The 62,606-nt window shown below is 42.0% G+C and overlaps 3 protein-coding genes across 6 annotated transcripts; 1 reads left to right on the forward strand and 2 right to left on the reverse strand.

Annotated features, from left to right (window-relative positions):
- Positions 1-7,457: 7,457 nt before the first annotated feature.
- skap2 (src kinase associated phosphoprotein 2) lies at positions 7,458-26,804 on the forward strand. The gene is made up of 13 exons (XM_029259772.1): positions 7,458-7,700; positions 8,124-8,229; positions 8,482-8,507; positions 11,193-11,297; positions 14,025-14,105; positions 14,226-14,309; positions 14,934-15,058; positions 15,173-15,234; positions 15,321-15,457; positions 20,180-20,245; positions 22,013-22,125; positions 26,055-26,157; positions 26,344-26,804. Exons 1-12 carry the CDS (start codon positions 7,661-7,663, stop codon positions 26,145-26,147), a joined length of 1,038 nt encoding a protein of 345 aa, XP_029115605.1. The 5' UTR covers positions 7,458-7,660; the 3' UTR covers positions 26,148-26,157; positions 26,344-26,804.
- A 20,081-nt stretch (positions 26,805-46,885) lies between these two features.
- On the reverse strand, positions 46,886-54,409 carry snx10b (sorting nexin 10b). Of its 4 annotated transcripts, none has more exons than XM_018740581.1 (7): positions 54,322-54,409; positions 51,155-51,199; positions 50,075-50,161; positions 49,568-49,668; positions 49,115-49,213; positions 47,963-48,178; positions 46,886-47,477 (listed from the first exon to the last, which is right to left on the reverse strand). In XM_018740581.1, the coding sequence occupies exons 2-7, from the start codon at positions 51,182-51,184 to the stop codon at positions 47,420-47,422; spliced, it is 591 nt and encodes a 196-aa protein (XP_018596097.1). In that variant the 5' UTR covers positions 51,185-51,199; positions 54,322-54,409; the 3' UTR covers positions 46,886-47,419. The 4 variants fall into 4 exon arrangements, with proteins under 4 accessions (XP_018596097.1, XP_018596099.1, XP_018596100.1 ...); XM_018740583.2 differs by lacking the exon at positions 54,322-54,409 and adding an exon at positions 52,970-53,933; XM_018740584.2 differs by lacking the exon at positions 54,322-54,409 and adding an exon at positions 51,821-52,047.
- A 1,691-nt stretch (positions 54,410-56,100) lies between these two features.
- Positions 56,101-60,741, reverse strand: cbx3b (chromobox homolog 3b). Its single transcript, XM_018740639.2, has 5 exons — positions 60,411-60,741; positions 59,296-59,441; positions 58,938-59,097; positions 57,977-58,131; positions 56,101-57,677 (listed from the first exon to the last, which is right to left on the reverse strand). The coding sequence occupies exons 2-5, from the start codon at positions 59,433-59,435 to the stop codon at positions 57,554-57,556; spliced, it is 579 nt and encodes a 192-aa protein (XP_018596155.1). The 5' UTR covers positions 59,436-59,441; positions 60,411-60,741; the 3' UTR covers positions 56,101-57,553.
- Positions 60,742-62,606: the final 1,865 nt, after the last annotated feature.

A 62,606-nucleotide genomic window follows, 5' to 3' on the forward strand; every position in this document is an offset into this window, starting at 1 on the left:
AGGCCTTGGTGCCTCTCACCTCTGGAATACAGCTACTACTGAAAGCTAAGCTTGCGATGTGTCACTGAGTTACATAAGAGACAAATTGATAATGGTCTTGTTTTAATTGCTCTTTCACAATGTCCAGTCCTCAGCTGCCTTATACTATTAAAACACCTTTGCTTCCTGTATAACAGAAAGTATTTATTTGCTGTCTACATATGTAAAACAATATTACGACAATGTAAATCAGCCGCTTGTCTTACTGGAGAACTTGAATGGGGCTGCACATTGGGTCTGCTTTTTCTCAGTATTGATGGCGTTAACTGGAGCTGCAGGCATCCATCATGCCCATGACTTGTGACCTTGTTGTGACCCTAGCTGGGAACCTACTGAGGAGAAACACTAAGCCCAACCCCCACCTGCCATGAAAGGATGTGGTGTTGTTGAAGCTGGAACGGTTTGAGAGAAAAAGCCAGTGATAAAAACATACAAAGACAAAAACAAACTGAATATTTTTCTATTTTTCATTTTTACATTGCCTTCATTTTAATGAAAACAAGTTAGTTGATCAATATAGGTGAACTTCTGTGGAATAAGCTCTAAGAACCTAATAAAAATATATGATGTGTATATATGTAACCATTACTGAAACCAAACATGGTCAATACTTATCCTAATTTTGAATGTTGAGGGCACTAACATTTCACTAGACTTTTCAGAAATGCAGACTTTTCTGTCATAATTGCGACAGTTAACACTATGCTTGCAAATGACAATATAGGGTCATCTATAATATCTTAATATAGGCATCTGAGTATCCTGAAGGTTTGTATGTTTTTCTAACAAACTGATAGGCCCTCTCACAGATAACTCAAGACCCTAGAGGCTGTCTGAAATAACCCTGCAACCAACAAGTTCTAGTCTGTCCAAGAAAGTGTAGTGAACTGTATAGCCAAAAGCAGGACATGACAAATGTGCACATCATTCCAATGAATAAACTGGGGCCAAATGGTAGATCGGTAGGTTGTATCAAAGTCAAGAAGCACGTCCTCAGGTGACAGCCTTTCTTCACTCAGGTGTAACAAAACCCGAGTTTGTGATTTTAGCAGTCCCACCAGTCAAACTGGGAGCCTGGTTCTGACTTGTCGGTTATTGTCATGGCCAGACCAAGACTGGCAGTAAACAACCGGTTACTGAACAGCCCATTTTTATCAGCAAGAGTCACACATAAATAAAAATATAAATGTTCAAACCAAAGGCTAAAAATTGATAGATGTCAAACAGCTTTGGCATCGACGGTTTAAGGGCCAAATAATCAATTAAATATGAATCAATTGCACCCATCCCAGCCTTGAAAACAAACATTTTAAGCACAAGGCATTGTGTTTTAGAATTACTGAAAGTCTCTTTGCAGAATATTATACTGGGTGATAACTGTCTTCATAAATTGCATAAGTTCTTTCTTTAAAAAAATGTGTAGAAACTGGGTGACTTTCTCATATTTAGCTAAGAAAAACTTTTTCTCTTAAAGGAACCATATCTACATTGTATAAACTATTTTCTTTATTTACTGACTACATTTTAGTTAATTGATTCAATAACATTTACGAGAACTGATATGCTCACACAAATTTACTTTCTGTTTCAGCTTATTTCATAGATGCCGGCATACGCAAAATATTTTTCTTCTCGTTTAGTACCAAAAGAACTTACTTGTAGGGAGCAAAGTGGATCTCATAGGAGTTATACTCTAAATGTTTCAAAAGTCCTTTGCTGTCAAAAAACATACACAACACCTTGTAAATTCTAGTAGGGATGTTCTTCTAGTCCTTGTAAAGGAACACAAAAACATGAAACTTTCTGAACACTCTGGGTTTAATGATGTGCTCTTGCTTCAAGAACAGGGTCAAAAGTAAGGCCAGTCCTCTGGTTGTGCTGCAGCGGAGGTCAGCTATGACCTGGACATCAGGTGCCCAAATGCTGACGAACCTAAAAGTGAAAAGTTCCTAGAAAAGAAAGTATGCCCATAATTAAAATACATACTGCCAAAGACCCTCTACACTTTCTACACTACCTTTAAAATAACTCTGTCTTTCACGCAACCAAACATAAAAACTCTGTCCAACCTCCGGTTAATTTGAACTGAACGTTTTCATTATCAGCAATATTCTTTACAACTGTAAGCATATTTTCAACTTTGTATGGAAAGTCATGCTACTTATGGTCTTGTATGCATTTATAGAACACAACTTTTTGGCTTTGCTCAATTTTTGTCTTAGGTTTTCTGCTACTGTCAGGCTTCTGAGGTTTAGCAGTAAAGCAAAGGTGGGATCCAGCTGCACTTAAAAACTTGGAGACTTGCTTAGCAGCAGAAGGACCCTTATATTCCTACTCTGCACAGAACACTGAACTTCTGAAATCCAGTGAAGACTTCCAGACTGATTACAGTAAAAGAAAAACTGATGAATTGAAAATGTACCATTTCGTATTTCATCATGCTGGTGAAGTATTCCTGATCACAGAACCTTACAAAAATTTTACAAAACTTTTGTGTCACCTAATGAAGACACCCTATTTGTACTCCATTAAAACATTAATCACTTCAGTGGCACATAGAAGAGAATCTCATCTTCTTGGTTCATCTTTGACTACTGGTTTATCCTGAGAATGGAAGAATTTTCCTTCCATGTGTTTGAGATCTTGTCTCGGTGATGTGTGCACTGTTAGCTGTCACCTCATGGCTAAAGTCTCTTTGAGGAAGGCTTGTTTTCATCACTCCTGTGAAGGGTCATCTAGACGAAAGCTCCACATTCCAGAAACGATAAAAGGAGCCCCTTCAGGGACATGCTGCCAGTTAAATCAGTTAAACCGCAAAGTATCTTCAGTTTCATCTGGTATGTATACCATAGGCTTTCACAACCATAAGAAGTCTACATGATATACTGTAATGGGCTACTTCATACAATTGTTCCCTGTCTTAATTGAGATAAACACACTATTATTGTAATAACATTTCTGCTTTTACTTCTAATTTGCTGAACCTCTAAGACAGATTGATTTTTTAGTATAGAAGGTTTCTCAAATTTAATATATGAGCATATGAAAAATATATCTCATGAAATGTTGTTGAGTTTTGACTGGGACAAATAAGGATGACTGTACACTAAGAAAACAAAAAGGAAGAGGTGCAAGCATATGGGAATATAAAATTGCAGCTTTCTGTGGTACACTGTAGTAAAAAAGAATCAGCATTAGAACAAGAACAGTCTGTATATTTCAAAATTTTGAATTTTTTAAATTTGGATTTAAGGAAACAGCTAAAATATGACGTTATTTCAGCTTCTCCACAGAAACAAAATACTTTAATTAAATGGAAAAGACACTGAAATCCTAATACAGTACAGGATTCTGTCCAGACAACATAACCTTCATTGCTCTCTGCCGGCACAGTTTATTCCTCTGCCATCATTCGTTTCTTTGGTGCATCCTGACAGACATTAATTTTATTTTTATTTATAATTATATTTTTATTTTTAATTAACTTTTTCCTTATTGCATATATACTTCTTTGGCAATGTATTGAAGTTTTAAATATGATAAGAGTTCACAGGTGTGTTGAAGCATTCAAGGTCAAACCAGTTGGACATGATCCAAAAAATAAGACTTCTGGGCGTTTGGTGAGCTGTAGCCCCCCTAGTGGTGAGGCTCATATCACAGCCTGTTGTAGTACTGTACCGTGGTTTACTGTGAGGAATTTCACATTGACTAGTCAGTAGTGCGTTTAGCAGAAACTGACAAGTTATAAATAGTAAGGTAGAATTAACTGAAAAACTAAACACAGTGAATGGCCACCACACACAACTCACAAAATATCGATCTTAACCCCCCAGATGAAAGTATACACACACACACACACACACACACACACACACACACACACACACTGTCTGAAACAGCTTGTCCCAAGTGTGGTTGTGGCAAGCCGGAGCCTAACCCGGCAACACAGGGCGTAGGGCTGGAGGGGGAGGGAACACACCCAGGACGGAATGCCAGTCCATCGCAAGGCACCCCAAGCAGAGCTCAAACCCCAGACCCACCAGAGAGCAGGACTCTGCCAAACCCGCTGCACCACTGTGCCCCCCCAGATGAAAGTATCTCTGATGAAAGTAAGGGAGCCCATTGTTGTTGTTGTTGAGGTTATTTCTGTTCATTTATGTACATTAGTTTAGAGCAGAGAAACTGTTTGCTCATGGCCAAACTTTTTCAACAGGAGACACCACCGTTTGACCTAGCCATGTCAAGATCATGGGTAGTGAAGCAAGAGATACACCTCAACTCTGGGACCCTGGGGCAAGTTTTAAAGGGGGAATTTACTTTCCCAGGCTGAAGACTGTGGGAAAGATGATAAAGGTCTGCTTTCTATCCATATCAGCTTCGATCAGACCAAAGGCTCTCTTGAATCCATCTCCACTCATCCTACTGGATATAGAGAGAAAACAGACTGCATTTTTAGGCTTCTAGGCTGACAAACTGGAATAAAGACAAAAGGTTGGTGAGTGGTCAAATGATATTTGAAGGATAAGGAGACGATAAAATGAAGCATTTGTCTTATTATAATAACACTATAAATTCTTTTTTAAAATTTATTTTTGGATCACACTTTTATTTAGAAATAATTCAGGTAGGCTCCGGTTCCCCGTGACCCCATATGGGACAAGCGGTTCTGAAATTCATTAGAGAAAAAAAAGATTCAGGTTACACCAGAAAACCTCACAAAAGAACATGATAAAGTCATGTGCTTATATATAATTTATCACCATGGATACAATAAGCTGAGCAATTTTGTAGGTCACAGAACTACATAGAAAAGGTCAGTCTGAACTGCAGTGTCAACAAAAGACAGAAATGACAAAATTACTGCAATTAACCAAACACAGATTGTTTGATCTTACTTTATATTTATGTTATGTCATTCAGTAGCCATACCGACATGGTCGTAAATCCTTAATTCACTTACTTTAGTAATCAGTTGCAAACGATCGTAAAACAACATACACGGTCCCTGCTAGGACACCCGCTTTATTTTGTTTTGCAGACACATTGCTCATTATTTCTTACCATATATAGCTATTAAACATTTTAACCTTGCAGATGTTAACAGACCCACACAAGGAGACAAAATGTTTTGCAGTAAGACATTTTACATTGAAATCTAACCTTGTGTAATAAAACAACGTGTTTTAAATATATTTTAGTTAAAAAAATATGATATTTAAACACATACATATACACATCATCTGAAACCGCTTGTCCCATACAGGGTCATGGGGAGCCAGGGCCTAACCCAGCAACACAGGGCGGAAGGCTAGAGGGGGAGGGGACACACCCAGGATGGGACGCCAGTCCGTTGCAAGGTATCCCAAGCGGGACCTGAACCCCAGACCCACCGGAGAGCAGGAGCCGGTCCAACCCACTGGACCACCGCACCCCCATGTATTTAAAACATATCTAATGTAAATACAGTATAAAATATAAATGTTTTTCAAAAACCTTGTACATTTACATACTGTATCTATTGTAGTACAGTACAATATATGCACATCCTTCTGTTGATGTAATGCACTTTTTGTATTGGTCTCTGGGATGTATGTGTCTTTGGAGAAAAGTGTCCGCTAAATGACAGCTGTTATTGGATAGCTGGTAGTGTAGTGGTTACAGCTACTACCTTAGGACCTAGAAGTTGCAAGTTTGATTCTCCCCTCTGGATGTAGTACTTGTGAGCAAGGTACTTACTCTAAATTGCTCCAGCAGAATTACCCAGCTGTATAGATGGGGAAATAATTGTAAGCACTTTAACACTGCAAGTCACTTTGGAAAAATAGCATCATGTAAATGTACATTTGTTCTGCAGCAATAAGACAAATTTTTTTCTTCTACAACCACAACTGATTCACTGTACTGCAGTAGCGTATGCACAGTGTCCTACTCACACATACACACTGTCTGAAGCTGCCCATCCCAAGCGGGGTCGTGGCAAACCGAAGCCTAACCCAGCAACACAGGGCACACAAGGCTGGGTGGGGGAATACACCCAGAGTGGGGCCCCAGTCCATTGCAAGGCACTCCAGGCAGGACTCGAACCCCAGACCAGCCAGAGAACGAGACCCAGGCAATCCCGCTGCACCACTGCCCCCCCCATGGCATCCTAAAAATGACCTAAATACGATTACTGTTTCTGTGTTCATGACATGCTGCCAAGGGCATGATGTAACCTGTTTAGCTGAGAGAGTTGATTCTTAATCATGTCCATTATGTTCAAAGGCAGCAACATTGGATCATGTCCTCTGCAGCTGCATAAGAGAACTAAGTAAGGGCTGCTGTCACTAGCATCATGACCAGGTGCTCAAGGCTGTGTCGCAGTCAATCAGGGTTGGAATTGTACACAGCAGAACCTGTCAGCTAGCAAGACAGACCATAGTGTTTGTCGAGGAACGTAAAAGAATTTGCAGCCTGTGCCAGTTAAGGGCTCCTGGTGACAGCACAAGACTGACAATTTATGGTCAATGTTGGAAGAGGACAGATTTCTGGTAGCCATCATAGAGACCTCTCCAGAGCCAGAAATCATACTGCTGCCTGAAGCTTCTGGACAAGTCATCTTGGGAGGAACGGGTGATGGGACAAAGGAGAGAAAGATGGCGAGGAATGAGGAACTGATGGAGCAGTGTCACTCAGCAGGCTGGAGGGCAAGGCGTGTGGCCACTGACACAGGCTGCAGGGAAGGTCTTTCTATATGATCTACAGTATGTTAGGTGTCACGGGCAGCCGGAGGAGGGACCCTGAGAAGGTTGTTCCTGAGACTGCAGAAGGGGCATTATCTGCGTATCGGGAAACGCAAGTTGAGGGTTCGAGATAGTGCTGCTCGGACGCAGCCTGGGGTCTGATCAACCGTGGCTGGGTCACCTAGGCGAGGGTGTCTGCTGCTGAAAGACGCAAAAAACCCAGTGACCCCAGTGTAAGAGGTATAATAATTATATGAAGACAGTAAAATAAGGATTGACAAAGGATGTGACTTTATATGGATAGATAAGAACAATACAGTATGAAAAGTAGGGGATGAAGTATTTGTTTCATCCCACCCATGTTGTCTGTTCTCACTGAGTATCACTTGTGCTTTTCTACTGTCTTATTCTGTGTTCCTGCAAGTGTGAGTTCGTGCAGCACATCACAATTCTTCAGTCTCGATGGAGTGTCTTTAAAAGCTGAGCAGGAAATAGGTAACCTAGGAAAAATATGAAAAGATGAGTAGGTCTGCATGATTTTCAGACTTAATAGCACTTCCGTCCGTGTTAACGACGTTTTGCGTGAGCTGTTATGGAGGAGAGACAAAATACCCCACGCCCTCCCTGCAGAAGACGCGCCGCACTACCTTCACGTTCTTGACCAATCAGTGGCGGCGATGGGACCGGCGGCGCGTTCCGTAGAGCATCGTCCAGCGCGCGCTCGGAAAGAGGAAACTAGTTTCATAGAGGGTGAAACCTGTGTGCGTGCGCGCGCGCTCGCGCTCGCAGCTGACCGAAGGCCACTGCATCGATTCAGTGAAATGTCTCGCTCGACTTCCGTGTCTGTCAATTTAACCGAGCTTCCGTGTTGAAAAGAACCTCGCGAATATTAATATACGATGCAAACGATTCCCGAGGATTTAACGGCGCTCATTTCAGGTATTTTCCACAAACCTTTCAAAGCTACAAGACGGGAAGTTCAGTAGGTGGTCGCATGTCATGTTACATGCAGTTAGTTAGTTAAAAACCAGTCACGTCAGTCGTGTTTCAAAATAAATTCTAACGAATTCACCACGACTCTGTCAAATCATGGCAGATTAATCTCGTTTATTTTAAAGTTTTATAGCGAGTGTGCTGGCTTACGACAAGCCGTCATGTTTAACTCTTTCAAAGTTTAGGATATTAAGTACTTGGTGTTCTCTGACGTGCATGATCATGTAAACCAGCGGTTTGATATGCAAAATACAACGCGTGGTCTTCCGTAATGCGAGCGTTCAGCCGTAAAAGTAACGAAATTACTGCATTTGCGCTCCATGTCAGTCCCTGCCATGTAATAATGCAGTAAATGACTTGTGTTTTCAGACTTGGAGGCCTTTCTCTTGAGTGGTCTGAAAGGAGAAAACTTGAGCAAGAAAGCAAAGGAGAAGAGAGATGTCTTCATCAAACGGATTAAGGAGATCAGAGCAAGGTGTGATGGAAGCCCACGTCACTGTCTTTTTTACCATGTTCTCACATAGTTTTTTTAAACCACTCAGTGGTTGTAACTACACTACCGTATTTACTAACGAGCCCTTTTTTTGCAAAAGCCCTTGAATACATGAATCTATGTGATAATGGTTGAACTTTGGCCCTGCGCAAGAAACGCATACTTGCCAAATACATGAATTCTTTGTGAAATGCATCAAATAAATTAAATTTTTTATTTTTTTTTCTTCCCCAGTTATCCTCAGGACTTTAAGGACAAACGTGAGTAATGTTTGTGTACTCTCAACCCTGAACAAACAGGACAGTGACAGTGTGTTCCATTAGCTATTGTTTTTATTTATGCTACAATGTCATACGTGCCTCATAAGAAAGATGTACTTTTTGAAAGATTTACCTCATGGTATTTTTGGTCACTGTTACTTCAGAACAAACCTGTCCATCACATAGCGGGGTTAATTTGTTCTGTGAATTCACCCCATACTGTGAATTCCTGTCTATCTGGCTCAAATTATCATTATTCCTAATATGAAGGAAAAATTATTCTCTGATGACAACTATGTCACCTAAATTAAAATTCCAAAATAAAAGGTTTTTTAGGCATGGCAGTGATAAAACCAATTATTTTTGTAATATTTGTAACAAAAATATTGTTTGGAGTCTGCTGAATCTCTCACACCTGCACTTAAATGGAATTGTTGAGCCTCCCCTGTGTGGGACCCAAAGTACAAAGAGAGAGGTGGACGTGGGTTTGTGGAAAACAGTACGTGAAGGGCATGTTAGTGGCTATTTATATGCACTGTGCATGTTTGATAGCAGGGCTTGGCAAGGGGTATGATCTTATACTTCTCTCCTCAGATTTAGTCTTTACAAGCTCTAGTTCTGGCTTTTCTGTTAATGTTATTTCATTCATTCATTCATTCATTCATTATCAAGATTTACTTGTCCAGGGCAAGGTTGTGGTAGTCTGGAGGTTGTAGGGTGCGAGGCAGAGTACACCCGAGACAGACAGATTGAGATAGATTGGCTTGAGATGCCAAGTGTCACCTCTGCTTTAAAATGTCTGACACAGGCAGCAATACTGTTTTTCAGAATAAAATAGTTGTGGAAGTAAAATGATTGTGTAATGAGCAAACATGCCTTTATGCAAAATAATAAAACATTGCATTAAAAAGTGTATAGTATATATTTTCAGGAGATTTTTTTTTTTTTTTTTTTGTCAGACACCGTTGTGTATGGGAGGAGTGTAAATTTTCCCCTTGCACAAAAACGTAGAATTTTGTTAGGAAGCTGATGTTTTTGTCCAAAGTGACTTGCAATTATTTACCCATTCGTACAGCGGGGTAATTTTACTGGAGTAATTACGGGTACCTTGCTCAAGGGTACTACAGCTGGAGGTGCCATTTGAACCTGTGACCTTTGAGTGCAAAGATAGCAGCTCTAACCACTGTGCTATTAGTTGCACTCAATTTATATAGTTAAACAATTTATTTCCTCATAAAGGTAAGGTAATGGTAACTTAGAGGGAACATGTTGTTTGTTTTTGCCTGTTATGTCTTGGTTGTCTATCTCAGGCAAGACATTGCATAAGTAGAAAGTTGTTAGTTTTGTGTCAGGAGAGATGAAAGTTAAATATTACAGATGCTGCACACTAATATAGTGTTTAAGGAAAACAATCAGTGGCCTGCGTATACGTATATTTGCATACACCTCCAATGCAGACAGCAGAGCACTTTATATGAATATAATATAGTTTGCTGTAGGGTATTTTCTTTGTTGCCACACAGCATACCATACAGTGTGTGAACAGGGAAATTGGTTAAGTGTTATGACACTGTCTTTGAGGTGGAGTGTATACTTTCACCCCATCACTAGCAGTATAAAAGGGGGCAGGGGGGGGAACTGTCCAGTCAAAGAATAGGAAAGCTATGAAATCCTATGGGCTCTGTGTAGCTGATAAAGGGTCAGCAGGTGACGTAGTGGTAAGAGCCAATTCAATGCAATCTGAAGGTATTTGGTTCCAGTCACACTCCCACTGTAGTACCCTCAAGCAAGTTACTTACCTTGAATTGATATAGTAAGAATATTGCACTGTATAAATTGGAAAACAAGTCTTAGTAGCTTAATAGACAAACCTACCATTGTAAGTTGCTTTTGACAAAGATGTCATATGAGTAAAGTAGTTATAGAATGGAGGGGGAAGAGAAAGCCCTAGAGTATGTAATTGACAGGAAGCCATGATGTGCGGAAGTTACTGTTTTATCTTTGTCACTGTCATGCATAGTAGGTTTCTTAGCAGTGAAATGTTCAGTAACTGACTTTTATGCAAAAAAGTGGATGGATTTAGAGAAGTAAAATATCAAAAATGTAATATTGCAGTGGGGTGTGGTGGCGCAGTGGGTTGGACCACAGTCCTGCTCTCCGGTAGGTCTGGGGTTCGAGTCCCGCTTGGGGTGCCTTGCGACGGACTGGCGTCCCGTCCTGGGTGTGTCCCCTCCCCCTCTGGCCTTACGCCCTGTGTTACCGGGTTGGCTCCGGTTCCCCGCGACCCCGTATGGGACAAGTGGTTCTGAAAATGTGTGTGTGTGATATTGCATGGCAGTCCTGCGGAACAAATTACTAACCCTGGAAAATCAAAGCTTAACATCCACACACCCTTTTTAATATTGTCATAATCCTTATTATATGATTGTAATCCTTATTAAGAGTAAAGTGATCTTTATCATGTTTGTTAGTTAATTTAATTTCAGTCACATTCCCTCTTTCTTAACGATTGAAAATACAAGATGTTAGAAACAAATTGTGAAACCTGTGCTCCACTTTCACTTGGACTAGAAGTGAGCAGTAGAAGGGTATAGATGGCACTTGAGGGGAGTTGTATTGATGCGGTCATATTACAGTTGATACAAGTGGGTTTCTTCAAATCTTAAGTGCACATTTTCATTACAGGAGAAACGGAAGAGTCGGATGAGTTCGATGAAGCTGACAGCACCAATGACGGAGGATCTCTGAACTCAGAGCGCACTGATAAGGATGAGGAGGCTGCCTATGATGGTAGGTGACCTTTTCTGAGTCACGTCATTTGACCACACGTATACTTGCACTGTCTGATTTCTGGTTTAGCCATTTTTACACTAGAAATACAAGAGCTGGGATTTGAAGATGCAGGTCTTGTAATCTTTTCACAGATTGTTCCATACGGTTTCCTAATAAAACACGTGCTGCAATGTGGCTGAGAAATCTCTGTAATTGAGTCTTATCAAGTGGTTGATTGGCACACCATCTGCATGATGATACATGGCCTCTTCTATAATGGTATAGCTCTTTTCCATTTTACCCATGAGGTAAGCCATATTGCTGATTGCACAAACCAAACTGGGGGAAAAAAAAGCACAAATGCAAAAACTAAACATTTATGTGTGGCACAACAAACTGTTTTTGCACTGTGTGAACTCAGCATGTGGTTAAACAGTTAGGCGTTTGATGACAAAGTGGAGACTAAAGTTCTGCTGCAAGGTACATATTTACTCCATGCAATCCTGAAACATTCAGCTTATCAAAAACAGACATTATTCAATGCAAAATGAATTTTCACATACCAGGATAGTGGGTTGGCTCAGTGGGTACAGCAAGAGAGGCAGAGGTCTTTTTAGGCTTCTGAGATAGAAGCTTTATTCCTGTGAACACAATGCTTGGTGGCTGGAAAAAATACACTAGAAAAATGGACTTTCTGTGAACACTGAAATTCGCTGTAGTTAACCTCATTAAACTTGTGTTTCAAAATTAAATTTAAAGATTCTTTTGTGTTTGTAGATCTGTTAATGATTAATGTGAAGATTGTGTATTTGTAAGCACCATTTCAGGCAAGTGCCATTGCTTCTTCATGTTCTGTGTACATGTCAAGAGTTTAAAAATGAAGTATCAAACCTTGTGTGAAATGCAGAGGTTCTTCCTTTTGCTGAATGCCAGCTGCCTTGAGGGTTGTTCCTCAGTAATGTATTAACCTAGTACAGTAAGCCTGTAACTTTAATTTTTTTTCTCTTTTATATGGAGGCCAGTGTGGCCTGTAAAACCCATAAGGAGGGAGAGAAGACCACACACAGAGGCATAGTGATGTCACAGGGTCATGTGAATACAAACAGATAAGGGGAAGAGGGTAATTGTGGGCCTCCTCACTGAGAGGTCTCGGGGTTTTAGATGAGGCCTGTAGCGCTAACCCATAACTGTGTCAGTTTCAGTTTTCACATACTTATGCCAACTTACATTGCAGTTATAACGGGGTGGCTGTTAGTGGAGTGGTTAGAGCTGCTGCCTTTGGATCTATAGGTCACAGGTTCAAACGTCACCTCTGGTTGTGTTACCCTTCAGCAAGGTAGCTACCCTAAAGTGCACCAATAAAATTACCCAGCTGTATATATGGGTAAATAAGTGTAGACAGACCAACATTGTAAGTTGCTTTGGAGAAAAGCGTCAGCTAAATAAATAAATGTAATTCTTTGGTTTTTCATATTGCACGTAATAAGTATTGATGCATGACTAGTATCGTCTGATGAATTGGTTCGGTTGTACTTGTTATAGCTTTCAGCCTGAGCACAGGATTGTCTGAGTACTTTAAATAAACTGTTGTGGTCTTGGTGGCAGTGTCAAAGGAAGGCGTCAGATATTTGGGCTTGTGGAACTAAGCTCTGTGGCGTACTGGGTATAAAAGTCTTTCGGAAAGTGCCCCTTTGCCCTTTAAAGAGTACGTTTCTAATTTAAAGTTATTTTTTCCATTAACACGTCTGTTTTCCTTAGCTTCACCTCACATGTGTTGTGGGGGGAGAAGGGAGACCTTGAGATATCAAATGTGACATTTGTGTGCATTTCATCATGTTCGGACACTGTGCAAAGTGAGGCCTCGACTCTTAACTATGTTGATGTCCCAATTTGGTTTCTAAATGTTTTTATTTAAAATATGCATTTGGGGTTGGCTGTTATAACCTTAAAGTCCTTATAAAATTGCTGCTTAAAAAGCATACTGCATTTATACATGTGGAAGATGCATATTTATAAATTTAGTAACGTGGGTCTCATTGCTTCTGGCTTGTTTGAGTAAATAGCAGGAGGATGAATGTGAGTGGAAAAGAGTGCTTTTGTCTGGTTTATTCCACTGCTTTTGTCCCCCTCTTTAGCATTCAAGGCACAAGATTTGTCAAGCCTTTCTTCTGCCTATCTCACAAAAAGGGTTTATTTTCTGACTTCAGAAATGTTTAGTCTCATCATTGTGTCTTTATATTTGAGTGCTCATACAAAAAGTGTTCAACTTTACATTTATTCATTTAGCAGATGCTTTTCTCCAAAGCAACGTACATCTCAGAGAAAATACAATGAGTGCATTACATCAACAGAAGAAATTTGGATGCAGACACATGCTTCTAAACTTCAGTTAATTTGTAACATTCCACCATATGAACCAGTATATGTCACATGAGTAGCTGCATAAAGGTTTAGCCGTTATTCAACAATTTCTAAACAAAATTATTAAACAGTTACACAAGTAAATTGGTACAGGTTTATTATTTTTTAGTTTTAAGATGCATTTCTATATGATCTTGTAATCTTTGTATATGATCTTTGTCTCTTAAATGGTTCTAAATACAGAATTTCTTGAGAGATTCTTGATGTTTTTCTAGTGATTATTTTCCTTATTCAGTAGTGTCAGTAACTGAAGGTAAATGGTTGAAATCCTTTGCTTTCTGTGATTCAGATGTGTTGCTTCTCATCCTCACATTCTTCTCCAAGGTGCTCAGCAGTCTCCCCCTGTGGCTGCTCAGGACCTCCCTTCTGTTTTCAAAGCTGGGTACCTGGAGAAGCGCAGAAAAGGTCGGTCAATCCCTCCTCTGGCACACACAGCCATGTACCTTATGAGTGTAATACTTGTACTCTTATACAATGTCCTTCTCTTTGGCTCACTGTGGGATTGACACAACCTGTATCCTGCAGATCACAGCTTTTTTGGAACAGAATGGCAGAAGCGATGGTGTGCCCTTAGTAAACGCACCTTTTACTACTACGGGAGTGAAAAAGGTAGTGTCTCTGTTGGGAGGTGTGTGTATGTGTGCAAGCCTACAAGGACTGGGTGAAGGGAAATGGGATACTTACTGTCTGATGAATTTCGAGGCATGTGGTAAATTGGGAGGCACAGCATTTAAAAACTAAATAAAGATAAATTATGCTGATCATTTGGGTAATGTGTTCTACGATTGAACTGTAAAATGTGATTCTTATTACAGAGATGTTGTGTGCTTATGTGCACGAAGGCTAGAATGGTGAATGTATTCATACTTTATATGAAGTTTTTCTGAAATAAAAAAGCTGTTGTTTCCATGGAGAGTTCAAACTTATTGGAATAAATGGATCAGAACAGTAATATTTACTATAAAAACAATGGTATCCCCCCCCACATAATCTGTGTTATATAAAGTGTTGCTCTTCAGGGGAAAAGGGATTTTAATAAACAAAGAAGACAATTGTCTGAGACCAAGAAATCTGTTCAGAAAGAAATCTGTTCAGAATTCTTGCTATCAACTGATTTAAAAAAAAAAAAAAAAGTTTAGAAAAATTAATGATCTAATCTTGACTAGATGTTTTATGCCTCCAGGGCAAAAAAAAAAAAACTATCAGAAATGTTGTGATACCTTCTGTCCACAGATAAGCAGCAGAAAGGAGAGTTTTGCATTGATGGGTACGCTGTGAAAATGAACAACACATTGCGCAAGGATGCAAAGAAAGATTGCTGCTTTGAGATCTCCGCTCCTGACAAACGTGTTTATCAGGTTGTGCATCTCTGAAACAGTAATTGAGTGCAGATTAATGCAGTTTTCATTATGGAATCAGTGTTTAGCTGCATGTTTTGTGTGAATAATGTTCTCCTACTTTTTCCTCTGTAGTTCTGTGCTGCTTCTCAGAAAGAAGCTGAGGAGTGGGTAGAGCAAATTAGCTTTGTGCTAAAGGTGAGACTTTGGGAAGATCTTGTCTCCGGTGCATTTCCAGCATATTAATTTGCACTTTCACTTATGTTTTCACTTGTCTGTCTACAGATGGTGTATCCGACATCATTCCTGAGGAAGATGAGCATCTAACGTACGATGATGTTGGTAATACCAGCGAGACCAACTTACCTCTGGTAAGAGAGGCTGACATAGATGACGGTGATATTTACGAGGAACTCCCAGGTGAGGTGCAGACCTGTTCTGCTTTTCTTGGATACTCATGAATAGTTTGCTGCTGGATTTGAAGTGCATTCACACAGATATGTGTTTTCGGTGAAGACTGACCAAGACACCTACCACTTTCACCATTTCCTTCTCTCTGGCGAAAAACCCTGCTTCTGGTCAACCTGGGTCAAATACTTCTGCAGTTGGTTGTCTGCATACTGAATACTTAATCTCTTAATGAGATCCATTCCACAGATATTTGTTGAACACATTCTTTTTTTTTTTTTTTTTAACACCAACTGCAAGAGTAACTCTGATTTGATTGGGGGATTTCAGTGGAAAGCTGCCATCTTGGTAACCATAGCGCACGTTTGGTTGTGCACATCTGCTACTCTCTTTCTCTTCTTCAGCAGTGTCTTCTCAGCGTGGGGCCTGTGCAGTCTTTCATGTTTACTGTGTTGTGGAACGCAGGGGTTCTGAGATCATGTTGTGCCATTTATGTGTGCTGTTATGTTTTTAAAATGTCTGGGTTTCCCACCCGCTTCCAGTGTCTCTGCAGGAGGAGGTGGCCTGGTAATTACCCGTGATATACAGCCACTTGCAGGGGTGTTACTGTCAACACGAGCTGGAATTAGGGGTTTTATGTGAACATTGTTCTGTGTCCTCCAACCGCGCTTTGACAGTTATAAGTGTGAATAATGCATCGCTGAGAGTGTACACGGTTTTCAAGGTTATTATTGTTCATAAAGAACCAATGAAAATGTCTTGCGTTTACACATCACCTCGTGAAATAAAAATCCTTATGTTTGTTTAATTCTGCCACTGAAAGCAGTTTCATTAAAAGTCCTGAAAAGCACAGGTCCCCGTTACACTTGCTTGACTGCCCTGGCACAGAGTCACGTTGTGTTTAGGGTCGCCAGCGGAAGATATGCCCTTGCACAAGGGCTGATTTCGAATGCTTTGCTTTCTGTTGTTAAGTGCTGCCAGCAGCTGCTGGAATGAGGAACATTGATGCTTCCCGTGTCAACCAGGCTCCTGCAGTAGTTGACTTCTTCCTGCGCATAACGGTTGTGTGCCTCCTGTGAAAGCACTGGTAAAAGGAAGCGGTGAAAATCTTGTTTGGTTACATCTCTGAGTGTGCAGTACCCTGCACTCAACAATGGGTATCACTTCAAGTGAGCTGTTCTGTGTGATCTTTTTTTCTTCTTTCCTTCTCAGAACATTAAGTGCTATACATAACATTTATTCATTTAGCACTTTCCTGCCAAGCTATATACAACTCAGAGTAAGCAGAAGTGCATTTGATCAACAGCGATGCAGATGCAGACATGCAGTACTCAAAGTACAGTCACTTAGTTCAATACTACCATATTTGCCAGCAATCTTTATCTGAGTGGCTTGGTATAGAATTGGTAGAAACTAAAAAATTTTTTTTTTATTTTATTTAACACTTTGGAGAAGATGTATTTTAAGACTGTTCTTGAATGCTGAGAGAGAATCAGCAGTTCTGCCGGAGATATGGAGCTCATTCGATCACACTGGAGCCAGGATGGAGGCCTTTGGACATTTGATTTTTTTTAGAGTGGTTGTACTTGTAGTGTGGCTTCTCATTTTTATTTCATATGAATTCAAGATAATTGCCTTTATTCATTTAGCAAATTCTTTTCTTCAGTGCATATTCCAATGAGCACTATAGTAGTAGTATTTAGCTCATACCTTTTCACCCAAGGTGACTTACAATGTTACATACACTGTGTAAAGTGAGTCACTCATCTATACACTGGTGAAGAAACACTCTCGCACGCGCAGACATACACACAATGGACAATTTAGAGTCGACCAATTTCCTTGAAAAACCTGTCTTTGGACTGTGGGAGAAAACTAGAGTAGCCGGAGTAAACCAATGGAAACATGGAGAGGACATGTGAACTCCACACAGATTGAACATGGATCAAATTCACGTCTGTCTTTTTTACTGCTTATTCCTCACTTGACCTTCTCATATGTTTTACCACCCAGGCACTGTGAAACAACAGTGATACTCGCTGTGCTACCCTGTAGACCTATTGATTGAATTCCTTAGATGAGGCAATTAACCTTTAATTCACAAGTTTCATTCTTCTCAGTTTAGTTAAATTAGAATTTTGCATTGCTTGAGAAATGCCTGTTAAGGTGAAAAAGGTGAGCAAAGTTGTTTCATTTTCTTACTTGTATCAAGTAATAGTGTTCATTATTTCACTGAAATGCTATTACAACTTCAGCTGAAAGAATGTAGCATATTTAACTTTTTAGCATTTCAACAATGAAGGCACTGACTAAAAATCTAAATGAGGTTTAAAACTTAGTTTAAACATAAGTTTCAGGAAAGATCAAATAACCTATTGGCAAATAATGTACTGGTGTATACTGTAGCCTACATTTTTGTTAGAACAAGTTTCATGTTTTTAAAAAAATGTCGTCATCTTCTAACTCCTTCGGTTTAACGTGGTTTGAGTCATGCAGTTATTTAATAAGCGTTAAATAAACCATTAAGTAAAGCATAATTTAATTGGTCCTCAGCCAAAGAAACCTATCATACACAAGAGAATTAGAGGACACTATGGTTTGATGCCACTGCTCCAGAATGCGAGTCCTTTTGGAAGAAGAATTCGTAACTAGTTTTTGTGCCCGTTAGCCCTCTGTATGCAGGAATGGTATATTTGCAAAGGTGTGGATGCAAATCTGCTGAGCCACAGGCATGAGGGTGCTGTGCCTTGCATTCCACATGAGTATGTGGATCTGGCTCAGATACTACCTGGAATACTACTCATCCAAGGGTTTCTTAACTCTTTTTTCCGTTCAACATGACTGTAATTACACCTGCATTTTATTTTCCGGTAACATGAGACTTCACACACTGTTTCAAGACAAGTTGGCCTTTTGAAGCAAAATGGAGAAATCTGAAGTTTCTCAGAATATGGAAATAGACTAGTCTTTTCAGTTTTTCTACTTATACTTTCAGCCTGTTGTTTGCTATGTGCATCTTATTGCATTCTTACTGTATTTCAAAAAGTTAAGTGTTGAGAAGACATGCTTTTTTGTATTTTAGATGAATAAGAACATAAGAAAATGTACTTGTCCTAATGTAATGAATCAACAGCAGCATGTGTGCATGTGTTTGGGGCTGGAAGGAGGAAGCGGTATTTTCCTTTAGTCTCGTCCAGTTAGACCTACAGTCTTTAACCTTTCCATGCGATCAGTTGCACATAATTCTCCTTAAAATGCTTGACAAACTCAGCATTTCCGTTAAGCTTCCTGTCATTTTGAGCATTTTCCTGCTTCACCATGTCTAAGGAAAATTTAGAAGTTAGTCAGCAGTTCTAGCTCTTCCCATTTCAGATCCGGTTGTTTTGTATCATACTGCAGTTTTCTTAAGAGTCTTCCCCCCCTCTCTTGGGGGCCCTGTACGTGTGTCTGTGCCTTAGCCCAGATGGCTATGTGCGGCCAATAACTTCCTGTTTTTCAGCCCTCTCTATTTTTAACACTCATTGAATTCTTGTTCAGATGCTGCAGTAGGAAACATTGCAATTTTCAGTTTAGTAAAGAGTAAAATGTCCTTATATTTAGGAAATCAAAGTATGTATTCTCACTATTTATGTTCAAGATTTTTCTTTCCCGTTCATGAAAATAGGTCTTGCAAACTGGAATAATTTTATTATGTACTGTATTCAGAGAGAAATATTTCTCCTTCAAGGTTTTTTCAGTTTCACTTTCAAAGTAGCGCCGCTGATTAATGTTGCAGTTCACAGAACTGCGATGGGTTTGTTTCTGCAACATCTGTGATGTGATTCCACTATCATTTTACTCCCAGGGTTACTGTTCTTTTCCAGGAAATGGGCCTAGTGTCAAATTTCCTGAAAAAGGGACCTGCATCCATGTATTCACTGTGTACAAAGCCATGCCAAGATCTTGATGCTGTGATAGTAGTTTTTTTTTTTTTTTTTTTTTCTCCCCCCTTTCATAAATTAAGTTGCGCTAAAGTGGCTGCAAGATGGCCAAGGGTGTTTTTGCTTTGATAACTTGGTTGTTTAGGGTGTGTTTGTTCTTTGCATATTTGTTTTTTTATGCCTCTTTCACTGAGTTTGTGCTTATGAATGGTGTTTTTTGAAATGTCATGAAAATGGTGACAGGTAGAGTAGTGGTTAGAGCCATTTCCTTCCACTCAAAGGGGATCGAATTGCACTCTGGTAGTAGTACCCCTGAGCAAGGTACTTACCCCAGATTCCTCCAGTCAAAAAACAGCCAGCTCTGTAAACTGATAAATGATTGTCAACAGCTTGATTTATAAACAAAAATTTTAAGTTGCTTTGGAGACAAGTGTCAGTTAAATAATACAGGATAAAAAAAAAGAGAATTAATTTGTGTGTAATAAATTATAATATTTTGGCAAGTGAAACAATCTGCAGTGGTTTGGGAAATGCAAACTATGCTCAATTTAACAAACATTTAGTAGTTTTATTCAAAGCAAAATCTTGGAAAATAGTGCAAAAGTGCATTACACTAACAGGAGGTGTGTTCATGCTTAATGTTTTACTTATTTTGTATGTTCATCACATTTTTCAGTTACCAGGATGTTGTTCCCTCTTGTCCCTTATCACTGTAGAGCACATTTATGTATGTTCCAGATGAACATATCCCCTAGGTTACATTGTGTGGCTTAGGCGAGACTGTCTTTTTGTTTATTCCTCTCCACCTTCTCAGAAGAAGAAGTACCCAGCAAGCCCGTAGTGGAAGTGCAGAGCAAGCCGCCCTCTTCTGCTGTGCCTGGTAATTACAATCAGATCACAACACCCCCCACCCCACCCTACCCTGCCCTGCCTGTCAGCTTTGCTCTCATTGCTTTCTTCTGTCTGTGTTGTAATCCTTTAACCCGTGGGAGTGTGAGCTGAAATCGGCAGCTCCACCGTCACACAAACATAGCGAGCCTGTTTACACAGGGCCTAGATTTGTTTATGAATATGACACTTGAGCTCTGTCAAGCATGTGACCTGGTAAAGCAGTTGTCTCCATGGGATTTGTAGCGATCCGAGATGGGTCGGCAAGGAAAGGGGTCTTGTCATTGTCACGGCACACGGCAGCATGGTAGTGCAAGTCCATTTGAATGGGAGAGGGTTCGGAGTAACCAAATTCAGACAGCAGCCAAAACCCATAATGCCCCTGTGTGTGCAGAAGCTTACCCTGAATTCCCCTGACTGAATTAAATTTGGGATGGAGGGAAGATGCAGGTATTTCAGTTTCAGTGTGCTCCTTTCTTTCACGTCCCCTATTTGGCTGAATCCCTCAAGTACAACTGATGTAAAGCTTTCTTTCTCTTCTTTTAAGAGGAAATGATGATGTCTGTGTTAAAGGGGAGTAGTTTCCAGTTCCTGTTCTAATGTAAACATGAGGAGGGACATCTTTGCATGGTAGAGTCCAAAGCCAGTGTCTACACTCAACCCCTCCCCCACCCCCTGCCTCTGGGACCAATAAAATAGTGGGGCAGGGGAGCAGATGTCATGTGACCAATAAATCTTGGAAATGCAAGATCACAAGGGCAAGCCCAAGTATCAGAGGAATCCCTTAAATGGAGCAGAATGTCCAAGACCATTGCTTTCTCCATCTGCCTCTGCATACCATTGTTGTCTATCTCAGTTCATATAGTATTTAGTTTGTGATCTCAGAGGAAGTTCACATTTTCACTCAGACTTTGACACAGCTGGAACTCCCAGGGAGCCTTCAGTAAATCGGCACGACTGATTTTCCAGAATCTTCTAATTTCTGATGTGATTTCTTACATATTTAAAGGTCTGTGACAATGAATGTTATAATAAAACAAATTATATTAATCCTAGCTTTTTAGTGATTTACATTAAAGACTGAAGTATGTGTGACACATACGGACATTATGATGGGTTCTAACTTGAAGAACTGAAGTAATGGTATCTTAAAGTGTAGGAGGGAAGGCATGTTGCAGCTGCCTGTTCGCATAGGCCTCGATATGATTTGATTGCAAAATAAATATATATTTGTTTAAAAAATATATGTATACCTATACATATGTAAAATCTGTCCTCTGCTGCCACCTGCTGCTCATTGATGCTCAACACACCTGTTAGTCTTCTTGCATCTGCATGAGAACAATGTATATTTTAGGGTTTTTTTTAACGCCTTAATGGATCTTGTCTCTCGTACGCATGCACGCACACTGTCTGAACTGCTTGTCCCATATGGGGTTGCGGGGAGCTGGAGCCTAACCTGGCAACACAGGGTGTAAGCCTGGAGGGGGAGGGGACACACCCAGGGCGGGATGCCCCAAACAGGGCTCGAACCCCAGACCCACCACAGAGCAGGACCCGGTCCAACCCACTGCACCCTCTAGATCATGTCATAAGGGATTAAAATTGTCTGCTCATGGTTTGCCTACATATTTAATTTTACTTATGTAAATTTTTTTGGCAGAATTATTTTTATTCAGACAGAAACCAGTGTAGATTCATGTTTTGTGCAGATCTACCTTCCGTGTGTCCTCTTAAATGGTCCCTTTCTGTCTTGCAGTGAACAAGAGCACCGACTACAAGAACTACTACCAGGGAAAGTGGGATTGCACTGGAGACCATCCAGATGAGCTCTCATTCAAGCGTGGTGACACCATCTATATCCTAAGCAAGGTAAACAGAGAAACAGTGTGTTTTGCACCCCAAACAGAGCGAATAGACAAAAGTCAAGCTGTTATAGGCAAGTTTAATATCCTGTCCACTTTTATGTGCCTTACAAAAGCAAGCAAAAAGAGTAGGGGCCTTGCACGATACTGCTCTGCCAAGGCTGTGGAAAGTGGCGGAGTCGCCCTGTGTGTTTTTGAAATGGGGTTTGAATTGCCTCAGCGGGACGAGGTTTTTACTGCTCTTGGCTTTGGTTTGGACTCCAGCCCTTTTCCTTGTGCTTTTCAGCACATGGTGGTTTGGCGCCTTTCAAGGCCCCACTGCAGCAGGAGATTTATCCACAAACATTTTGCATGTGAACGGCGAATTGTGTTCACGGCAAATTAGAAGCGAAGTCATGCTGACGCAGAGCCATCGGAGCACTATTAGGCACTATGTTTAACTGGCCCTTAACTAGGATTAAGTCCTGACATGAGTGGAGTGTAACCTTGATCTCAGCTGTATGCTGATCTTTAAACCCCTCTTGGAGACTGTGCTGCTGCTGCTTTGCCTGTGTTGAAACACCCTGAAACTCAACCCAAATTTTTCAACCAAGTCTGCCCTCTAGAGGTGTAAATTGGAATGACTAAAGTGAACAGTCACATTTACATTTTTCACTTGTGGGCAAAATTGTATTTGGCTGGTTGTGCCTTACTGTACTAGTAGGTTGCTGGTTTTTGCCCCTGAAATCATGCCTTTGTGGCCAATTTGGTCAGTCAGTCCCCTCTGTGGGAAGAAGACAGGAATTACTATTTAAAAACACACACAAAACCAGTACTCCGTTACACAACCATTAAGCCCCTTCGGTCAGATGCAGGTTTGTTTCCTCACGCGATCACCCAGTTGCTCCTGCAGGACTGGGAGAGTGAATCATGTTACTCCCCTGCTGCTTGCGAGCCTGTCTCTGCCTTCAGCTGTTCTCTGGCTTTGCTTCAACGAGGCAGCTCCCTCAGCCTGCCTCGGTTACGTTTTCATTTCTCCACTAAATGTTTACGAGGCGAGTTATCACTCGGGGTGCTCAGGGCCCCCAGCTGGCTGCTTTGACATGACAAGGGGGTGGGAGTCCGACTGGCTTGGCTCTGCGGTTCTATATCGAGCTGTTCCTGTGTCCTCATAACTGAGCTGCCGCAGATGGACGAGCGCATGTGGTCGGCATAGACTCACGAGTAGAGGCCTGGGAACACACTGGGGGTGGGGTGGTGGGTGGAAGGGGTCTCTGCTTCCATCTCCTGCAGCTGTCTTGATAGCGCCACACGTCCCCACCCCTGTTCACACAGCATCACACAGGTCTATGCTTTAGCCACCAGTAAAGTGTGTAACGAGGAAGCTGTCGTGGGCTGCGACTTCCTTCCTGCGAGACTGTTGGGGTGTCAGGCTTCAGCAGGTGGGCTTTCCTCTATGTCACGCACAGTGGGATGTGTTTTTCTGCAATGTCATGCAGTGTTAGGGTTTTTTTTTAATGTACAGTATAGCACTTAGTGTTTTTAAAAGTGTACCTTTTCTTTTTAAAGGTCTTATTGCCTGTTCAAGTTAGATTTAAGAATGTATGTATTCCACATGATAGATCATAAGTAAAATATTCTTCAGCAATGGCTTGTTTTAAGAATTATACAGTATTGTTTATGCCATCATTTTAAGGCAACATTTAACATTACGATAACTGAATGGCTGACTTATTTACTTTGTAAATTTCTAAAGCATTTTGTAGAGTTTGACAATAACACTTAAGTGGAATCTTACTGTTTGCTTACATTTAAGCGATGTTTTTAATTTAATGCTATAATTGTATATTGCATGCTGCACGTCATTCCAAGTTGACACATCCAGAGAATTTTAGATGTTTACTGTGAATCTAAACACTGGTGATGAGCTTATTTGTCACTCGTCAGAACTGAGTGCATATTTCCTGTTTGGAGACACTGTAAATGTTTAGAAGCATTTCTCCTCTGGTGTCTGTTTTTTGTGGCATTTGCTCATGAGGGATGCAGCATGGTGTGTGCTTGCGTGCATGATCACTAAGTCCAGCCTGAGTGCTGTAAAATATATATATATACTGTGTGTGTGTGTGTGTGTGTGTGTGTGTGTGTGTATGTGTGTTACCGGGTAGGCTCCCTGCGACCCCATATGGGACAAGCGGTTCTGAAAATGTGTGTGTGTATGTATGTATGTATATATATATATATATATATATATATATACACACACACACGCACACACACACGTACAATTCCCAAATTGTGTTTTCTATGAGATGTTTGTCACTTTGGAGAAAAGCGTTTGCTAAACGAATAAATTAATGAATGAAAATGGATAAAATGAGTGTGTTCCATGTCTACCAAGAAGAAAGGCCCACTTCCTGTAGACAGCAGGTCCTGCCATAGTGGTCAGTGCGGGAAGGTAGGCTCTTGCCTGGCTGGTGGGTTTACATTGTGTGGTTCACCCTGAGTACTTTGTTGGCTGTGCAGATACACTATTTGTTTCATCTTGCTGCACAGGGAGAATCCAGGCTTTTATTTATTTCAGGGTTCTAGTCAAAAAGGTGTGAACTCGCACTCTGTAGCGCAGGTAGTTTACAGTGTTTGGTTTAATATGTTGGTCTCACTGGGGAGGGTGAGAGAGACAAAGGTTTCGGGGAGGCCTTCCACTTGACTGCGATAAAAGGTCCAGGTGTCGGCAGAAGATTACAGCAATAAAAGTAGATCAAAGGTGTGCTGAGAGATGGCCCTTTGTCCAAATCCAGCACTCCAGGTGCGATTCTTCAAAATTACCCCTATTGGTAATCCCCCCCCCCCCACTTTTCCTGAAGACCAGACGTTTTCCTGTTCAGGGGTTCTTTCTGAGGCCGGTGTGATGGGTCTCTCCTGAGCCAGTGTGTTTTTTGACCCCTTCCCTGTAGGCAGCTCTCTTTAGGTTGTACCTCACCAAGCGCCCCCCGCAAGATTTTTTTCCTCTGAGCACACTGGAGCTTGACTGTACAGCCTGACACTGGAAACACTTGTTATGGAAGGTTACCTTGCAACCCTTGGCCTCAACATTCAGATCGGTGGCACCCGAGGGGCCTTAGCTTGTCCACATTCTTCATGTAAGCTTTGCTAATAATGTACTTTATGTCCCAGACTGAATGAGGGGCTGTTGCTACAGTGTTGGCTGTGCTTGGTACCTATTTTCAGATGAAATGGAAAAGGAGCAGAGTTTGTTTCCTCAGGTGGTGGGAAGAACCTCAGAACTCCTTCTAGAGAGACACTGACCCCTCCCTTCTCTGTGCGGTTTTCTCCATGTACCTTCCAAGCTTTGTAGCTCTGTACGCTCTTACTCGGTCGGTCTCGTTGCGTGACGGAGGCCTCCTGCCACTATGACGCATCTTGGAGGACTTCCTCAGGAGGCCAAGGCCCTACCCAAAGGAAGCACTCTGGGCATTTGGGACAGACATTTAGAACCTCCACTACTCTGGCTGTGATGGATTTATGGGCCCCGGTGGGCGGAGCTATGGGTTGAGCGCAGCAGGAGGCGGGTAGCTGGAGCTTGACTGTCTGCTCCAAGTTATAACTGGCTTCGGAGTGAGGAATGGAGACGCTCATCTGGTCCTCATCAGTGTGGCCTCTGCATCCCCTGTAGTCCAACTGCAATGTGGACTGCCTAGCGGAAAGGGACCTCTCCCATGTACAAGCACAAGCAGACACATCAGAGCACTAAACATTTTTCTGACACCTTTTCTTGATGTGTTAACTGGGGAGTCAGAACCTCTGAAGTATTGGCACGTGAAGTAGGGCACCATAGCTTTTTTTTTTTTAAAAATTTAAATCTTTGCTCTGAATTTCCCTTCTATATACTGTTTGTTAAAACTTGTTCCTAACTTCTGATTCTCTGCCATCTCCTGTCTTCTCCCGTCCTCCTCCTAGGAGTACCAGAACTTTGGCTGGTGGGTTGGTGAGATGAAAGGCTCCATTGGCATTGTGCCCAAAGATTACCTCATGGAGCTGTATGCCATATGAGCGCTCTGAGGTAAGCATGCCTTGGTACAGGATGTGCATCCTGGGGACAGCATTATTGTGCCATTTCCACCCTGATGTATGTGGATGTGCCAAAAATAAAGTAGCTACATCTGGTCTGTATTGTGTTTATATGTCTGCCATTGCTTGCTTCATAGATATGCCAGGTCTATCATTACTAATTATTGTTCATTTTTAGAGCTTTCTGAACCTCTTCCCTTCTCTGAAAAATGAAGCAAAACTGAAAAGAAGTTGGTGCCAGGATGTATGTTTTGGAGAAGGATGCTGGGAATTGAAGCCATTCAATGATTTACCTGCTTCAGCTTCTGTGCCATAACTAACTATGAGCAGAAATAAACTTTTTTCCCCTGTAAAAACTATTTCACTAACCACAGATGTGCATCAATATGAACAGTTTAGCTTCTCAGAACTGAGTCTCAGATTTTTCTAGATTAATGGACTCCATCTGTGTTGTCTTCTGCATCATCTGCATTTAATTGAGCAGACTAACAGTCTGAAGCAATTGTGCGGCAAGACAAACTCATTCTGTTTATTTAAAATCGCTTTGTGGATAACTGATTTGCTGTTGCTTTTAAGCAGTACTATATTACTGGCCTCTGTAAAGCGGCTTATAGTTAGACAGAATCCTGCTAAATTAATGGCAACTGGTCACTAATTGATCAATAAAGATTATTTATAAAAATTCCTTTTGTCATTTGTTGTTATATGAATATTGGGCAGTAGGTGGCATCAGTGTTTCAGCACAGTTTGTGTCTTTGTTTCAATGTGAACCAAGTGCCAGTGCAGCTGAAGAGGGAGGTTCGAACCAAATGGTTTTCATCTCTGTTTCAGGTAATACCCCTTATTTTCATAAAGGGATCCAGGACTGGGTTTTTGGGAAATGCTGGTTTATATACAGAAATTTTTTTTACTAGGTTGCAATAAACATTTCAGTGATAAGGGATAATGCACTTATTCAGTAAAGACCATCGATAAACAGTTACATTTATTTGCATGCAATCATGTGATGCTGCCATTTTCTTTCACTAAAAATTAGTTCATTTCTGTTTTCTGTGTAGTAGATTTGTTCTTGGTATTTAATGTGGTAATATAGAGGTGGGATTAAACTAGTCTTATGTTTACCCCTGAGTATTTTCATTGCCACTGCTTATAACCACGAGCAATAAAATATATATAATATATATATATAATACTGTAGATATTTAAGTTAATTTTTCAAGATTTGAGGTTGGCTTGGGCATTACTGTACTGTATATGTTCCTATATTTCTTTTCCCGTGTGAGCTATTTCAAAATCAAGATCTTAGTTGAACTTGAGTTGTGGGCTGTTCTGACCTGGTGAATGCTTTCTTCCCTGGTGGTGGTCTGTTGTATATCTTCAGTAAATCCTCCCCTGGGGAGCGCAGAACAACATATAGTGTTTTTGTGCTCTGGGTTTGCGTTTAAGTATGACTTTGTTCTTTCAGTACAGTATATGGCTCTTTGCCACGCAACTCTTTCAAGCCGTTTTCTTAATTGGCTTTAACCTCTTCTGCATATGTATTCTCTCTTTGAATTCCCACAAGCTCTGACATGTACAACTCCATGTAGTCATCAATTCAACAGTCAGAATTTAAATTTAGCCTAACATGTTAGAAAACATGTTGCATCTATGATATTCATCCCAGAGATTTTTTTTTTTAAAATGTGACCAGAATAAGACGGCAGATCTCTCAAAGCTTTGTGTGCACAGTTGTGATGTGGAACTCCGTTGTGTGTATGATATGAGCGATGGGAGAGCAAAGGGGCAGCTGTGAGGTGGGACAGGATGGGGGTCACAGACGAAAGTGGTATGGAGATTAAATGGATGGAGGGAGAGAGCAGCTGAAGGAGATGAGGTTCCATTAGCACAGTGGCTGCAGTCCAGCGCTCCCTTTGCACTTGGGTTGTGAGCAGAATGAGAGACAGCACCTACCCATGATGCAGTGGTTTTGTCTGGTGCGGTGGAGTCCAGAATCAGCCCAATTCCAGGCCGTGCAGAGTCTGACACACAGAATTGGATGATCACAATATTGAAAAAAGTAATCATCGTCACTTGGGAACTGGTTGTGTCTGGTGATAGGTTATTATTTGCTGTGGCAGAACGTTGGGGCATCTGGTGTAAAACAGCAACTGACTGCAGTGGTGCACCTCATTCTGCCTTTGGTCATGGAGAAGCAGCTTTAGGGACACCAGTTCCTGGTCTAGAGCTTTCAAGAAATGCACCAGAGACGTTTTGGAGGTGCGATGGGATGAGGAGCAGATGGGACTTGCCGGCATGGCGCCAAATAAAGTCGTAGAACACATTTGCCGACCTGTCACTGAGGCATTGATCAGTGAAACAAATTGCTCTCCAAGGGCACAAACGGGGGTGGGGTGTAGGGGCCGTCATCAAAAGCTGCGGCCCACCTGCCCCAGGCTTACTCGCTGGATGAACCACAGACTGCTGAAGCACCACTCTGGCGCCCATCCTTCTCTCTGGGCAGAGGAGAAAGGCAGCAGTTTTGTGCATGTGTGATGTTAAATGTTAACCCGGTGTATCCTAGAAGAGCACTGTCCTTAAAATGGCCTGGAAATCACCTGTTGTGCCTTAAAGCAAATCAATCCTGTGTGATTGTCACATCACACATCATCTGAAACCACTTGTCCCACGCAGGGGCCAGAGCCTAACCCGGCAACACAAGGCGTAAGACTGGAGGGGAAGGGGAGACACCCAGGATGGGACACCAGTCTGTCGCAAGGCACCCCAAACGGGACTCGAACCCCAGACCCACTGGAGAGCAGGACCTGGTCAAACCCACTGCACCATCACACCCCCACTCTGTGATTGTCATCTTATGATAACATTTCAAAGGTTTCAGGTACAACTGAAAAGCTGAAAGGTATAATCTGAAGGCCTGCAGAGTTTGTAATCTATGTGTAAACTGGTACATACCTTGATTGTACATGCCTTGGCTGAGGTGCTGAAATGTCCCGGGGAGGGATGGTGGCTAGGCCGTGTAGCTGGGAATGGAAATGAGGACGGGCCCCTAGGCAGTACCTGCTGTCTGCCACCTCCCTTCAGCTCAGCGAAGACACGGCAGCTCTGCCCTTTGGGTGACATTCAGACTCCCTATAAATCCTGCTTGTCACAAGCCTTTAGTGCCATAAATTGCACAGCCAAATTGTAGATGTTATGAATTTCCATAATTAGTCATGTGAGCTCTTCTGCAGGAACTGGGCTGCGAGAGACTTGGGAATCCACTGCTATTGCTTTGGGAGGGTGCGTGCTAACAAAGAGGACTGAAATAACCTTCTAGGCAGGGCTGGGACATCATGAAGCCTTTCAAGAGGATCCAGCAATTACACACACAAATATGCACAAACCCAATTGTCCAGGTTGATGGAGTGCTTTCATTTATTATTTTACTTTAGTAGCCCATTATATCTTTGTGTTCTTTTCCCTTTATTCATTGTACATATTACTGAGACACAGCATGCTGCAGAAAGTTCTAGAAAGAAAGCATTTTTGTAACTTGATCATTTTGCACACAAGGAGTTATTGGAGGTCAAAAGAACATGGATGTTTCCTGTTTTGGGCAGAAGCAGATAAGTTTCAGGCTGTCTTAAAAGGCAGAGCGGAGATGCACATCTCATGCATCTTATGCGTGGCTGCTCAAGGCACACGGGTGCATTAATGTCAGCGTTTGGCCTTTTACAAGCGGGTGTGTTGGTGGATAATTCCTTGTGAAATTCTGCAGATGTCATAAACCATTTTTGGGTTTTTTTGTACCTCGTCACTGAGTCTCCAGAAGAACCAAGAATAAGTTCAGAAAGATCACTTCCAACAAGCTTATGGAGGAAACGATCTTCTATCGCTATCCTGATACACCCGTCTTTTTGCCAGAGCTCTGTACGGCACCAACCCTAACTACCCCATTATTACTAAAAGCTGTTGAGTTGGCAATTCTTGGCAAACCCATGCATAAAATGCCTAAAATTATCTTTCCTACACTTGTGTTGTCAGACTGCAGAGGCATACATCCGTTTTTGCTGTGATCGAGTCCATCCATCTGGTCCTCTTTTCGAAACAAAACTGTCTTCTCAGACAAATACAGCTGTAGTACAATATGCCTGAGGTATGAGAACCCACACACAGTCTGAAACCGCTCCTCCCAAGCAGCATCACAATGAACCAGAGCCTAACCTGGCAACACAGGACGTAAGGCTGGAGGGGGAGGGGACATACCCTGGACGGGACACCAGTCCATTGCAAGGCACCCCAAGCAGGGCTTGAACCCCAGACCCACCAGAGAGCAGGATCGAGCAGGATCCAGCCAAACTCAGCGCGCCAGCATGCCCCCATGCCCCTCCGCCCCTGCTATGATAACCATGATCTTGTAAATTTTTCTTCCAGAGACCCCAGAATTTGAATAATACAGCCGTGCTACTCTGAGATTATGTTTCAGTCCACGGGTCCAACCCTCACGCCATGTACTGAATGTATGTTCACTGCAGGCCTACACCTTTAAAAGAGACCAGGTCCCACAGCAAGTACATTAAGCCTATAACCTGTGCTATTTTGCTGGACAACTTTTCTGTCCGAGTCAGAGTTCTGTAGAATTTTATAATGGACAATTGCTGACCTATCAGAAACCGTTTGGGCATTGACTTTTCTGGACAGGACAGTAAAAATATTACTACTTGCTTTTATGAGTACAATTAATTTTTCTATTAATGGATCTCAACCTGTCTCTTCTCTGTGCCCTGTACACCTCAATGGCAAGAATATATTGCACGTTTTATTGCGATTCAGAAGGAAAATATACATTTTTACAGATAAATGTCAATGCACCGTTTGTCTAATGGACACTAAAATTTGATGATGGCAGATCAGAATTCAAATCTGCAACCTTACATTTGGGGTGGGCGGGGAGTTCAGTCACAGGAAGAGTGGGGGTCTGAGAGCATGAGGTCTGTGGACACCAGCGACATGGGAGTTGGGGGGGGGGGGCAATATGGTGACTTGACTGTGTGAACAGTCTTTCCGCATTCTTCAGTTGTAAAGTACACTCACAATGTGTTTAGAAAACACAAAAATGCAGCCACTGTGTGAAAGACCCTTTTATCAAAGTGTTCACGACAAAAACTGCAATGTGGAACTTTTTAGAGATTCATTTTGGGCTCCAGTTTTTACCCAGTATGTCTGTTTTTCTATTGCTTTGGTGCTGGTTTTATTCCACTTGAGACAAATTCAGCTCTGAGCACAAAGGCCCTTTAGGCTGCAGTATTTTTCGGTAGGAACTGACTTATAGTGCTTCCTAAAGTTTCTGCAAAGCGGTCATCATGCCGATGTCTTGTCTTATTGCCATGTTAATTACTGTGGAGAGGGTCTCAGTTTGGGATCAGATGTCTGAGTATGTTGTATCAGGACAGCCGATTAACTGACAGCAGTTTTTATGTCCCCCACTGATCTGTCAGTGGGTTTGGCTGCCCTCGCTGGAATAATGTGCCGAAGCATGTTCAATTCATCAATTTAACTGCACTAAGGGGTCATTGCACTGACATACTGAGTGTTACACCACATGTTCTACCTCAGAAGAGCAAGGTTATCCAAAGACGAAGAATTACTAAATTCTATGTTTGTGTGTCTTGCCAGCTGGTGTAAAATTGCACTTATTCATTTACCTGATGCTTTTTCTCCAAAGCGACTTACAATGTTAGGCAACTTACAGTTATTTACCTGTTTATGCAGCTGGAGCAATTTAAGGTAAGTACCTTCCTTAATGGTACTACAGCTGGAGGTGGGATTCAAACCTGCAACCTTTGGGTGTAAAAGGCAGCAGCTCTAACCACTACAGCCCCAACCATGCAACCAATTTGGGATTCTGCTTGTCTTCGCATAAGCCTTTAAAACCTGTTTTATGTCACAGCCATAAAAACCCCTGCCGTTTTCATCACCGGTGAGAACAATTCATTTTCCTATAGCATCTTTGGAAAGGTTAACCCAAACATATATGGTGTACAACATTGGCATCGATCCAGGTCTGTACTATGCAACCCCCTCCAGAGGTGTCCCCCAGGACGCCAACTCCTTTTGCTCCTCTCAGCTTCTCTACATTCTCCATCATGCACCCGGACTAATTAGCTCTACCTGTACATGTGCCTCGGTGTCCTTAAAGTGGCAGGAATTATTGCTGAGATCACACAAATCATCCTGAGTACCTTATTAGCATTCCAGATGAGCTCTACAGAGTGAGTGCAGCTTCTCTCGCTGCCTTTATGGAGAAGAGCCCCTCCCTCTGATTCCCGCTCCCAGCACAGCCTTCAGTCCTTCTCCATGGTGACCAGTTTGTAGAAAATATCCCTCAGAAAGAGCCCGAGACCCCGACAGTATGGGCTACAACCAGCACACAGTGCTAATAGCTATGGTCATGACTCCATGAAGAATAAGTGCTGTCCGCTGGAAAGACCTGTTCCCAGGCTGTTGGTGCTTTTGCTTTCATGCACGTCTGGTTGTCGTACTTTTTCTCCAACGGAGATAAAGACACAGGTAAGAGTGTAGTTAGATCCCCTCAATGCCTGACCCATTACCAGCGGCAGTATCATCGCTGTAATGTTTCTTTATTTATTAAGCTGCCACAATTTTCTCCACACCATAAAATGTTGGGTTTTTTGCTAAGCTGCTTACAATTCTGTACCCATTTATACAGCTGCGCAATTGTTACTGGACCACACACATTTCTGAACCGCTTGTCCCATACGGGGTCACGGGGAACCGGAGCCCAACCCGGCAACACAGGGCATAAGGCCGGAGGGGGAGGGGACACACCCAGGACGGGACGCCAGTCCATTGCAAGGCACCCCAAGTGGAACTTGAACCCCAGACCCACCGGAGAGCAGGACCCGGTCCAACCCACTGCGCCCCTGCGCCCCTTTGTTACTGGACCAATTCAGCGTAAGTACTTTGCTCAAGGGGGGATGCAGTGGCGCAGTGGGTTGAACCACAGTCCTGCTCTCCGGTGGGTCTGGGGTTCAAGTCCTGCTTGGGGTGCCTTGCGACGGACTGGCGTCCCGTCCTGGGTGTGTCCCCTCCCCCTCCGGCCTTACGCCCTGTGTTACCGGGTAGGCTCCGGTTCCCCGCGACCCCGTATAGGACAAGCGGTTCAGAAAGTGTGTGTGTGTGTGTGTGTGTGTGTGTGTGTGTGTGTGTACTTTGCTCAAGGGTACTACAGCAAAAGTGGGGATTTCAACTTGGGTCCGTCTGATTGCAAGGCAGTGGTTCCCACCACCACTTTTGCTGCTGCCCTGTGTAATGAGGACTAGTGTATGCAGTATGTAGTATGTGTACGTACTGTATGTAGTCTGGCGCTGAACTGAGATGTCTGGGGCCGTGTGCAGAAGAGAGCATCTTAAATTTGCAACAGGAGACCCACATCCTCACCGCAGCGGTGAGCACGTATGCCATTTCTGCGTCACGGTTTCAGGAAGCACTTTGCCAAACTCCGCCTGAGCGGCTCTTATCAATTCGCAAGGGAAGTTTAATTGTCCACTCCAACGTGGCCAGGAGGTCGTTTCATTCCATGCATTAACGTTGTCTAATTAGTTACAACAGTTCCGTTCCGCATTTCACTGCTAATCAATAGAAAACATTATATTCACTCTGGCAGCAACATTTTAAAAACACATCACAGCTCTGTACGTTGAGCTGTCGAGCTGCACGTTACAGTTTTTGGCTGTAAAAAAATATTTGCATCAGTCCAATAATTGGTGCACACCTTCCTATAAACTTGAAGGATTACTTCAGAACCAGAGTGTCAAAGGCTGCTGCTAAGAGATAAAGTGGGCAGTTTATTTATGGGCCCAATCATACTTAATCTTATGCGATGCGAACAATTAATCTGTGATGGGAGTTATGGGAGGCATAGTGTGTGGGTGGGATGACGGGGGTTGTGGATTTAAAATCTTGGGAGCAGATGTGGTCCTTCACCAACTCTCAGCTGTAAGCAGAGACCAGGAGGAATTGTTGAGGATGCGCCTGCCTTTCCCCAGAGTCCACCTATACCCCTATTGCCTCTGCTTACCTTGTCGGGTGGTATGGTGTTCTGTGTCCTCCTGGCTGTGCCCATTGTTGCCCTCACTGGGTCCCACAGATCCCTGTTCCATGAGACAGGTAGGAAGTGCTCTGTCCACTCCTCTGGAGTCCATATGCAACTGCTTGCTTCAGTGTTGAATTATGACCTGTTGGTTTTTCGGAAATGGTGGTGTGAAAGGCTACCAGCTAGCTTCATGACCGCAGCTGCTCTTGTGGAGTCATCTATCACTTCCTACTGTTCAGTTAAAGCTCTCCTCCCAGTCTTACCATTACTGTATACAGATTTCTTGTGGAATGTTCAGATGAACAAAACAGATTTCTCAACTTCACACGTTAGTGATCTTCTATACTGCTCTTGCGTGTAACAGAGGCCAAACAATCTCTTCGATCGGGAATATTTACAAGTAGAAACAAATTCTAGTCTTCTGTATTCTGTGAATGAGCCTTTTAAAGAGAAGGTACCCTCTAAAATGCCCACACTCCTGAAATAAATGAGTAGTGTAGAGGGCAGAGCATTGTTTGGAAGACCTGGATCTCTGGAGCCAACATGCCTAAAAATATATTGACTCATGAGCATTATTTTATGCCGATATAATAGCGTCAGTTTCAGTTCGAGAGTGGCCTATTGAGCAGTGGTCTGGTGTGTCAGATCCACTGCGCTGGTTTGCCTTCAGGTTCACCTTTCCCAGCTGGCATCAGAGACTTATAGGCTGGAGTTCCATACAGAGTAAACCAGGCTATGTGAGAGCTATCAAAGTGACAGGTGTTGCTGCATGTGCCATAAACATGTCCACCGCGCTTGCTACCTGTGTAGTGGCCGAGGGGTTATTTACTGTGCTCTGTCCAGCCTTGCGTCTCTTGGCTTGTTAGTGTGTGACTGATGGCTTCGGAAGGAAACACCTTCAGAAGTGAGAGATTCAGCAGACGTGGCCGGAACCTGAGCCAAATGAAACCGAAGGGTCCCTTCCCTAAACCCCCCCCAGGCTATCCGCTGGCCCTCCCGTCACAGACACCCATTTGCTACTAAGCTGACATGGAGCCTAGTATCTCCACTTAATGACAACATACCCTAGAACCATTCAGCTGCCTGGCACTCAGCTGACACTGGTGACACTGAGCTCTCAGCCCACAGCCCTTCATCTAGAAACGTTGCTTTCGCTGTGACCTGTGAGGTTCCAGCTGACCAAATGACTTTTAATTTATTTAAGGGGCAAGTGGTCTGAGTGTGGTCTTTGAGCTCCTGTCCCCCTCCCCCAGAATTCTGGCGGCTGATCAGAATTCCAGATACGTCGAAATCATCTGCTGACCCGCGTTCATCTGCTGCACAGCCTTGGTGTGAAAGCAGAGTGTGAGTAAAGGCAGCACAATCCTCTGAGTCAAATTACAGTCGTAGCTAAACCAAAATGACATATTGCCCCCATAAATCTGCCTATTTTTGCGTAGGACCCTGAATTATCTTAGCTTCAAAGTCCTGTAGGACTTCCTTCCAGATGTATTCAGACCATTTATAAACTGTAAAAAATTTCAAAGTACTTAATGTTCAATCAGATTTTTATGTCCAAATTAATAAAAAACAGGCCACACTGACAGCATGTTGTATTTTTTTCTATGAATTATAGTAGTTACTCACATCTTAGTCTTGTGCAAATACAAACACAAAAATTAATCCAGTTTCACACTTATGCTACCTGTAAGTTCACTCACTAGGTGTATGGCAGTGCTGTGGGAGGTTTATTTCAGTCATATGTTTCAATACAGGACACAGTTTCAAGTTGGGCAGAGATTTACATGACAATGTGGTGTCCCATTAAATACTGTAATTTGAGTTATTTTAATACTGTACCTGCCAACACCACCTTCTTTATTTCGTATTAAAATGCTTATGTGCAACATTCTCATTACTAATAAATTAATTGAACTGTTTTACAGCTTTTAATGGCTTTGTCAGGTGTTGTTTCAATGTAAACCTACCAACACCTTTGGGGTTAAGGGCTTGTGTTTGTAACTTGAAGACTGCGAGTTCAATCTCCTCTCCCTGTTCCTGCGCCAATGCCTTTGGCCAAGGTACCTGAATTACTGTAGTAAAAATGCACTGCCGTATCAACATGTCAAATGCTATGAGCTGCTTTTGATGACTGTCTAATAAACAATGCATTAATAACATCCACTATATGTATATTAAATGGTACAGATCATGTATTTTTACCAATTACATTACTTCACTTGGCAGATGCTTTTCTCCAAAGCAACTTCCAATGAACACTGTTCATCCATACATCAGTGAAACACTCTCTCTCTGTCACTCACACTATGGGTGAACCTGAACAGCACGTCTTTGGACTGTGGTAAGAAACCAGAGCACCCGGAGGAAATCCACACAGACAGGGGGAGAACATGCAAACTCCACACAGACTGAGCGGGGATCAAACCCATGTCCTCGCACCACCCAGGTACTGAGAGACATCAGGACTACTTGCTGTACCACTGTGCTGAATTTGCTGCTAACAAACCGCCACATGCTTTCAGGAGGATAATTACTACATCAATCTGATATACTTCAGAAAGATTAACAAAGTATTTTTTTTTTTTTTATGCACCAGATAAGTGAAGAAGTTCTGGAAATAAAGAAGAATGCATTCCATGTTCTCCGTAAGATATTAATATGACCTTGAGGGAGCTTTTGAATGATTTGTGGAAGGCATCAATAGGATACTAAAGCCCATCAGGATACTTTAACCATTTTCTGTCATCAGACATTCCCTTAGAGACAAATGGCTGGTAAGTGGGATTAGAACTGTTATAGTTTAAACTCTTTATTCATCATGTCTCATGAATCTTCAGAGGAGAGTACATTAGCGGTTATCTAGTAAGGGACATTTGGAACAAAACCAAAAACTGTTAAAATGTTTTGATGGCAAATTAAGTGTTACTAAATTAGCTGAAGTCTGTCTAGCATTTATATTTTATTTTGAGACATGTGGAAGAGCCAGTAGATCCTGTCGAGGTTTTGTGGCATCCATTTTTTATTTTTCAGTCTGTTAAATATCCAGCCCTGCTGCTGTACAACTGCGTTTTTGCATATGAATTGTCACACTTAAAAGTTTGTTAACATTTGATTAACATATTCATACGACATGTGAATTGTCACCTTAAAAAGTTTGTTAAAAATGTAGTTAACAGGAAACGGCACTGGCCTGGCTAGCACTCGTTTCTTTGGTGTTTCTTTGGACTCGTTTCTTCGGCGCAAACAATGGTGTTGAAGCGCAGAAGCGGCAAACGGCTCATGGTACGAGGGGCTTCAGCGCAGGTTACTGGTCTCTCCGTGCAAAGTAAAGAGAATTTAGCCTCATCATAAAAGAATTCTCCCCAGTGTTGTATCTCACCCTGACACTTTTATGCCTTTTTATTTTCTAGCCCATTGGAGCTGCGAACTGCATGCTGATTTATAGGCCCTGGTGGTGAGACACGGGGGCCTTGTAAGACTTACTTCCCACTTGCTGTGCTGTGCCTGCCCAGAGCTACCACCCCTCCCTGCCCCCACCACCCCCACCATCACCACCCCCCGTTGGCCCTGGTCCTTCTCCATCCCTGACGAGATATTGGACTGCGCTCTGGGAGTGATGGTATTCTCGCCTCTGTTGCTCTGCCAGCCTAAATCACTGCATCCCAAAGGCTGGGATACAAACCCATTTAAAGGGTGTCAAATATTCATGGAGGCTCATTGATTTGGGCGCCAGTTATTAGGAAGCTATTTGGAGAGTTCAGGTTTAATTTCGGAAGCTTTCTGCTGTGGGGATCCTCTGAATATATCACAGTCGCCTGAGCTTCCACCCACAGAAGAGACGCCACGACAACCGTGTGACAATATAAAGCACACATGTATATCTGCACATCTGTATCTATGTATAATGCATATAAAATCACACTAACACCCCAGATTGTGAGTGAGGCCAATTTAGATTTGTGCATCTTTTCCATGAGCACCTCCAGCTGAGAATACAAAGCAATCATTAAAGATGGTATTTGCCAAAGAGAATGGATTTTCCTTGCATGTTAGCCCAGAAGCTGTGTGATTTCAGTCTAAACAAGTGTTGTTTTGTCTGAAGGTCAATGGACAAGAAGCAATGACATTCTCTGTTCGGGCAATTTTGGCTTCTCCCACAATGCAATAGTGGCATCTTGGCACATCTCTTCCAGGAACACTTCCAACGGCAAGTACAAAGCAATCATTCAAGAAAAGAAGTGCCAAAGAGCACAGACTGTGTTTTTAGTTTACCCCGAAGTGGAGTGATTTCAGCATAAACAAGCACTGTTTTTAGTGAAGGTCAGAGAACAAGGGACTGTGGCATCCTGTCTTAAGGCAGCGTAGGCTTCTGGCTGCAATGTGACCTTCGGTTCATGTCTTCCCGTCACTATTTGGAAAGCGAGGCACTTTGTCAGCCTGGATGAGAGAAATATGTCACTGTGACAGCCAGGAGATGTGCCTTAGATATTTTGAAGGGAGCCTGAAATGGGAGAGGTGATACATATGGCCCCCCTCCCACCTGTACACGTACCAGTTTTAAATCCACGGAAAGACTGCGAGCGAGGAGGTGGCATCTTGATTAAGTTTCCCTCTGTCTCCTACTGACAATATACAGTTATCTATAAATCAACATTCAGCAGAGGCACGTAGAATTTAGGGCCGTTGTAGGGTGTCAGATTCTTATTTAAAAGGGCCATTAATAATTTACGGAGGTGTCACACCGTCCCTTGAACCACATCATTCAACATCATTTAATTTCTATTTGACTATAAAATGTCTGAGCGTTTTCTAGATCAAATGCTTTACTTTGTCCTGCTGTTAGTAATTGATTAAAGAAGGTATGACAATTTCTTTGACATGTTCTGGCAGCATAAGGAGACAATCAGCAATAAATTTAAATTTTAGATATATGTATCACTGCAATGGTCCGTCTCTTTAATAAATATTTTTGACATAGAGGATTTAAGAAGGCTTCACAACTTTTTCTCAAGTCAGTAGTAGGAAGGTGAACTTGCTTGCTTTGCCCTCAAATATCTAAGCATTTAGTAGGCAGGTTATTTGGTCTTTTGTCTTGCTGCTGCTAAAGGCTTTGCGTGTTGAAATGACTGTTGTTTGAGGATGATGAGGCTCGCTGTGGTCGCAGAGACACCTTGATTTTCTCAATACTCGTTGAGGGATGGAAGGGATTATTGTACGCTATAAAAGCTGAGGGGCCTCTGTGCAAACCCTCAGCCGCCACTGTCTGGCTACCGGGCCCTTCCTCAGGCTGTCCGCCTCATTCTTCGTACAACTCATAAAGGACAGGCTCTAAACCTTTAACCGGCGGGTTCAAAACCCACCAGGTTCTCTGCTCTGTTACCCTAGAGAAAAGTATTAAACATAAAGTGAAATATCCAGCTGTTTATAAATCAGTGAACTTATTAGCCGCTTCTCAGCAGCTCTTTAACACAGGAGACTGACATCATTCCTCTACAACACGAGACCCTCCTGGCCTGATTTCTCTCTTTTCCTCCAGAAAATCACAGTAAGGCACTTCAGTTTAAAGATGAAGCATATCACATAAATTTGACTGAAATTGGGGAAGAAGGCTAACAAATAGTATTCAGAGTGGGATTTGACACAGCAGCACACCTGTTACTCTACTTTAGAAATATGAAGTAGAGTTTCTTCTCAGCAGGAGTCATACTGGTGCTATAAACTTTCAGAAGTTCTTTTTCTTAACGTACTCTAGAATCTTGGACTATTCATGCGTTGCTTTTAAAATAATAAGTGCAACACTTTTAACAGGCTTTTAAATAGCAACATACAAAGCTGTTCTTTGAAGCAGGTCATTTTCGGCAAACAAAATTGATCGAATTTCGTTGTCATGGACAATGAGCTCTAGTGAATAATCCATCTACGGTGCCCGTGTTGTAAAATGTGTTGCATTTTACATTTCTGTAAAATCAACGGTCGGAATAGACCTTAAATTGTACGTAAGCTTAAATGGACAATGGAATTTATTCAGCATAACCTTTCTAAGACGACGCATTTCAAGTAATCTCGAAGGACAGTCAAGATGCTTCTGGGATCTTCAATTTCCAGTCATAACTGTTCATATGCAGCCAATTTGTCTTTTGGCTTGATTTGCTGTTTTCAATAATGTGTGGGCAGAAGGGGATAATTTGTGTGTGCTCTGTAAGGTGCCCCTTCTGTATCTCCCTATACAGCAGCGCAATCACTTTGCCATGTAAGACTTTTATTGTGGGCCTTGGGGGCTCTGTGCAGTGATCTATAGCTCCTCCAGAGAACTAATGAAGAGATGTGTAATTACCCCGTTAGAATGATGGCCAAAGGAAAAGAGTCAGCTATAATTTAAATTGTTTTGTTTCCCCGTAGCCCTAAGCTGCCTGTGACTGAATCAGTGTGTAATGGGGACTTACATTTATAAGGATATGCTAACTGTATAGACATTTGATGAGCCTTCTGCACAGCGGGCTACTGCTGAATTCTTTGTCCTCCGTGATGGATGGCAAGCTGAAGTCCTGAGGGTCCATTAGGAGAAGAGCACTGGTGTTGCTCAGACTGTCCAGAGAAGCATCAGTCTTGAAGAGACACCTGGGTGACACCTCAGGCTGTATACAGCGAAGGGCTAGTGGGCTGGCAGGAGAACAGAGGACCCAGTTACGTGAATCGGTGAGAGGGCTGCAGGGTAAGCACTGTTCTCTTATTTGGGTTTGGGCACACTGATGCTGTTTGTCCTTTCTGAACTCTTTCCCCCTTTGGCCAGTTTCCTCTCATTTGCCAGTTGTCTGCACAGAAGCACATTGTGAGAGTCATTTGATCTCAGTTCTCCTCATCTTGCAGCTTGTAGAAGGACTTGGGTTAGACTCTTATTTGCACCATCGGTCAAACATAGTCCACCATGTTTACACATGCCATGTTCTCGTGGTAGCATTTTGGCAGCCCCAAGGAAATATTAGAAGATATGCCTATGGTTTTCTCCAAATTGACTTACAGTATGAAGTTTGCGAATTGAGCCATTTAGTTATTTCTAGAGCTGGGTAAATTTATACTAGAGCAATTCACTTTAAGTATTTTGATCAGGGGTACTACAGTAGGAGGTGGGACTTCAACCTGGGTCCTTCATGTAGAAGGTGATGGCTCAAATCACTACACCACCTGCAGTTCCTACGTACCATGTGTGCTCCATCAGCCATCAGCAAGGCTAAAATGGCATTCATATTGACTTATGGAAAGTGTTTTCAGTTTCCGTCCTGGGGATCCGCTGTCTGTGCTGGGTTTTCTTCAACGGAAACTTTCATTTTATTACAGTTGATAGCACCGTTAACTGAGCTATTTAATGATTTTACAACTGTTTTTATTTACAATTTATAATTACTCAGTACCTGTTGTCTGGACCATTAAGTCATTAAATGGTTAATCTTACTGAAAATTGTAATACAACTTTTTCTTGTGTAGACAGAACTGACAAGTAGCTAATGGCTGGTAATTTTAGATATAAACACCATATATTTAAAATTGCTGCAAAATGTGCATTGCCGTATAGACAGAGTTCATCTTCTTAGGTTACTCTTGAGTGCAGCTAGTCACCATGTAGTATATATTACTTTGCTGTTTCCACTGTTCTATTTCAGACCCAAGTCATAAGGTAACTGTTTGCTGACAGACAGAATGTGAGCAAACCACTCTGCCCCCTCCTTGGTCATTTAGTTTAGGAACAAGATTCCATGTCCGAGTAAACACACCTTACAAGGGGGAGATTTATTTCCATGGCAAACATTGTTTAAATGCTTGTCTGGAACCAGGAACGATATTTGTGTTCCAGTCCCCCCAGAAGCTGGATTTCCAGCTGTGTTTGAAGCAGCCACCACTGACCCTTTGGGGCCACTGGTCACACTGTAAACCCTGGAGGATTTTTGATGTAGGTACTTTCCCTGAGAACAACTGGTTTGATCTGTGCCTGATTTATGCTGCCAACCACATACATTCTCAGCTCCTGCTCAGTGTGACCCGATCAATTTGCAGTCTCAGTGGCAAATTATTGTGTCTAACTAGTTAAATGTTCAGATATGTACTGTATTGCAACAGTCAAAAGTCTGATTATGACTGCTTGAAACCAGATTTGAATGGGGAAAAAAAAAAAAAAAAAAAAAACTGCATGATTGAAGAATGGTCACAGCTGTTTTCATGGACCAAAGAGTCAAAATGTGAATTATTACGGTTGAACTGCTGAGTATTTCTGAAGCACAGAGATGGTGAATGCATGAGTTGCATCTGTGTGATTCCCCCGGTCCAGCATGGAGGAGGCAGATTCTTGATGTGTTGCTTCTTTACTGGCAACAGTGCTGGGGATCTTTTCCAAGTCCGTGGCAACCTCAACCAGCATGGTTATCATAACATACTTCAGAGGCATGCTGCGCCATCCGGGTTACGCTTGGCTGGGCAGTCATATATTCTTCAACAACATAACAAGCCAAAACAGATGTCAAAGTTGGGAAAGAACTGCCTGGAGAAAAAAGAAAGTGAAGGACAACTCAAACAAATTAGTTAGATGTAGAGTTGTCATGAAGAAAAAAGTGCTTTTCAGCAAATGTGCTCAGATCTTTGGCTCACACTGTACACAGCATGGAGATGAGTTTGTTTCAAAGGAAGCTTCTTGAAGAGTACATGTCCTGAGAATATAGTACTTGCCATTAGAGAGATAACCTCAGGGGGGGCAGTGGCACAGCAGGTTTGGCCAGGGGTTCAAGTCCTGCTTGGGGTGCCTTGTGATGGACTGGCATCCTGTCCATGGTGTGTCCCCTCCCCCTCCAGCCTTGCACCCTGTTTTGTCAGGCTAGGCTCCAGCTTGCTGCAATGCTGCTCAGAACAAGCAGTTTCAGACAGTATGTGAAATAACCAGAAATGGCCCAGAGCTCACACTGAAGTTGTGATGGGTCAGCATCTCCTGCTGTAGACTCCACCTACACTCTCCATGAGGTTCTGTCAGACAGATTGGTTTGACTATAGTGCAGCACCATGTATGACCTTCTATGTCACTCAGATCCTCACAGCTACATTAAATTTCTTCATTTAGCTGATGCTTTTCTCCAAAGCAACTTATAATGTTAAGCTATTTCCAATTATTTACTCGTTTATACAGCTGGGTAATTTTACTAGAGCAATTTAGGGTAAGTACCTTGCTCAAGGGTACTACAGCCAGAGTGGAGATCAAACTTGCAACCTTTGGATCCAAAGGCAGTAGCTCTAACCACTACACTACCAGCTGTTCCTATACTTATTGTAGTCCTCACCCCATGGTTTTACCCTGGTACCTGATGGGGCAGGCCTTCCTGTGCACTGAGGTGATGAGGTGTTCATTTCACACTCCCTGTCAGCGACGATCCTATGGACATTCTGGCTCTCTTAATACATAAGAAATGTTACAGTTCCCTCTGCTGGGTAATGTAATTAATGTAACAGAAACAATAAGTGCAAAAAAACTTTTTTGGCAGTTTTTGTCATGCCCACCCCCCTAAGCCTAACACACACACATATACACACACACAACACATTGCACCCAACTGAGCTTGGCCCCATGCAATGCTGCAGACCTGCCCACGCACAGACTATTTCCAAACAACTCCCACTTTGTGTAAGAGTGTGTTTGACTTGGTAACGCCCCGAGCCCCTTCTATGATTAATATGCCGTTTACTCCCCCATTGCACTTCACTCATGTTACTCCCATTAAATGACTTTATTATTATAAATATATTATCGTACATAATTTGTGCTACATAGAATTCCTTTTTGGTGACAGGGGAGGTTCTCCGAGTTGCGGAGCAGGGATTGCTGATCTTGTGTGAAAGAGCAATAACAGACCTTTGGGTCCCACTCCCCTCAGTAGCTGCTGGGAAGTACAAAACTCGCGGGAATTTAAAATCCATTATCATCATTTCATCCACATTCACTGTTGATGCTGTCTTTCGAGCTGGAATGGCCTGTCGTGTTTGCTCCCAGTGGAGTCATTATTTCTGCGTGAGACAGTGTGAAGACGTGGAGTGGAGTGGAACATTCTTGCCCTGCTTCTCGAACCCCTTTGTGAATGCGGGGATCTCGTGGCGCATATATGGAGGACACAGCGGTGAAACCGTGGCGGTGTGTAGGAGCTGGTGGTGAGAGAGAGGGACAGACGGGCTGCCGCTGGCATCAACACCTCAGCAGCTGGGGCTCAGTCCTTGTGCTGACGGGGGGGCAGGTGGCTGGGGTTCCTGCAGTGTCCTCGGGGACCCACTTGGTGTAGCCCTGGCCAAAGAAAACACCACTGCAAAAGTGTCTGGAGCCCTCTCTGAGATCTTTTTCAAAATTTCTCCAGCCAGCAGTAAAAACATGGTGCCAGGCAAAGACAGGGTCCTGGCCAGACCTGTCAGGGGTCTCAGACCTGAGCTGAGACAGAGTTAATTACTGGTGAGGTCCTGGTCACAGCACTGTGCAGAACATCAGCATCACCTCACCACAATGGGCTCTGATTAGATAATAAAATGAACATGTGAAACTATAAGCGTGTGCATGTTTAATTTTTTTCATTGTTTTCTTTCAGTGTAACAGCCGTACAGTTATACTGTAATGACACTATATGCGAACACCGGCCCGTATGCGGAAGGGAAAGCCAGTCATGCGGCGTAGGGTCCTACATCTGCCCCTTCATTCATGTTTAAGAAATGACACCCAGAATGTTTCCATTTGTTCTTTATCATAACATAATAAATAATAGGGTTTGTAATGGAAACCATTAAGAGATTTAATAACTGTCTGCCGAAGCATAAATTACGAATGACAAAAATAACAACAGTACATGCTTTGTTGAAGGATTACAATTACATGGATGTCCATTTATACATTTTATGAAATATGAAATCATTGTTAATTTGCTTGTTAGATGTTTGCAGATTTATATAGAAATATAAATATGTTTTATGAACATTGGTTTCCAGGGAATTATTTGGAAGAAAATAGCATTACTGCCCTCTACAGGTCACATGTATTTCAGCAGCTATTTCATTGCACCTCAATCTGTAGTAGGTACTTTACCATGAAGTCTGTATCTTTCAGCCCCTCTGTGCTGAAAAATATAATTATAGTCATGGTCAAGCTGTATGCTATGCTGTTAATTTTATTCCTAGTTAAGAGTTTAAGAGCATTTAAAGCATAGCTGGTATTGTAGTGGTTGGTGCCTCTGTGTTTGGGTCCAGAGATTGTAGGTTTGAATCCCACCTCCAGTTGTAGCACCGTTGAGCACTGTACTGTACTTACCCTAAAGTCCTCCAGTGAAATTATTCAACTGTATAAATGGGTCAGTAATTTAAAGTGGCTTAATGCTGTAAATTGCTTTAGAGAAAATCATTAGCTAAATGAGTAAATGTTATACTCTTATTCTCTTTGCGTGCATTTTACTGACATCCACCCTCGGCTGTATTGATACGGGTTTCTTCTGCTCCACAATACACATAAATTTTTGAAAATATGTAAGTGAAAAAAATGCAGTTAAATAACATGTTTGTGAGTTCCAACAGTTTGCAAAGCAAGGAGTCTGTGTGGAGTGTTTATGGAAAACATTTACAAGGACTGGTTGTGAAGCTGAAAATTAAGGCAAATTTATGTATTTTTATGAACATACAAAGGAAATTGTTCTTTTATTTCACCTAATAAAAGCAGCACAGTGGTGCAGAGAGTATTGCTGATGCCTCACACCGTCTGTACTGTTGGTTTAAATGGTGTAGGTTTAAATCCAGCTCAGTCTGTGTGGAGTTTGCATTTTCTCCCCTTGTGGGTTTTCTCTGGGTGCTCTGGTTTCCTCCCACAAGTCAAAGACACACAGTTCAGGTGAACTGGTGACTAAATTGTTCTTAGTATGTCAATGGGCGAGTGAGTGTGTGTGGCTACCCTGTGATGGACTGGTGTCCCATCCAAGGTGTACCTACCTTAGCCCTGTGCCTAGTGATTCCAGGATAGGCTCTTGACCTCTGTGAACCTGACTGGGACAATTGGCGACAGAAAACGAATGGATGTTTCCCCACACAATTTCTCAAACTTTTTTTCTAAATGACATCTTTAATGAAAAGTTTTGTTGTTAATAAAAATCTAAATATTGGCAAACAGTTCTGCTTTTGTACTTCTGCTATGTGTGATTCCCATCATTACTATGTGACATCACTCTAGAGCCATCTGCCATAGAGTATTCAGGAAGCTATTTATATGATTTTTTATTTTATTTTAAATATATTTTCTAGCGGGGGGTGCGGTGGCGCAGTGGGTTGGTCCTGGTCCTGCTCTCTGGTGGGTCTGGGGTTCGAGTCCCGCTTGGGGTGCCTTGCGACGGACTGGCGTCCCGCCCTGGGTGTGTCCCCTCCCCCTCCGGCCCTACGCCCTGTGTTGCCGGGAAGGCTCCGGTTCCCCGCAACCCCATATGGGATGAGCGGTTCAGAAAATGTGTGTGTGTGTGTGCGCGCGCGTGTGTGTATATTTTCTAGCTTCCAGATATAAGCAATAAAACACCAAGAATATTTGTTTATGATTGTTAAAATGACAGAGGAACCAAAAGTACACACACACAGTCCAGCTGGCAGCTTTTATTCACAAAGTCCAAGCTCTTTTAACAGCAAAAAAACAGCTTCAGAATGTCATCTTTTACCAGCATACACTTCTGAACCACCCAAAAGCAACCATGAGTTGTTTAGAATGCGGGACAAATCAAAACAATCCACATGTTATGACTACAGACATTCATGGTAGTTTTTGGTTATCGTTTCAAGTTTGGTCCTGAATGTGCTCAGCATAGCAGTAGCCATAGCAGCAAAAAGACCTATCACAACTGTGATACACGTTTACATTTACAAAACACACCACTTGAGGTGACAAAAAATGTAATAACAATGACGTGAAAGGCAAAAAATAAGGCCTAAAAGAACACTGGAGTTGACAAAACCACTCTTGTGCACAAGAGTAAGGTACAGCAGCATAAGGATCGCCTACAATTGACAGGCGATGACTTGTGAAGGAGCAGGGGTGAGTCTGCTGCTCCCGGAGCGGCGAGGCCAACACAAGCTCACCCTGGCTGGATCTGTGATCACGCACGGTGCCGGTGTCTTTACTTCCTCAGTCGGCGTGGGGTACGTCAATGTCACAGCTAAGTCCCAGGCCTGAGGAGGAAGTGCTACCAATGAGAAGAGAAGAAAGGTTACAGATACCTATAAGGCAATCGCCAGAGGAGCGTGCAGCGAGCCCATGTTCTAATGGACCCAAAGCCCTTTCTCCATCCGTTCTCAAAGAATAATACTAAGGTGTTCCTTCTGCTTGTGCCGAGTCATCGTAGTCACATGTGCTAAGAAGAAATAACGACCAAAATGTTACGAAGGCTACAAGGCCCAAATATTTTTTAATTTTTAAAAATGTCTGTCTTAAAAGTTTAGAGTCCATCCATTTGTATTGAGTGCAACTGTTTGTTGAAATAAACGGAATATTACCAATGACACACTCCTGCAGGTATCTACTGAGCGGTTTAACTCTAATGTGCAGATAATTTTTCATAAGCATGTTTTAAAGATGTAGCCATTGAAAAATATGGAAAATATCCTAAACTCTGAAATGAACACAAGTTCCAACAGATGAAAGTTGAGAGTTTGGACACGCGTACGGCACCTTTCACAGTCGGAGTCACAGCAGTCCTGCGCCAGCTCCGGCAGGTCTTCTTGGGAGCGAAACCTCTGCATCCCACCTCCACAGTTCTGGATGGCCTGAGCGACAGAGTAGTGAGTCCGCCCTGCGGCGCAGGCCTCCATCTGCACGACGCTCAGCTGGGACTGCAGGAAGAGGTGCAGGCAGCTGTCAGACAGCACTAGCGGGTTCTGCAGGATTCTGCGAGGAGAGAAAAGGAAGACGAGCAGCGCTCAACACGCTGAAAGTGTTTACTCAACGAACGGAAACAGTCAACAGAAAGTTGACTCGGGAAAGATCCTTTACCATGTCAAATTTATTTTAATGTCTATAATAGGAACGGCATCTGTTTAAAACAATTCCATGACAAAATTACCATACAGTATATAGAGGGATGTGAAAAAATGTTCCTCATTTAATAGCAAGTATTCAGAAATATTTACCCTTTTTATTAAATCTTAATGCTTATCACCTGAAGACAAGCTAGCAGTGTTTGATTTCGAACCCAGAGCTGCAATTTAGTGCGAAACACAGAAGACTGGTGTTTTTATGGGACCAGGGCTGTACATTTCAATTGTTCTGTCTCTCTTGCCAACATGTATGTTTCATAAATCCATAATCTATGCAAATACATGTTTATCTGAACAGATTTATATAAATGTCTAAAGTAAATCCTGTTCAGGTCACTAATTACATAGTCTTACAATCTAGCTGAAACCACCACTTGAAAGTGTTATTATTTCTACATTTAGAGGAGATTGTCTTCAAAGTGACTTGCAATGCCAGGTTTGTACAGCTAGATACTTAACAATGATTTACCCATTTGTATAGGTAGGTAATTTTTACTTTCATATCATTTCAGGGAAAAGCTTTGCTCAAAAGTGCTACATCAGGAGGTGTGATTCAAACCTGTGTCCTCCAGCTGTAAGTTAATTGCTCTATTATGTTATTCCTTACCCCAGTACAATACTAAGTTAACAGTTCAGCACTCACAAAGAGGAAACTGAACCGGTTTTACTGGAATCATACTGCGGTCTTATTTGCATGTGTTGTATTATTTTAACATGCAGCGCTTGGAAATCACTTAAAGCAGTTGACTATGTTTTTATTTATGCAAAATATGAAAGGCATACGTACACCTCCAGGAAGTGCTGCAGCCCCTTCATTCTCTGGTTGACTTGATTAGAATTATTCAGGCTGAAGAAGGGATTCTTTCGGGGAAGATCTGGTAGCTCCCTGTGAGACAATATACAATGTCTTTCATTACCTTTTATTTTAAGGCCCAAATTCTCTTCAGCAAAATGCTTTCACAGAAATATTAAATAAAACTCATTAATTGCAGTAATATTTGAAACTGCCTGTTCAGTGTAGGGTTGTGGCGGACTGCAGCTTATCCTAGATTCATGGGGTATCTTGGAAGGGACACCAGTCTTTCCATGGTAGTGCAAGCACTTAATTTCTCATGTTTCATTTCCTTAATTCTAAACCTCAATAGTGTCATTAGTTTTCCTGCAGATCCAGTTTTAACTACAGCAAAGCACTTCTACAGTACAGATGTACTTTCTGAGACAAAATATTGGGAGTACGTACATTAGGAGAGCATTTTCTTGTAGTTTCTGTCTGAGCCAAATAAACTCACTGAAACGTCTTCTTACACAGGAGGTCTTCCTGGTAAAGCACATGCTGTTGGTCTACAGGGAATGGGGGTGGGCTGTTAACACCGTGTCCAAAAAATTGTATAATCAAAATAAATTATAACATAAAAATTATACAACTAAAATTCAGTCCTGAACACATTATGAGACTTTAATCCTTCAATACTTGGGCATTTTTCTGAAATTTAGTATCAAAAACAATTGAGAGAACCATGCATGTGTTCGTATGTTACAGAACTTTTTTCAACTGAAAAATCTGATGACAATAAAAATGACGTATAATATATCAAATACAAAAAAAAGCTAAATAAATTCATAGAAAATTACATTAAATAATATAAGATATTGTATTAAGAAAAGAAACATTCCAAGACAGATTCCAACAGCTGCTTTAGTGGCCTTAAAATCTAACCAAAGAAAATTGCACCATTTGAGTACTTACATGTATACAGATTTCATAATCTATGTGGGCATGCCAGAAGTCTTTCCCCTGTATGCGAGGATCCCGCACCCAGACGTTGATAAACTCCTGCAGAATCATAAGAGCCTCTGTCTAAATATGTCTCTATTGAGTAGCGTGCTGTGAAAGCCTGACCAAGAACTAAGGGGACCGAAGGGCCTCAACGGCAGATTTTAATGAAAGGGAAAAGGGAAGTGACAGAACTGACTCACGGGAGACTTAAGTGTTGATACTTCAGTGTCTCAATACTGATGCCGAAACTAAAAGTATATTAAAAAAGATCATCAAATCTGTAATTTCAAAAATGTTTGTAAACATCAATAAAAATATCAAGAAAAATATGTCATATTATTATTATAGTAGTTATAAATGTGAACTTCTACAGCAATCAGAATAATAATTACACAATAATGTTTAAGTATTATTGAGCATATATTTCATCAAGAATTGACAGTTATCATCAAAAGCCATTTGACTTAAAATTATAGTAACTTCTTTGTTTTCCTTCAACTGTAAACACTAATAATATAATAAAGATAATGAAGATGAAATATGGGTCTGAATGTGAGACCACTTGGAAGGAGAAGTATCAATGAAACTGCAAGCTGACAAACAGCTGGTTGGTGAGACAGTTACCTGTCACTGTTGTCTCACTCTTCCTGCTTGGCGTTATTCATCCACGGTGGATATTTGAATTTTCACTAACATTATATATCAACCATTTGTTTAAAAAGCAAACTTCCAGTGAAAACAAATCTCAAAATACTTCTGGAACCAAATGTTTAAAAACTTAAATCCAGTTCATTTTTGATATCAATTATTTCGATTTGGTTCAAACCCTTATCCTTTGAGCGCGTGACGCAAGATGGGAAAAAGGAACGTGCTGTCAGTCTGTCGAATATCTGTACAACTAGATACCTGTACATCTATCTGAATGTACAACACGAGGCCACTCCACCCTGAAGCTCTCAGAAATCGAGTAAAGACTGTCCACGTCCGGCAAGTCACGTCAGCAAACAAGTGTCATATTTGGGTTAAAATCCAGTCTGGTGAAAGCCTTACCTGCTTGAAGTTATCTATACTGTTGTCCATTCCCAAGATTCAGGCCTGTAGAAAAGATAAATGATCAGACACTTATATGTGGACTGTAAACACACCGACTGCCACAGCAAGAGCTCAGTTACAGCAAAGGAAACACTGAACAAGCAGAACTTCAAGAGCTTCATTCATTCAACCAGCGTTTCACCGACAGACACACTGATGCAGAAGTAATCGAAATCACTTGAGGAGAACAAAGGCTGTTTTTCCACAGAATACACTATTCTTATTTCATTCGTGCAAATTCCCAGTTCTCGTCAGAGTAAAAGCAGAAAGCGGTAACTGTGATGTTATCACTCCAGAAAGCCACTGAACATGCCCACACCTGCACTGCAGACACTCTACTGGATTTCTGGTCACCGTCCAAAGACCGTAAAAGAAATGCTAGGAACAAAACTTAGTCAAATTTCATCATGGCAGTATGATTTTTAGCATAGGGCCCAGATTTTTGTTTGAATCTGCAAGTGTGACTTTAGCCATGTGTTACAGATACCAATCACTGGTACATGTGACATTGTGGAGCCTTGCAGAAAAAAGTTAGGATTGTGTGGAAGTGCTAGTTACACCAGTTACACCAGTTACACCGAGGCTAACTGCACTACTATGCTAGCAGAGTGAAGAGGTACTTACATTTCATGCCATAAATCAGTGTAGTGCCAGAAAATAATCCATAAAACATAATACTTCAAAGTCTGCACCCCATTAAGGCTACTGAGTTCCAGGCCAGGTGACTCATGACCGTATCAGGAAAAATGAGGTGCGCAGAATCTCACAAGCTCTGCAGCCCCACTAACCTTGTTGGGACCAAAGCCCCGTTGTACTTTGTATAGACATGTTCTACTCCAACAGTTAAATCTATTATAAGCCTCAGACAATGAGTACACAATGATTTATTCTACAGTGAGTCACTATATTCTGACTCAGAGAAACATCTAGATCCTTTATGGTTAGATGTTTTTAACCCCCTATGGAAATAACATTCTGATGCAATTCAGTTCAACTGGATCAACGTGTTCATTTTCAACCGCATTAAGCACTATGTTGCATAATAACAGAAAGAACCCATCAATTGGTTTAGCGAGAATTTTAGGTTGTACAGATACTACCTGCTAATGTGGGTAAGTAAAGCTTTAATTTAATCTTCAGCAAAGAATTACAGATTACAGTGCAGGGATACTCTGCATACAGAAAAGAAACACGTTAGGTACATTTACATTTATTCATTTAGCAGACGCTTTTCTCCAAAGCGATGCACAGAACATCTCAGAGAAATACAATTTGTACACTACATTAGGAGAAAGAGAGACATCAGGGGATCTTTCCCCCATTATATCCCTTAACATGTCTGTGACACAGTAACTTTCTCAATGAGGGTTATCAATAATTAGCATTAAAAGACCAATCTCCTATCTTGGGAAGACCACATCGTAAAAACTCTCAAGCCTCTTCTCACCGCTTTGATGTAGTCTCCAGCATCCATTGTCTCTGATCCATTACTGTATACAGTATATAATTTCTGTATGCAAACAGTAATTAAAGCCACTGGTCATCTAAGATCACTGAGGCCAGCAAATCATTTCCTTACAACTTCATGTCCCACAGCTGGTTGTGCCAGCTTTGCATTCAATCAGTTCTTGCTACTAGACTATGGAACCATGAGGTCCAAGGTAATGGCCCACCACGGTCTGCCTTAAAATCTCAGGAAGCTGTTCATTTTGCACAATTTGCCCAATGAAATATTGAAGCTTTATTTTTTTATTTTTTTTTTTAAAGAATCACCTCTTATTCTTCCATAATCATGGGGGCTCATTCCGGAACTGAATCATCACCCAGCCAGTGAATCCTACCCCAGCTCCATAGACAGTAGAAAAAGTAGAAGTGTTGATTAAAGCACAAATAAATCAAACACGGTAACTCAACCATGGAGCAAGTGCTGAACTTGTATTTCCATAAAAAACAGCGGAGCGTCAGTTTGCGCATAAGACTCCAGAATGCATGGCGCAACGGTTACCATATAAGCCCTGGGATGTGGTAACAGGCTTGGGTCTGCTTACAAAAAACAGTAATAGTATATATACATAGAATAAGCGTGTTTATGAAAAACACAAAGTAATCACTCGTAGAAAATGTACAAGGAAATATAATAAAGAGCACCGACACTGACTGAATCATTGTACGGTTCAGCCCGGCCTTTTCACTTTTGTCACCGAGATTTAGGCGCTCCGGCCCGGCGGCTCGTGGAGCTCAGTCATTCACACTCGGAAATACGTCTTTTGCTCGTTTATTCTTTAAAAAAAAAAACACTGTTGTCTAAAGCTCGGACGGCGTAACTGTAGACATAGGTGGTGGCACTGACTGTCCCGAAGGAGGAAAAATGATGGAGGGGGAAAAAAAAACAGACATCAGAAATAGCTGAAATACAACAATGCACCATCGCGAATCGCGATTCAAATCTGTAGCATTATTAATTCCACTATAGTATAAACTATAAATTATCTGTAAATACAAGCGACTGCAGCCTATCTGCGACGGTACGCTACATTTTATGAATGAAACTAAAATTGCTGACAAATACTAGACCTGCGCGGGCCGAAGAAAATCATCTGAGTGCAACGTGTGTCATCTTTCTTGTACGAGATCTGGGATCACACACACACACACATATACATATACACATTATTATATCAGCATAACGCGTTCGTTTGAATGACGGCTTGTTTAAAAATGAAAATATAAAAAGGGACCACCGCATCGCGTGTTAACAATGTGAATGTTGAACACACAGATGCGGTGTCATTCATCAGCGCGATCAATTTGACCAGTTTATCTCGCAGACAATGGGATGGAAGCGGTTGAATTCCCTCACAGATGAACCGTGTCATTATTGTTTTTGACCGTTTCTATCCTACCACGAGTGTAAAAGCGCTGCGCTGTTTCGTTTCACGGAGTCTAGACTAAGGTGACTTGTCAAAACCGGGCGGCCTCTTCTGACTTCTCTCCGCCCTCATGATCAATGAGCCGTTATTACCGGGATACCCGCTAATCCGACGCCCTGAGCGATTATTTTGGCCAAGCAGTCGGGGGTTTAATAAATCGCGGTTCATACATCGAAAGCGAAGCCGGTAACTTACCTGCCGTGTGGAGCACGAGCGCCGTTCAGAACAGGTGCACGGGGGTGGGCGGAGTTCCGGACGTGTCGTGTGCGGCTCCTCGCGGCTCCTCGCGGCTCCTCCTCAGCGTGACGCTCCACACACGCACTCAATGCCACTCACTCACTCCCTCAGGACGCGAAGACAGGAACGGGAACCTGAAGGCTGCGGGTTCGAGCCCCCTCGTGCTGTCTTGCTCCGCGAAACACCTTCCCGTATAAAAGTATCACATGCTTAGTTGGAGTTGCTGTGGGGACCAAAAGAAAAGTTGAACTCGATCCCTAGATCTTGCTTAAACAGTCTGTGAGCAAAACAAGATCATGCCAGACGTTCAAGAAATGGACGCTGGGGCTTGTTTGTAGTCACTTTTTTTAAAATAACCCCTTATGTGTGCTGATCATATAATAATGTGCATCAGATGATGCCTTATACAGATATGTGTTCTTAGTTTCCAGTTCTTATTTTTGATGACATTCCAGAGCCCCAAATGTGTTAATCAGGTCATTAGGTAATGTTAATTTCGAACTATAACTTCATGGTCATTCCTTGGAGGACTAATGATCAATTAGGAATGGTGTAACTGGAGTGGTGAAGAGTTTTTTATGGGCTTATGCATTTCATTATTTTATCACCTAGGCCACAGGTGCTTATTAGTGCTTTCGCCAAGTCTCACTGAACATTTCGTTTCATTTCACAACTCACACCGCTGACCCAAAAATGTTGTGAAAGAATTCATTCGTTCAGTGAAAAACATGTTACTGGAATCACAAACCATATGCATAATGTTTGATAAGCACCCAATTGCTATGGTTACTCAGGTGGTAAAATAGCCTGGAAATTTAACTGCTTTATGAATGTAATAAGATCTAAAAAATCTATATTGGATTACAGATATGTGTATGGGTGACACAGCGAGTAACACTGCTGTCTCACAGCGCCTGGGTGGAACAAGAGAATGTGGGTTTGATCCCTGCTCAGTCTGTGTGGAATTTGGATGTTCTCCATGTGTCTGTGTGGGTTTCCTCCCACAGTCAAAAGACATGCTGTTCTGGTTCCCCCATAGTGTGTGAGTGACAGAGAAAGTGTGTTTCACTGATGTATGGATGAGTGACCCAGTGTAAGTAGTGCATCTAGCAGTGTAAGTCACCGCGGTGAATAAGGTGTGTGGGCTGGTAACACTACATAGAGTTTATTGGAAGTCGCCTTGGAGAAAAGCATCTACTAAATAAATAAATGTAAATTTAAACACTGAAATAACGCAAGCCACTATTCCAGAAACACTAAGGCACTTTAGGATTCCTTTCACTTCAAAGATCTCCAGATTTAATTCCTCTTTTATCCAACACACTAGGTTTTGGAGCACTTCTTGATGAGCGTACAGTTCCTTAAAACAAAGAAAGAACATCAAGTGACAAATGACAAACACAAAGAAACAAAAACATTTCCATTCTTTGCATGGACAAAAAACTATTCTTAGAAATCCTGATCCGAGAACACCATGAAATTCCACACAATACAGAAACAGATTAACAGTCACAATTAACTTGCTTGTGTATGTTATTTCAAAACTCCCAGATAACATTTCCTTTGAGTGATCTTTACAGACTCTACAGACTGTTTTCTAATTAAGTCTTTCTAATCTAACACAGACATATCAAATAAGTACTACCTTATCTTCATATATGTACATTCTAATTCTGCCAAAACACAAAAGACCATGAGTATAGACTGAGGTGTTAATGACTGTCTACCCTTTGGCCAAGGCTTTTACAGTAAATGTGTACAGCTAATTTCCCCAGTTCCAAAAGATCTGTGTTTGATACAGCTTCCATTGGCTATCAAATCAGGCTGAGCAAAGCACAAGTTGAGTCTCTTTATGATATGAAAGTTGATAGTTTTGGGCTGTTACCTTGTGAAGAATGTAGGATTGCCCCACTTGCTATAACCCTGACACAACAGCATACCTCTGAAGTGTACTATGATATTCATGCTCGTTAAAACTGACATGGACTTGGCAAAGATCATTAACTTTATACCCAGCAAAGCCACTCTACATCATGATGCTGCCTCTCCATGCCGGAGAGTGGAAACCACACAGGCACAATTCCTATGCTCACCGTTTCCGTGTTTTACATAAAATTCTGACTCACCAATCCATAAGACCAATTTCCAATCATCAAATAAGCAGTTTCTGTGTTTTTTTGCCTAGGGAAGATTGATACCAAGCAGATCTACTCAAGTTCTGGCTACCACTGTATAAAATAATACTTTAACACTGTTTTTTAATAATTATCTTTCAATAATGGACTCTGCATTTTAATCACTGCCGTGAGTCCTGAAATGATTAAGGTGTTTATTTAGCATACTATTTGGTATAAGATGAGCAACACAGACAGTGTCAACAAAAACACACACACAAGAAAGAATATAACAAATCACAAAAGAAACACCTCCCTCCTAAAATCAATTAAATAATAAAAAAATGCCTCTGACTTAAATAGCATGTATAAAGGTGGGTTTATAACACAACCACTCAGCAGTGCACATATAACTCCCAAAACCACACTATTACAAAGAGAGCTATCAGAGAATGAATCTGTGGAGAACTCCAACCGAACCTGAAGAAAAGGTCAATATAGCTGCAATTTGTTGTGGTTCATTGTGTCCTTTTTTCTTTTTTAATTACAGTTTTCGATGCAGAGAATTTATACATAATACTTGTTTTTTTAATTTTTCTTTTAGAAAGGATTTTGAAAAAATCAGCAATTTTCATCACTGATCTCAGAGTCATTTTTAACATTGGAACCCATTGCTAGTTTTCCAAAAAATGTAATGACTCAAAGTCAAGCACAGGCGACAATCTAGTGAGTAAGTCATGATTCAGACATTTACTCAGTGCCTAGACTTAATCACAATTTCTCAGATGTCTTACTGACCTACAGAATTGTACTGTCAAAACCTACTCAACAAAATACAACAAAGGTTTCATTTTACATTCACATAGTTTTATCAGACGAGGTCTACTCTAGAGAAAAACCACCAACACAAACCTCCACAGTGGTTGGTTATGCTACATACTGGGAAATACTGGGAAAGAAATAGCTTAATTTGCCATTAAGTGTCAAGTTCACTTGATCACTTGGATCATCTGGCCTTTGCATTTCCCAGCATTAACAACTCTCTCATCTTTGGTGATGAAGGAACTTGTCTCTTCTCACTGCTGGTCATCGTCCCTTGAGTTCCAGGTCAGTTTCTCCTCATAGAAAGCAATTACAATTTGGGGACACCTTGCGCTGGCTTCACGGGCTGACATTAAGGCCACCTCCTCTGTGCCTTTCCTGTGAAAAGTTAAGCCACATATCTAACAATGCTACTTTAAGTCTCGGGATGGAACTTAGTGTACTGCCCTTAGAAAATACTCAACATTATTATTTTAAAAATTAAGAAATGTTTTATTTGCTTTGAATAAAAGTATGAGCTATGCCCAAAAAAAGCTAAAATAAATATCGAACTTCTGTCTTCATCTGCTTTACAAGCTGATGTCTAAATGCATGAGTTAATTAAGGACAGTGTACTGTAACACTACAATGGCAAACAAAATAATCTTCAGTTAGCTAGGAACTCTTAGGAACTTTACCACTTGACTAGGAACATAAGCTCCCCCTGTCGATCTGTGGAGCCAATGATGCACTCAGGCTCATACTGGGGGACAAGTCCCGTGGGAGACCCGGTTTCCTGATCTCCAGGTTCCCGCACACCCTGTAGTGGTTCTTCCAAAGGCTGCTGGAGGGTCTGTGAGAACAAAGAAAATGTTATGACCCCTCCTTGCTAACATCATTGCCACCACACTGACATCACTTCCAACAACATTCAAGTACTGACAACCAGCTTTATGACATCATTGACCCATGTGCTGACATCTACTTAACAAGAGTTGTACTGTCAGACTCTGATGTTAGTGTCCAGATGTCCTGTTATTTTGTTTTTATTAATTTCATCAACACTATTCTCCAAAGTAGCTTATAATTATTTACCCATTTATATAGCTGGGTAATTTTTACTAGAGCAATGACAGGTAAGTACCTTGGTCAAGGGTGTTACAGCAGATGGGATTCCAACTTGGGTCTTTTGAACACAAGGAGGCAGCTCTAACCACTCTAAACTTAAACCACTACATCACCTGCTCCCTTACTGTTAGAATATTTAAAATTACAAAAGATGGTGAAACTTTCATGGCCCCAAGACACCACCTTGCCTTGTCTTACTCTATGCCTTTTCTATTCTCAGGAATTCTACTTATTCAGATGCTGTATTAATAGTTGGTGGATTAAGACTATGTTACTGTCCTTGATCAGAAGTTCCTGCTATGTGAAGGACATCTTAGGCTATTTTAATGTGTTTTTCCAAACAAACTGAGGAACACGCTGTCTGCACTCTAAGTATACACCACACAAAAGTTGTGATTATGTCTACACCCTTCAGCCTTGGAGCTGAGTCGATCTGTTCCAAATGCCCTTATGACTCAGATGTTGTATCCCAGTCCTACTGTCTATATTTAACTCCTCGCTTTCCAGGCTTGCGCCCAGAGAGGAACTGACCGGTTGACTATCCAGTTCAGCTGGCTCTGTGAGCTGTGGTACTTCTGGAAGTTGCAGGTCCTCCACATTGTGGTCTCCCTGGCCAGGCAGGCTCCTAAGGAACTCCTCAATGAGCTCAGGGCAATCAAGATTGTCCTCCGGCTCCCATGTGTTGTCAGCACTGTGGAGAAACAAGCAATAATGCCACTGAGAAGCTGTAGGAGACACAAACAGCAAACATACAGCATCATCCCCTTTTACTGGTAGTGTGCACTTAAGACATGGGTGTACACTCTGACATTATGTTTCTTTACCTTAATTATTTTTAACACATTAATATAATTAGTGTCAGCACATCAGTTTTTACAAGAGCTCTTACTCCGTGAAGCCTTTCCACTTCAGAAAGTACTCCACTTTTCCATTGACGACTCTGCGCTGGATGATTTTCTCCACAACAAATTCCTGAACGACTGTGGTCTCCTCCGTCTTCCTGTGTTTTACATTCTGCTTCTTCCTCATGTTTCACTGCAGTTCAAAAGACCCACACTGTAACCCATCTCCTTCTGCAACTAAAAAAATATGATTTTCATTGCATATATCATGAAATTTGGAAGGATGTCTTAAACGCAAAGAAATGGGTCATAAAATTACTAAAAAACCAATTTAAGTAATTAACTGAAGTTGAGAATAAATTTTATGTCTGCCAGGTGATAATGCGAAAGGAATGATGCAAATACCATTTAACACAGTCCATTTATTATCTAAATTCACTGATGGAACTTTTTTATCGACAGATATGATTATGTTCTGGAGGACTCGGGAGGACACAAAACTGCGTTAATCTAATTTTTCTTCTAGAAGGATCTTTACATTAACAGCAGTTCCACAGAACCATGGGCTGTATGACGTGTGCAGAATGAATGGAGCAGAAACTTTTTTCAGTTTGATATGAGGAGGCTTTAAATGAAACTTTCCTGTCTGCATCGAAAACCGGTTGTTGAATGAATGCGTTTAGAGATGTGATGTCGGTAATTTATCTTAGCGATCACTATCAACGAGAGTATAGGTAAAAAGGTGAGTTTTCGCTCTGTGCCTTCAGTGGGACTGGGGTGTGACTGTGAGAGACCTGCGAAGTTAGACAGCTACACGGACCGGTTAGCAACCAGCACGTATTCAACCGTCTGCACGAACCCAAGCTTTTTTAAACACTGACTGTAAATCCAGTGGAACAGCAAACAGCTACAGAAATTGCACTTAACTAAAGCCTTTGCATACCCTTTGATATGCGCTGAAAACTTTAAATGAACGCAGATTTTTTTTTGTTTCAAGCTGCCAGACTTGCAGACTAGCCAGTTAGCATTAGCTACGTTCCGCTGGCTAACAATGTGCTAATGCAGCTAACGGCGCTCTTAGCTTGTTTGCTAACGCGCCACTTATTGTCTGTGTGATTCGTGAGCCGCGAAGCAAAGGCCGCCCGCGTGTTCGCATATTTACCGGCGGATATGTGGCGCTTGTACAGAGCAGTTAAGGTTTTTTTTGCTTAAATGAGTTTTGATGATATTCCGTTCAGTCAGTTTGGAGCAGAACTAAGGAGCTTTCATCAGACAGTTCCGACAGCAGGGCGCTGCAGGCGCACACAAAGGCGCTCATCCTCACTCCACCGGGACACACACACAACACACAACACGCACAGGACAGCGCGTCACTCAGGGACAGCCCGCCGCTGTCCGCGAAGGAGTTAACGGCGGCCGGATGGAAGGCTCCGAGGAAGTGGTTCCTCCGGGGAAAGGGTCGGAGCGCCCGCACCGGGGGGACAGCGGCCGGGGTTTCGTTGTTGACAGCAGCAGCCCAGGGGCAGGGCTGCGAAGGAAGGGCACCTCACATTTTGCGCTCACTCGCTGCTGTCCTTACGAGGAGGACAATGAAGGCAGTGGGTGCCGTTGTTGGGCGATAACTGACAAGTTTATATCAGCAGGCTGTGAAAACGAACCGTGTCCGGGACACGGGTGGAAAGCACACGTCGCTGCCTTGTCCAGTAGAGGATGCTGCCACTGCCAGGGCTTTATTATACGTGTTTGTGTGTAGCCGACGCGACTCTACTCTAATAGTTAATACCTCCTGTACCACTAATATACCTTACTCGTAATTACAGTATTTAATTATTATTGTTGTTGCTGTTACTATATATTATTAGTAATAATAATACTACTACTAATAATAATATACATTTCTTCATTTAGCACACTTTTCTCCAAGCGACTTGTGAACACTTTGTAGTGTTATCAGCCCACAAACCTTATTCACCGTGGTGACTTACACTGCTAGATACACTACTTACAATGGGTCACTCGTCCATACATCAGTGGAACACACACACACACACACTCTCTCTCTGTCACTCACACACTAGGGGTGACTTAGAGTCATTAGTCCACCTGAAGAGCATGTCTTTGGACTGTGGGAAGAAACCCACACAGACACGGGGAGAACATACGAACTCCACACAGACCGAGCGGGGATGAGACCCACATCCTCTCACACCGCTGCTTGCTGTGCTATCGTGCTGGCAATATTAACAATAATAATAAATATGAATAAAAGTAGAATGAAGTGGAAATCAGAAACCGAAGGTGTGGCTGTTGCTGACTTGGGCGGTACATGGATGGACCGCTGGACCAATGGGTTTCCATAGGCAAACATGGGGGAGTCTGACATACGGGAGTCAAGTTGACTGACAGTTGAGTGACATCAGAGGGAGTTCAGTGCTGGAAAGGGCTGCTCAACTTGATGGGCAAAGCGAGAGGAACAGGAAGAATCTGTATTTTTCTTTTCCTTTTAGATCTCTCCATCCTCGTCTGTCCTCATTGTGTCCAGTGAGGCCTCGAGTCTGAGTGGAACGGGAGGCCTGGTACACAAGGTCTTCTCAGAGACCAGGTGCCCCGCTGTGTTTGTAGTTGTCTGTGGGACCTGGGTGGAGAATAAGGACTTTGACTGGAACCTCATATGGCTCCTGATGCCGACAGCGTAAAGTCTCCTTGTCTCTGATGGAGGATAAAAAAAATGATGTGGTTTCTTCTTCATGGATAGCATGTCCGTAAGCCAGATTTCTTGTCAGTCTTGTGTCAGTGTCTCACCTTCAGCAGAAAGCCTGATTCAATGGGTCATGCTGTCAGTTAAGAGAATTCAATGCCAGTGTAAATGCAGGGTTCAAGTAGGTGAAGCTTGGTTTATTGTAACGCTTGCACTGGATGGAGAAGAATCGTGTTTTAAAACAAGTTTATTAGGGAAACACACAAACACCTCTAGGAAGAGAACACTCCTCAAAAAAGAGCTTCTATCTTTCATGCTTCCGAGATGTTCCAAGCAGTGCTTTCAAAATGTTAAACTGAAGTTCCTCTGTTCTGAAGTTGAGGCGTGGCGGTGGACACATTATGAATATTAAAGGAAAAAGAAACGTTTTGTGTTGTTTTAATCAGAAGTGATGACTGGAATGTATTTGTGCTGGAGATGAAGGGAGCTTGGCCTAGTGGAACATTAGCACACAGATGTGAGTGATTATGGTTAATAGTAAAGCATGTGAAAATGAGACATCTTGGAGCAATTGGAGGTCAGCATCTGTCACTCAGGAAAGAGTGAGCTGCCAGTCTCCTTCCCAGCAACCTGAGGGAACTTGGACTAGAATGAGAGGAT

Source organism: Scleropages formosus, chromosome 18, assembly GCF_900964775.1.
Source record: "Scleropages formosus chromosome 18, fSclFor1.1, whole genome shotgun sequence".
Taxonomy (NCBI): Eukaryota; Metazoa; Chordata; class Actinopteri; order Osteoglossiformes; family Osteoglossidae; genus Scleropages; species Scleropages formosus.

Excerpts from the sequence above, each read along its gene's own strand:
- snx10b (XM_018740581.1), bottom strand. The coding sequence starts at position 51,184 with ATGGACAACAGTATAGATAACTTCAAGCAG. Across the intron at positions 50,162-51,154 it reads GTATAGATAACTTCAAGCAG|GAGTTTATCAACGTCTGGGT; the intron begins GTAAGGCTTTCA and ends ATGATTCTGCAG. Across the intron at positions 47,478-47,962 it reads TGTGACTCCGACTGTGAAAG|CACTTCCTCCTCAGGCCTGG; the intron begins GTGCCGTACGCG and ends TCTCATTGGTAG.
- skap2 (XM_029259772.1), top strand. The coding sequence starts at position 7,661 with ATGCAAACGATTCCCGAGGATTTAACGGCGCTCATTTCAG. Across the intron at positions 15,059-15,172 it reads CTGACAAACGTGTTTATCAG|TTCTGTGCTGCTTCTCAGAA; the intron begins GTTGTGCATCTC and ends TTTCCTCTGTAG. Across the intron at positions 22,126-26,054 it reads CCATCTATATCCTAAGCAAG|GAGTACCAGAACTTTGGCTG; the intron begins GTAAACAGAGAA and ends TCCTCCTCCTAG.
- cbx3b (XM_018740639.2), bottom strand. The coding sequence starts at position 59,435 with ATGAGGAAGAAGCAGAATGTAAAACACAGGAAGACGGAGGAGACCACA. Across the intron at positions 59,098-59,295 it reads AAGTGGAAAGGCTTCACGGA|TGCTGACAACACATGGGAGC; the intron begins GTAAGAGCTCTT and ends GTTTCTCCACAG. Across the intron at positions 58,132-58,937 it reads CTGAACTGGATAGTCAACCG|ACCCTCCAGCAGCCTTTGGA; the intron begins GTCAGTTCCTCT and ends TTGTTCTCACAG.